The sequence below is a fragment of the Theropithecus gelada genome, chromosome 2 (genome assembly GCF_003255815.1).
Source record: "Theropithecus gelada isolate Dixy chromosome 2, Tgel_1.0, whole genome shotgun sequence".
NCBI classification, from domain to species: Eukaryota; Metazoa; Chordata; class Mammalia; order Primates; family Cercopithecidae; genus Theropithecus; species Theropithecus gelada.
In genome coordinates, this window is record NC_037669.1 from 120995475 (window position 1) to 121056422 (window position 60948).

At 42.7% G+C, this 60948-nt stretch overlaps 1 protein-coding gene across 3 annotated transcripts; it reads left to right on the forward strand.

Annotated features, from left to right (window-relative positions):
• Nucleotides 1-29414: 29414 nt before the first annotated feature.
• Nucleotides 29415-60177, forward strand: LRRC31 (leucine rich repeat containing 31). 3 transcript variants are annotated; one of them, XM_025377052.1, is made up of 9 exons: nt 29415-29715; nt 37769-37912; nt 38705-38872; nt 42701-42868; nt 43069-43236; nt 44578-44745; nt 47441-47608; nt 51111-51278; nt 59193-60177. In XM_025377052.1, the coding sequence occupies exons 1-9, from the start codon at nt 29541-29543 to the stop codon at nt 59522-59524; spliced, it is 1659 nt and encodes a 552-aa protein (XP_025232837.1). In that variant the 5' UTR covers nt 29415-29540; the 3' UTR covers nt 59525-60177. The 3 variants fall into 3 exon arrangements, with proteins under 3 accessions (XP_025232837.1, XP_025232836.1, XP_025232838.1); XM_025377051.1 differs by having other exon boundaries at nt 59175-59535; XM_025377053.1 differs by lacking the exon at nt 38705-38872 and having other exon boundaries at nt 29541-29715; nt 59193-59524.
• Nucleotides 60178-60948: the final 771 nt, after the last annotated feature.

Below are 60948 nucleotides of genomic sequence, written 5' to 3' on the forward strand. Positions count from 1 at the left end.
ACCACTGCAGGAGGATCAAGCCTGACCTGAAGTCATCAGTGTATGCTTACCTCTGCTACAACCCTTGTTTCACTGCAGTGTTTTTTTTTTTTTTTTTTCTTACCTTGCTGCCCTCCTTGAGAGTGTTCGTGCCCCTGCGCAGAGTCTGTGATCTCTTGAATCTCCAAGTGCCACCTGCAGTACCAGGCATGCTGAAGTGAAATGGCACCATGAGTGATGAGATGCATGCTGAAATGGTGACTACAAAGTGCAATAAAAATATTGGGCAAAGAAAGAGAGAGCTTGCCTTACCTGCAGCTTACAATGTAATTTTAAAGATACTCATAAGGATGTTATCTGGAAAGGATAATAATGACAAAATAAATAATGCCTTTGGGGTGGGTTCAGTCCTAGGAAGTAGAGTTCAGGCTAAACTTTCATGCTTCCTGTCCTTTTCACGCATGTCAGAATTATATTCAGAAAGGAGGTTTTAAAACTCATCTCCTGAAGGGAGATTCTAATACTTTGTGGGTTTCGGTCAAGGTTTAGACACAATGAGAGACGAAATGCTTGAAAATGTATCTGAGAAGTGTTGAGGGAAACACAGCCCGGCACTTACATTCAGCAAGCACACCACCAGTCCCACCCCCACCCCAGCACACACAGACACACACAGGAGTCACCATTTTGCACAAAAACTGTGTTTTCATTTCTTTTTAGTGTCCCCTCCTTAGGTCTCTGATCAAAAACGCAGCAGAGGTTCACAAAAGTAATAACAACATGTCGTCAACTTTTAACAGAACAAAATCTCCCTTTATGTAACAGAAACAAACCCTGATCAAAGTTATATGCTTCATGCTACACACTATGGCTAGAAACTCAGGCTCTCTTGACTGGAGAAAGAAACATGCTTCAGAGAGAAAGACAAGTTCCAACTGGTCCGACATGCTTGAGAGAAAAAAATAAGTGTGATTTCCTTCAGTTCACCCACGTAGGGAGAGCCCTGGGGAGACAAGCAACCAGGCTCCAGCCAATGAGCCAAAACCAGTCTGTGAAGAAGGTAAGTCAGACTGGGCATGGTGGCTCATGTCTGTAATCCCAGCACTTTGGGAGGCCAAGGCAGGCAGATCACCTGAGGTCGGGAGTTCCAGACCAGCCTGTACAACATGATGAAACCTGTCTCTACTAAAAATACAAAAATTAGCCAGGCGTGGCGGCATGTGCCTGTAGTCCCAGCTACTCGGGAGGCTGAAGCAGAAGAATCACTTGAACCCGGGAGGCAGAGGTTGCAGTGAGCCAAGATCGCACCACTGCACTCTAGCCTGGGTGACAGAGTGAGACTCCGTCTCAAAAAAAAAAAAAAGAAAAAAGAAAAAGAAAAAGAAGGTAAGTCAATAAAAAACACAATATGTCAACTGATTTTTGGGGTGAATTATGAATTCTTATAGGTATAACAGAAAAAGAAGTAACTTTTCTCTTCTGATCCTAGGATTAATTTTATTTATTTATTTATTTTGAGACAGAGTCTCACTCTGTAACCCAGGCTGGAGTGCAGTGGTACGGTCTCGGCTCACTGCAACTTCCACCTCCCGGGTTCAAGCCATTCTCCTACCTCCTACCTGAGTAGCTAGGATTACAAGCACCCGCCACCACACTCGACTAAATTTTGTATTTTCTTTTTAGTAGAGATGGGGTTTCACTGTGTTGGCCAGGCTGGTCTGAAACTCCTAACCTCAGGCAATCCGCCCATCCTGGCCTCCCAAAGTGCTGAGATTACAGGTATGAGCCAACGCACCTGGCCAATTCAGTAACTCTTACCACTAGTTTTTCCTATTTTCTATTCTCCTGCTGTTGCCTTTCTAAAGATGTGCTAAGAAAAACAAAAGTGAGGTCTTATCTTTTCCGTATATAAACGCAAAAAAATGGTATTTCTGACTCTACGCCTGCCTCAGAAACCATGGCAACAGTCTTTCTACCAGGAAGCTGCAGCTGGAGTTTCACCCTTTCTAGACACTGAGGAAAAGGCTGCCCATATCAAGGCCCTCAAACAGAGAAACTCCTCTGATTCGAATCCTTCTCACCACACCTCCTGAGACAACATTCTCATTTTGTGGATGTTTTATTTTTGTGAAACTGACAAGCTAACCATATTATATTGGATGTGGAGAGAGGGTGAATATGAAATGTGATATAGTGACCATTAGAACAACACGAGTTTGAACTGTGTGGGTACACTTATATATCACCCTTGAGACAGCAAGACTAATCCTTCCTCCTTAGCCTATTCTTTTGTTTTTTTACATTATACTTTAAGTTCTAGGTTACTGTGCACAACGTGCAGGTTTGTTACATATGCATACATGTGCCATGCTGGTTTGCTGCACCCAATAACTCGTCATTTACATTAAGTATTTCTCCTAATGCTATCCCTCCCCCATTCCCCCAACCCACAACAGGCCCCAGTGTGTGATGTTCCCTGCCCTGGGTCCAAGTGATCTCATTGTTCAATTCCCACCTACGAGTGAGAACATGCGGTGTTTGGTTTTCTGTTCTTGCAATAGCTTGCTCAGAATGATGGTTTCCAGCTGCATCCATGTCCCTAGAAAGGACATAAACTCATCCTTTCTTTATGCTCCTTAGCTTATTCTCAATGTGAAGATGAAGAGGATGAAAACTTTCATGAAGATCCATTTTCCTGTAATGAATAGTAAATATATTTTCTCTTCCTTATGATATTCTTTTTCTTTTCTTTCTTTTTTTTTTTTTTTGAGATGGAGTCTTGCACTGTCGCCCAGGTTGGAGTGCAGCAGAATGATCTCGGCTCACTGCAAGCTCCACCTTCCGGATTCACACCATTCTCCTGCCTCAGCCTCCCAAGTAGCTGGGACTACAGGCTTCCGCCACCACGCCTGGCTAATTTTTTGCATTTTTAGTAGAGACGGGGTTTCACCGTGTTAGCTAGGATGGTCGACCTCCTGACCTCGTGATCTGCCGCCTCAGCCTCCCACAGTGCTGGGATTACAGGCGTGAGCCACCGCGCCTGGCTGACACTATTTTTTTTTTAGATGGAGTCTCACTCTGTCACCGAGGCTGGAATGCAGTGGCATGATCTCAGCTCACTGCAACCTCTGCCTCCCGGGTTCAAGCAATTCTCCTGTCTCAGCCTCCCAAGTAGCTGGGATTACAGAGGGATGCCATCACACCTGGCTAATTTTTGTATTTTCAGTTGAGACGGGGATTCACCATGTTGGCCAGGCTGGAATGCTCGACACTCTTTAGCTAAGGAATTGTCATTCCATCACTGTCATCATTCTAGCTCTAATACTGGAAGCACTGTGATTAAGGATGCAGCCGTTGTGGCTGGAAGTCAACTTTACATATCTGAAAGGGTAAGGCTTTTTCTTTGTATGCTTGCTCTGGGCCAGACTCCAAACAGCAGGGATGATGGTTATGTGAAGTTGTTTTTCACAGTCGGGGCTTGTGGACACCTGGTTTGCACATAAGTGACCCCCTCAAATTCTTGGAAAAATGGGGTAGTAAATTTTGGGAAATTACAAACTCTTGGAGCGTCAAGATGAAGAATTTTGGCTGGGCGAGGTGACTCACACCTGTAATCCCAGCACTTTGGGAGGCTGAGGTGGGTGGATCACCTGAGGTCAGGAATTTGAGACCAGCCTGGTCAAAATGGTGAAACCCAGTCTCTACTAAAAATACAAAAATTAGCCAGGCGTGGTGGCACACGCCTGTAATCTCAACTATTTGGGAGGCTGAGGTAGGAGTCACTTATACCCAGGAGGCAGAGGTTGCAGTGAACTGAGATCGCGCCAGGCTGGGCGACAAGAGCAAGACATAGTTGCAAAAAAAAAAAAAAAAAAAGAATTTCAGACAAAAATGTGATGAAGGCTACCCCCAATTTAGGGAGACTGGGGTACCTTGAAGCAGAGACATAACATGTCTTGAAAAATAAAAGAAAAATTAGTTTCGTCCTGGAAGAAGAGCTCCAGGGCAAGAAGGAAGAAATATTCTATTCCCTGACCATATTTTTCAAGATCCCATATCCCAGCTTCCTCAAAAGAGCAAGCTATCTTTTGAAAGGGGCCCAAGGAATATAATAGCCAGTGTAAGGTTGGGCCACTGATGTTTGCTGGCAAAGAAAAACCTCTTCTTTGGGTTTAAGGACTATGCAGTGAAAAGAAGAGAGCTCAGAACACTACTATAATGACAGGAAAGTAACAGCCACAAACCAGGCCACCAAGAGCCACAAAGGCAACATTAACCACAGCAGTGTTGAGAAAGCTTCAGGAGCAAGAGTGGGAGGGTGATCTTGGTGCCAACAGGCAAAGAAAGCGAACTTGGGGCCTTCCCAGTGCCTTCCTTGGAAGACAGGCGGTTCAAACAAATGCAATTGTCCCCAAGGATAGGGAGGTCTTGGGAAGGAAGGGCCACCCAGTGTTAGGGGTTGAATTGTACCTCCTTTCCCCATTCACATGGGGAAGTCCTAAGACCCAACACCTCAGAATGTGGCCTTATTTGGAGATGGAGTGTTCATAGAAGTAACTGAGTTAAGACGAGTTTATTAGAGTGAGCACTAATATGACTGATGTCCTTATAAAAAGGAGACAGTTGGAGGCAGATGTGCACACAGGGAGAGCACTTGTGAAGATGAAGACAGAAAGATCAGGGTGATGCACCTACATGTGGAACATGAAAGATGGCCAGCAACCATGACAACATTTCCACCACAGCCATAGGAAGGAACCAACCCCAACACAACCTTGATCTCACACTTCTAGCCCCAGAATGTGAGATAACAGACTTCTGTTGTTTAAGCCATTCTACTTTATGGTTATGGCAGCCCCAGAAAATGAATACACCTGGAAAAGCCCTCAGAGCTCGAGGTATTAGAATGTTTTAGTTGCAATGTCAGGGGACCAAAGCGATGGTGGCCGTCATGATCCCAATGAGATTATGCCCTTTAAATTGTGAGCCAGGTGCAGTAGCTCACTCCTGTAATCCCAGCACTTTGGGAGGCCGAGGTAGGCAGATCATGAGGTCAGGAGATTAAGACCATCTTGGCCAACAAGGTAAAACCCCGTCTCTACTAAAAATACAAAAAATTAGCTGGGCGTGGTGGTGTATCCCTGTAATCCCAGCTACTCAGGAGGCTGAGGCAGGAGAATCGCTTGAACCAGGGAGGCAGAGGTTGCAGTGAGCTGAGATCGTGCCACTGGACTCCAGCCTGGCAACAGAGCAAGACTCTGTTTCAAAAATAAATAAATAAATAAAAATAAATAAAAAATTGTGTTCACTCCCCAGGCTGTGTTCTGATGAACAGCTCGGATGGCCTCCCCACTGAACCCTATGAAATACTATACGCACAAGTATTCATTCAGTGGACACTTAAAGACAACTACTACGTGCCCAGCAACTTTTAAGATTTAAAAAAAACAGGACAAGGGCCAGGCGTGGTGGCTCACGCCCGTAATCCCAGCACTTTGGGAGGCCGAGGCAGGTGGACCGTCTGAGGTCAGGAGTTCAAGACCAGCCTGGCCAACGTCGTGAAACCCTGTCTCTACTAAAAATACCAAAAAAATTTAGCTGGGCGTGGCGGCAGGCACCTGTAATCCCAGCTACTCGGGAGGCTGAGACGGAAGAGTCACTTAAACCCGGGAGGTGGAGGCTGCAGTGGGCCAAGATTGTGCCATTGCACTCCAGCCTGGGCAACAAGAGTGAAACTGTCTCAAAAAATAAATAATTAGAAAAAAAAAAAGATAAAACTTTCTTTAAAAATTCAGTCATGACTGGGCACAGTGGCTCACGCCTGTAATCCCAGCACTTTGGGAGGCCGAGATGGGTGGATCACGTGAGGTCAAGAGTTTGAGACCAGCCAGGCCAACATGGTGAAACCCCATCTCTACTAAAAATAAAAATTAGCTGGGCGTGGTGGCACATGCCTGTAATCCCAGCTACTCAGGAGGCTGAGGAAAGAAAATCGCTTGAACCCGGGAGGCAGAGGTTGCAGTGAGCCTAGGTCACGCCACTGCACTCCAGCCTGGGTGACACAGTGAGACTCCATCTCAAAAAACAAACAAAAAAACCTAAAAACAACAAAAACTCAGTCACCTCCTTTTGTATATATATTTCAACGAAAAGATTCATTGAACCTGATCTCCGGTATTGCTGCCCTGGCCCATCCTCCAGATGTAAGGTGGGGTCCAGAGGAGGATGTGCCTTAGCAAATGTCAGGAAACTGGGCACACAAGGTTTCATTTCTTTCAACACTTTATGGCTCCTGCATGAAATATTTAATTGAGAGTACTAAATGTTATAGAATTTCCCTTTCAACACTGGAAATCCTGCATAAGACAATCATGAAGGTCATTAAGGCTGCCTTTCCCTTTTTCTTGACTTTTCCTCAGAGGCGAGACTGCAGCAGTGATTCATGGGTCCCTTCAAACTGGTTTTGTTACTGGATTCCACTACAGCATTTGGAATTCTTGATTCTGAGAAGGATTTTCTCTAGTGTGTGCTTTAGAAATACAGAGGAGGATGGCTGTTGGACATAAGCCTTTAGAAAAATCTATGAAAAATTCCAGATGTATACAAAGGGAGACAGAATGGAACAATAACCCTGAATATACAAATTATGGAGCTACAACCATCAGAAAATTGTGCCCACTCTTGTTTCACCTATACCTTCTAAGACTACAGAAGGTACACCTTTCACCTTCCCCACACTGAAGTATACAGAAACCAGTGCCAGCTATGGTAATTATTTCTTCCACAAATACTTTAGTGTTTCTAAAAGAGAAAGCCATAAAAAAATTACCATAAAATTATAACCTAAAACTTTTAACAATGTTTAATATTACTTGTTATCTGTAATCCCAGTACTTTGGGAGGCGAGGCAGGTGGATCACCTGAGATCAGGAGTTCAAGACCCAGCCTGGCCTACGTGGTGAAACTCCATCTCCACTAAAAATACAAAAATCAGCTGGATGTGGTGGCACACGCCTGTAATCCCAGCCACTCAGGGGGCTGAGGCATGAGAATTGCTTGAACCCGGGAGACAGAGGTTGCAGTGAGCCGAGACTGCGCCACTTCACTTCAGCCTGGGGGACAGAGACTTGGTCTCAAAAAATAATAATTACCTGTTTTCCAGTGTTCAAACTTCCCCGATTGCCTTATAATTTTTCAAAAATTTGGTTTGAATGAGAATCCAAAAAAGGTCCACAAGTTGTGTTTGGCTTATGTGTCCTGAGTTTCTTTTAAGCTACAGGTTTTCTTCCCGCTGCTTTTGTCTTGAAGTATATTTGCTTAATAAACAGGTTATCTTTCCAGTTGAGTCTGCCACAGTCTGGTTTGGCTTATCCTACTCCATGGTGTTCCACAGGCCTCTGTATTTCCTAAAACTTGCTTATTAGATTTAGATGCTTGATCTGATTCAGGTTTGAGTTTTTGGCAGAATAGTCTCACAGGTAGTGTTGGATCTTCCATCAGGATGCACGTCATCTTCGGTTATTTCTCTTCCTGTGATGTTAGTGGCTACTGAAAGTCATACCTGTATCTTATTTGAGATTTGCCAAATGATGATATTCTATTATTCTTTGTGTATGTCTGTGTGTGGAGAGGGGGTAAGGGAGGGGGAATGAAATTTCCCTCATTAAATATTTGGTAACCTAGGGTACATCTCACACAAGAAAGGTTCAATGTTTGATTCTTTTCAGAATAATTAATTGGTTTGTTAACATCCTTTAAAGATGACCAAGGTGTTTATTTTAAAAGCACTATGAATGTATCAATTTTAAATTTATTTAGTATGTTTCAATCCATTGTATTAATGTTCAAATTATCCTATCTTTGGCTACCTGGAGCTGTTTCAAGTTGGTTCTTGTGTCTCAGAAATAAGCTTTTTAATTGCTTCTGGGAAAAAGGGCATAGAAACCTTTTCTAGAACTTTTGCTCATAGAACAGTGGTATCCATACTTTTTTGATTGGGAATTCTCTTCAGAAAGTATTTTTATACATGAATTCCTTTATGTATTTATAAACTTTATGTATTTATGCACATGAACTGTGATTACATATGCTATGTATGTGATAAAACATCCCCAAATAGAAATTTTAAACGATGAAATAAACAATGTTTTAGAAATGGTAGCCACATAGAAGATCACTGGATACAGCTCTCTCAACCAACACAAGAGAGTGGGGACAGAAACTCAGCAATGGAAGAGAGCACCCCCTTGCCTGCCCCCGCAACTTTGCCTGGTGAGGAGCCAGGCATCACAGAAGGATCCGGTCTTTTGGCCTCTAGCACTGGGGCCTGGAGCACTCAGCCTGGTTTCCTGCCAGGTTTGGCATGAGCACAGCAGAGATTCCTAAAGTGTCCTGGCCCCAGACCAGGTCCTTTCAACATCCAACAATCTGGTGAGCAGGCCCAAGTCGGGTAATGATCGTTCAGGAGAGGAGGCACACAGGCTGACCTCATAGGTGGGGAAACAGAATCATATACGTCTTCTCTCTGAGAAGCAAACACCTGAAGTTACAAAAGTGTAGCTTTTTAAAGAAGGGAGTCAGCTTTAATTTAGAATAATAAGGCAAATTTCTGAAAGTGCTTTTTCATCTATGTTAATAAACTAAGCTAAAGGATAAACATATTTATGACTTAGGGACTAAAGGACCTGAGTGATCTGGTTGAGACAAACTCTCAAAGACTCAAGAAAAGATTTTGCTCCATCACAAGTGGGAGATATCCTCTGTTTGTTTCTATAACTTTCAGTTTAAAACATGAGGAAAATTGTCAAATTGTTGTGATAATCCATTTAAATTGCAAAGTTTTGTTCTTGCCAATAACTCTGAAATATGTTTCGAAAATTATGAAACACCAGAAAGGCTGGTGTGAGATGTAATGGTGATTTATGCAAGAAACCTGTCATTATCTCTCTAATGTACGCAAACATAAAAATCAACTCTGATGTTTCCAACAAAAAAGTCTTTTGTTCTTGAAAACAAAAAAACAGCATTTGGTTTTGCAACTGGTGATCACAATTCCCTGCTTCTCTTTTCTAAATGTTTAAAAAGCAAATTTGAATAAAACAAAAATTGCTCTTCTGGCAATTTCTAAGTTTAAACATGCAAACTTTCATCATTTGAATTTGCAATTGTATTAAAGAAAGTTAAGAGCTGGAAGAAACTTAGAGAGTGGATAATCTTTAAGAGAAAATAGAAAAGTCTAAATGGTTCATCATCTGAAATTTTACCCTCAGGTAGTCTTTTATTTGAATCAAGCATTGTTGACCCTGTAAGAATGCAAATAGGCCTGGGAAGCAGAATATCTTGTTGATGACATTTTGTGTGAATCAGTAGTGTCTTCCCCTTGATTGGAAGGACACAGGCAGCGATACTTTGCAACTTTTGGGTGACAGCCTCTTCAACTGATGGGAAATCATCTCAACTATCGATTTTCTTTCTATGCTAGCATTTAAGCCCTGTTTTTGTGATGCCAAGTACCTTTTACTAAGTACAAAATTTGAGCCAGGGGCTGTGGCATGTGCCAATAGTCACAGCTACTCAGGAGGCTGAGGTTGGAGGATCCCTTGAGCCGGGGAGTTCAAGCCCAGCCTAGGCAACACACCAAGACTCTGCCTGTCTCTAAAAAAGTAATAATAAATAAATAAAAATGGACACATTTTAGGATCTATATTAGAGATCTATTCCAAAAGTTTAGCTCTCAAAATTGGAAACAAAAGGCCCAAGCTGAAACCGAAAGCCCCTTTATGTTATCACAGTCATCCTCACCTGAAAGGAAGGCCGAACAGATCTTCAATCATGTGACGCTGATCTATTACTGCTACTGTTTCAGGTATACACCACCTTGGAATTCTAAATGATTGTTCTGCAAACACTCAGCATCACCAACGTACCCAAGAAAAGAGACATAGGAATTACATTATTACGGAAAATCCCCCAATTCATTTGATTTCCAACTGGATGGGGTTCTTAGAGGCTCCCGTGTTGGAAAGATCACCATGCTCCCTCTATTATGTAAACAAGTAAAAATGGTTCTAAACTATAAAATACTTGTAGGGAGTCCAGCAAGAATTTACCTTTCCTGTGATGACTGCTTCTGTGATTTTTTTTTCGAACATAAAGTATCAAACATTTTAAAAAGAGGTTTTTGTGCGTGTACTTCTCCTCTGCTCATCAGAATGTGCCGGGTTTTCCCCTTGGCTGACCCAGTCCCATGTATTTTCATCACAAAAAGCAACCTGCTATGGAAAGTTGGCACAGTACTAGGATTTCAGTCCCTTGGGAGCAAGCTCTTACCAGTTCATAAATACATTTTATTGAGCATTTGCTTTATACCCAGTACTGTGTTAAGTAAAACAGGGAACTCTTAAGACTTACAAGTATGCAGGTGGTCATTTCATTCAAAGAACTTCTGATGTGGTAGAGAAAGATGAGTTCCACGAAAAAGGACACAACAATCAAACGTCAGTTGGACCATGTGGATCTGGATGAGTGTCTGGGGATACTTTGGAAAGAAGACGGATTTGTGCTGGCTTTTTAAAATTTGTACTTTATGGGCCGGGCGCGGTGGCTCAAGCCTGTAATCCCAGCACTTTGGGAGGCCGAGACGGGTGGATCACGAGGTCAGGAGATCGAGACCATCCTGGCTAATACGGTGAAACCCCGTCTCTACTAAAAATACAAAAAACTAGCCGGGCGAGGTGGCGGGCGCCTGTAGTCCCAGCTACTCGGGAGGCTGAGGCAGGAGAATGGCGTAAACCCGGGAGGCGGAGCTTGCAGTGAGCTGAGATCCGGCCACTGCACTCCAGCCTGGGCGACAGAGCCAGACTCCATCTCAAAAAAAAAAAAAAAAAATTTGTACTTTATGTTTTGAGTATATAATATATTCACATGGTTCAAAATTCCAAGATCTTCCTTCATTTCTGTCCTTCAACTCCAACTTCTGTCCTCAAAGGCAATCAGTGTTACTGCTCTCTTGTGTATTTTTAGAGATATTTTATGCATATATAAATAAATGTGAATACATATAACCTACCCCTTTAGAGTTACAAATGGTAGTTATTCTGTGTCTTTAAACATAGGAAAGAAATTAGCGACCTCTCCGAGACTTATTTTATAATGTCTTCCTATTAATGAAGACAACGACCCTATTTTCAAATACCATTGCCTTAGGAGTTAGGATTTCTACATATGAACATTGGGGGGATATAAACATTCAGTCCATTGTAATTTACTCAGTTGGGGAATTTTTTCTTTTAATCGCTTTGTTGAGTCAATAGATATTCATTTGTTAAACTAAATTGTTTATGTTTTGCTTAGGTAGGGGATGAGAAAGAGCTTGATTGGTGCGTGTATGTGTATGTTTACAGTGTGTGCATATTGGGATGGGGTATGTGGAGAAATGGCTAGTTAAGTGGCGGGACTGTCTCAATTCAAAGTCACTGCTATTTTCCTTATACCAGTGACTCTTAAAACTTTTTGATCTCAGGATCCATTTTTACTCTTAAAATATACTGAGTGCCAAGAAACAAACAAACGAAACCCTTTGTTTAAATAGGTATGTTGGCCGGATGCAGTGGCTCATACCTGTAGTCCCAGCACTTAAGAGAGGCCAAGGCAAGTGGGTCACTTGAGCTCAGGGGTTCAAGACCAACCTGGGCAACACAGTGAGACCCATCTCTAAAAAAATTAAAAACATTAGCTGGGTATGGTGGTGTGCGCCTGTAGTCTCAGCTACATGGGAAGGCTGACGTGGGAGGATAGCTTGAGCCCAAGAGGTAGAGGCTGCAATGATCATGCCACTGCACTGCAGCCTGGGTAACAGAGTGGGACCCTGTCTCAAAAAAAAAAAAAAAGGTATGTCTATCAATATCTACTACATTAGAAATTAAAACAAATTTTAAAAATATCAACTCATAATAAATCCATTACATGTTGACATAAGTAATTTCTTTTTTTTTTTTTTTTTTGAGACAGAGTCTCACTCTGTTGCCCAGGATGGAGTGCAGTGGCATGATCTCGGCTCACTGCAAGCTCTGCCTCCCGGGTTCATGCCATCCTTCTGCCTCAACCTCCCGAGTAGCGGGGACTACAGGTACCCACCACCACACTTGGCTAATTTTTTTGTATTTTTAGTAGAGACTGGGTTTCACCATGTTAGCCAGGATGGTCTCTATCTCCTGATCTCGTGATCAGCCCGCCTCAGCCTCCCAAAGTGCTGGGATTACAGGTGTGAGCCACTGCGCCCAGCCATAAGTAGCATTTTTTTTAAAATAAAAAATAACTATTTAAAAAATTAGTGAGAGGGCCAGGCGCATGGCTCACACCTGTAATCCCAGCACTTTGGGAGGCTGAGGCGGGTGGATCACGAGGTCAGAGATCAAGACCATCCTGGCCAACATAGTGAAACCCTGTCTCTACTAAAAACACAAAAATTAGCTGGGTATGGTGGCGCATGCCTGTAGTCCCAGGTACTCTGGAGACTAAAGCAGAATCACTTGAACCTGGGAGGCAGAGGTTGCAGTGAGCCGAGACTGTGCCACTGCACTCCCGCCTGGCGACAGAGTGAGACCCCACCTCAAAAAAAAATAAATAAATAAATAAAAATAAAATAAAATAAAATGGATATGTGCCAAAGATGATAAGGATCATTTGTATATTTAATTGATATTTGTCCCCAAGCCTTAAAGAATGTATGAATACTAGATGTTAAAAATCTTTATTACGACACAGACTGCTCTGAAAATCAACCTATTAAATGACACTTAGAATTGCCTTAGCAATAAATGAAACAGTTCCCTGTCGACACATTTCTTGAATGGCAACACAGTTTCCACTGTTTTACTGGATGAAAACAGTCATTAAGAGCCCTTTCAGGGCAGAACATGGTTTTCCCTCATGCCCAAACTACTGGATTAATTTAATCGAATTAAATAGCAGAAACCTCACTATTGTGCATAAATGATATTGCTGCTAGCCAGAATTTGGGAGTGACTGCATTGCTAGAAAAGTTCTAGCTTCATTTAATGTACAAACTATATAAAGCCTAGTTAAGAAACAAAAAAGTCAGTAGGTTTTTTTTGTTTGTTTGCTTTTTTGAGACAGACTCTTGCTCTGTCACCCAGGTTGGAGTGCAGTGGCATAATCTCGGCTCATCGCAAGCTCTGTCACCCGGGTTCACACCACTCTCCTGCCTCAGCCTCCCTAGTAGCTGGGACTACAGATGCCCGCCACCACACCTGGCTAATTTTTTGTATTTTTAGTAGAGATGGGATTTCATCGCGTTACCCAGGATGGTCCTGATCTCCTGACCTCGTGATCCACCCGCCTTGGCCTCCAAAAGTCAGCAGTCTTTGATTGTGCATTGGCTCTTGAGATTAACTGTATGTCTTCCTAGTGAGAAAAAATAAAATAAAATATATTGAAAGCCAGAGTAAAATCTCTCCTTGCCCACACTCCAGGAGTTATTTTGAATTCCTTCTGTTTCCACTCAATCACGGTTAATTTCATCCCATTAGTTTAGTGCAGAAGTTACATGACTAATAGGTATAGACTAGAATTAACCTTTTTTCCATCAATAATTAATCCTGAAACAAAGGGATAAGTACTTTAATGAAGAAAGTGAAAGAAAAAAAAGTTTAAACAGTTTTCTTTGGGGAGATATGTCTTAATTTGGGCTTGAAGACTTGCAGTTGATTTGGGGACAGGGAAGAATGAAACAGAAAGAGGAAAAGCCAGTCCCGGATATGTGTCAGAGAAGTGGTTACTCCTAATGGGCAGTGGTGGTTCACTTTCTCTGGGGGCCCCATGAGGAAATATGTAAAAAACTCTCAAAAGCCACTCCTGGTGGCTCACGCCTGTAATCCCAGCACTTTGGGAGGCCGAGGCAGGCGGATCACGAGGTCAAGAAATGGAGACCACCCTGGCCAACATGGTGAAACCCCGTCTCTACTAAAAATGCAAAAAGTAGCTGGGCATTGTGTGCACACAGAGGAAAGGCCATGTGAAGACACAGCGAGAAGGCAGTCGCTGCAAGCTGAGGAGAGAAACTTTACCTGAAACAAACCCCACCTTGGTCAACAGGCCTTCGATTTTCAGTATTTTATGAGTCCTGATCACACAAATAGCAAGTCGTTGCTTGAGAAAATCCATGCTCAAATTTGCCCTTATAATACTTACCACTTAACTAGCAATTAACTCCACAATTGTGGAGAATGTGAGTCCAAGATCTTACGTTTTTCACAGTTGTGATGAATACATTTGTTGTTTAAGCCACCCAGTCAGCAATATTTTGTTACAGCAGCCTGAGCCAGCTAACATACTACCTAAATGAGTTCTGAAAAACGCTCAGGCTTTATCCACATTGATTCTATTCCCGTCAGAGAGACATCTCCTCTTCTACAGGTGGCCACGGAATTCCAAATCCTCCACTTTAGGGAGACCTGAACAAAGGTTTTGTTCATATCCAGGTGCCGCTTCAAGGCATGATTCTGCCTTTTAAAATTAATCTCCCTGAGGCAGAAACAATTGGCAGAAATGATTACCCTTTCTTGACTCCATAACCTACCCTGGGACCAATTCAATGACCTGGTAGCTCCTTCTCAAGTCTTTACTGTTAAGGAGAAGACTAAGTGGAATATATCTCACAGGAGTTTCACAATAGTTTAATTTGTTGTAATATATCATCTTTCTGGGATAGATATTGGTGAACTTGTGTAATTTTCATAGACAAGAGTTATAATTTTCAAATCTCACGTTTTCCACGAGACGAAAAATAGTTAAGTAGCAAGCGTTATGGGGCGAATTTGAGCATGGATTTCCTCAAGCAACAACTTGCTATTTGTGGGATCCTCAATATCTATGGGCTGTATGCCTCAATATCTTCTTATATAACATGGAATAATATAATGCGATGATTAAATGAGATGGTGTATGTCAGCTGCTCATTATAATGTCTGGTATATACAAGTGTTGGATTTTTATATCATCATCATATTCATCATCACCACCATAACAACTATTAGGTAGCTGGCATTTGCTCTAATATTCCCAATTATTAGGGTTATTTATTTATTTATTTTGGAGATCGAATCTTGCTCTGTCACCCAGGCTGGAATGCAGTGGCACCATCTCGGCTCACTGCAACCTCCGCCCCCTGGGTTCAAGCAATTCTCCTGCTTCAGCCTTCCAAGTAGCTGAGATTACAGGTGCCTGCCGCCACACTCAGCTAATTTTTTTTTTTGTATTTTTAGTTGAGATGGGGGTCTGCCCATGTTGGCCAGGCTGGTCTCAAACTCCTGACCTCAAGTGATCTGCCTGCCTTGCCCTCTCAAAGTGCTGGGATTACATGTGTGAGCCACCACACTCCACCAGGGCTATTTGAATGCCCATGAGAAGTTCTAGAAATAAGTGCCAGCCAGGCAGGAATAATGGTTTCTCTTTGCTATGGGGCCCTCTCCCTTCCGTACTTCAAGTCCTCTCTGAGGTCCCAAGGTAATACAGGGCAAAGACCAGTCTTCGGTGCAGAATCTTAAGTGCAGCCAATGCCATAGCTTCAGTCCTTCCTGGCCGTGTCCACCACCCTTAACAGTTAGTCCTCTCTAGTCCTCATGCAGCCGTGCATCCTTTTTTACACAGTGAGTTATTACAGAAGATAGAATAAGCAGCCTGCCTGTGTGGTATGCAACTCCCATCTCGGAGATGTTCATCCTCAGTTGCCTCTTCTATTGAACTTGTCTCCTTATCGGCAGATTGTAACAAAGTGAGCGCATTCGAGTTTTAAAAACCTCCATATACGTCCGGGTACGGTGGCTCACGCCTGTAACCCCACCACTTTGACAGGCCGAGGCAAGTGGATCATGAGGTCAGGAGACCATCCTGGCCAACATGGTAAAACCCTGTCTCTACTAAAACTACACAAACTAGCTGAGCGTGGTGGCGCAGCTGTTGTAATCCCAGCTACTCAGGAGGCTGAGGCCAGACAATAGTTTGAATCAGGGAGTTGAGAAGTTGCAGTCAGCCAAGATCACGCCATTGCACTCCAGCCTGGCAATAGAGGAAGACTGTCTTTTTTAAAAAAAAAAGGGAAAAAAAGAAAAAAGAAAAGAAAAGAAAAAGCCTTGATAGGGGTTTAGATGGTCACATTTTCCTCACCTGGATATAACCTCCCATATGCCCTATGCCAAAACATCAGGACTCACAAAATCCTGAAAATCAAAGGCCTAGCTAAATACATCCTTATCACAAATGCTGCCCAAGGTAGAGTAAAGGCAGAGGAAATCAGAGTTTTATGGGTACTGTACCTTTTAACTGTAATCACAGAAAAAGATACGAACCCAGAGAACTATGAAGACTGTGTCCGGAATTGGTGAGTTCTTGGTCTCGCTGACTTCAGGAATGAAGCCACGGATCCTCGCAGTGAGTGTTACAGTTCTTAAAGATGATGTGTCTGGAGTTTCCTCCTGCTGGTGGGTTCGTGGTCTCGCTGACTTCAGGAGTGAAGCTACAGACCTTGGCAGTGAGAGTTACAGTTCATAAAGGTGGCACGTCCGGAGTTGTTCGTCCCTCCCTGTGGGTTCGTGGTCTCACTGGCTTTAACAGTGAAGCTACAGACCTTCGCAGGGCGATGTGGACCCAAAAAGTGAGCAGCAGCAAGATTTATTGTGAAGACTGAAAGAACGAAGCTCCAACCGGCAGGAAAATCACCCAACTCCGTTGCCGCTGGGGGAGCTGGCAGCCTGCTTTTATTCCCTTATCTCACCACACCCACATCCTGCTGATTGGTCCATTTTACAGAGAGCTGATTGATCCGTTTTGATAGGGAGCTGATCGGTGTGTTTACAAACCTTTGGCTAGATACAGAGTGCTGATTGGTGTGTTTACAATCCTTTAGCTAGACACAAAAGTTCTCCAAGTCCCCACCAGTCCCAGAAGTCCAGCCAGCTTTACCTCTCCCTGGCACTCCCTGGGGGATTTTGCGGCATCTAGCCTGAAGGAGCTCGTCCCAGACCAAGAGGAAAAGAGGGAAAGCGAGAAAGAGAGGGAGAACCGCCATCGTGGCGAACGACCCGGCCAAGAGGGAACGGCAGTCCACACACTGGATCCAGCCCTGATCAAGGCGCCGGCTGCCCCGAACGTGGGGCCCTCCGAGTCCGTGCCCACCGGGAACCCCCGCTGCCCCACGCACATCCCCGGTTCCCGCCTGCGCCTCTCCCTCCACGCCTCCCTGCGGGCAGAGGGAGTGGGATCCACCCTCGGCCAGCCCCAGAGAGCGGCCCCCATAGCGCAGCGGCGAGATGAAGGGCTCCTCGAGCGCGGCCAGAGTGGACACTGAGGCCGAGGAGGCGCCGAGAGCGAGCGAGGGCTGCTAGCACGTTGTCACTTCTCATATCTACCCTCCTCTGGCCTTTAAGCAAGATTCAACATAGCTTATTCCTATTGCATTACCTAGCTGCCTTTTAAACCTTCTCACAACAGTCTAGAACAACTGCATTATACAGGAGCTCAGTGAGACGAGTAATATATGTATAAGAATGTATATGAATATTACACAGTGCTGGGTTCCAACAGAGCTCATCTGTGATGAAGAAGTCACCCTTTTAAGAGTTTCTAATGTTCCCAAAGCAAGGCATAGAAAAACAGAAAGGCATATGCTTTAATCAAATGCTAAAGAGGTGGAGAAATACATGCTTCACAGTGGTTTTATTTTTGATAGGGAAAAATACGATAGGAAGATAAGGAGAGTGTCACTAGGTTAGCATAGGATTTTGAAGAGCTAAAGTGAAAGAAGACCTTCCAAAGTGGGGATCCCACTTGTCAACCTTGGTTCCTCTGATATGTGGTGTGATGAACACAATAAATTATACACTGAATTTCAATCCCCTTCTAGCAGGTTTTCCCTACTGCAGAGACAACAAAGTTAAAATGACTTTTCCCAGCCTCACTTGAAGCTAGGTTCAGGAAGTGATTTAGATTCTCCTGATCCTTCACATTTACGCAAGCCTTGAATTTGCAACTGAGGTACATAGGGTGACAAGCAGGTCACATGACATCCAATTTCCTGATGTCTGTGATTTGAGCCAGCAGCTGTGACACTACTTCTAGTTTCAACAGGCAGTGTCCTCACTATGACCAGGCCACAGCTTTCTGGGTAGCACAGTTATGTGGGGTGGCTTTGGGAGTTCTTCCTGGAAAGACAACTTAGAATCCATTTCTCCATGATTCCACAGCTATTTAATACATGTGGCAATTCTCTTTTACTAAGCTAGCCAGTGATTCCTGGTCTCTGCCAAAGATTGCTGCCAATACCGTGGTGTTATGGGATATTTGGGGTATTGATTTTCTGGCCAGAAACCTCTGTGGCTGGTGGCACCTTGACCTGAGTTCTTGTCCTGCCTCCAGGAAGAATGAGGTATGCAGACAAGTGAAGGGTGAAGAAGATGAAGAGGAGTTTTATTTAGTGTTGGAGACCCACAGTGGGTAGCTCCTCTCTGTAGGCAGGTCATCCTGTTGAATGTTCGGCTCTCAGCAGAGAGGAGGCGCTGGAGAAGGTGGCTCCTCTTGGCAGGCCGGTCATCTCTGCAGCTCTCCGCAGAGAGGGTAACTCCTTTCTGCAGCTGGTTGATGTGTCTGTCTCTCTGCCCTCTTCACCTTCTGGCCGTCCTCTGCCCTGCTCTGGCTGAGCCTAGGGCTTTTACAGACCTTGGAGGGGAGGAAGTGCATGCTGATTGGTCCAGGGGCAGCCATGGGTGGGTCCGGAAAAGGCACTCCAAGTCTCCACTCTAGTCCACAGGACTGGCAGCCCAAGCCCCCAGCCTTCAGGCCCTCCCTGGCCTGAACATGGGGCCTCACCAGGGACCTGCCCCCTTCTGCCCAGGAATCAATCTGCCTCCCACTGCCATTCATGGCCCCAACCCCACTCTGAGATCACAGTAGGTGCTGGGACCACAGAGGCACCAGGCAGTGGGAGCCTGGTGCCTGCAGGCTGCAAAGATGCCCAGGTCCTACACTTGGGAGGGTGGCTGCTCCTGCGAACTCGGAAGGGGTAGAGTTCCTGCTTGTCCCTGGCTCCTGCCTGCTCTGTGGAGCAGGAGGCCCAGTTCTGTAGCCGCAGGTCTGGCAGTTGCTGCTGCACCTGGGCAGGCAGATCCTGCCTACTCCTAGCCCCCTCTAAGAGCACAGGGAGGCTCGGATACACAACTGCAGTTTGGGTGGCTGCAGCCCCACTCAGGAGGGCAGGGCTCCCACCAGCTCCATGGAGTGTGCAGTCCCAGCCATGCTTCCCTGTTGTAGCCAGCATCACTGGGATGGTAGAAGGTCGTGGTTGCTACGGGAGGAATGGGATAGACCCCTTGCTGACCTCATCGCAAGGGTATATGCTCAACCTCTCAACTTGCTTAACTCTTTCCCAACTGGGAAGAGCTCTGTGCGCACAAGGGCTGTGCCCACAAGGGCTGCTGGGATAAAGGAAAATATAACAGGAGGGTGGTAAGTGACCATTCATTGTTTCAAGAATACCCAAGTCAGTTTTGGAAAAAAAGATTGAACTCTTTAACAGAGCCCACAGGCCCCACACAATCTGGCTTCTACATGTTTCACAAGTCTCATGAACTGTTGCCCCACTTTCTCTCGTCCAGCCACACTGACCTTTTCTTTTTCAGATTCGCTGTACCCCTCCCTGATGCAGAACCTCAGCCTGGAATAGTCTTTAACTGGCCCCTCCTATTTGTTCTTAAATCAACCTTCCCATTGAACCTCAGGCCTCGGGATGCCTGTATTTATGTGCTCTCTGGACAAGTTCTACTGTCTTCATAACATGAATCACAGCCAGAATTAAATAATGACTTATATTTAAGTTGAAAATAGATGTCTGCCCTGCCAGACAGGAACGTCCATGAGGTCAGAGACCTTGCCTTGCGCACTAGTATATCCCCAGTGTCTAACAATGCTTCGCACATGGTTGGTGCTCAGTAAGTATACTTTGAGTGAATGCACCCCGTCTCCCTGCTCCAACGTTGCGGCATCTCTAACTGAACATCTGCTCCCATGATTGCTGCTGCAAGGGAAGACAGCTGCAAAAACTGGGCACTGGCTCTTAAATGCCTCTGCCTAGGAGTGTCACACCTCAATTCCACATTTTGATGGCCAAACATTTTGATGGCCAAAGCAAGTCACAAGGCCACCTAAATTCAAAAAGATAATCCAGGGAGAGGAGGAGAATGGCAGGTACTGGTGTGTAACAGTAATGTCTATCGCAGCCTCCTACCCAAGAAACTGACCTAAACATTAAGGTTGGGATAGGACAAAGGGTTGATTGTTCTATAACTGGTGACTTGAGTTTTACCTCCTAAAATAAGTGCATTGCATTCTTTGCTCTAAGGAATATTTTTTCCATTTCACTCTCACTGTCATATTGTCATGTTCTTTACTGGCTAATGTGCATTCTTCTTTTTCTTTTTCTTTTTTTTTTTGAGACAGTTGTGCTCTTGTTACCAGGCTGGAGTGTGATAGTGCGATCTCGGCTCACTGCAACCTCCACCTCCCAGGTTCAAGCAATTCTCCTGCCTCAGCCTCCCGAGTAGCTGGGATTACCGGCGTGTGCCACCATGCCCAGCTAATTTTGTATTTTTAGTAGAGATGGGGTTTCACCATATTGGTCAGGCTGATTTCAAACTCCCGCCCACCTGGGCCTCCCAAAGTGCTGGGATTACAGGCGTGAGCCACAGCACCTGGCCGAATGCACATTCTTATTTTGGCAGTCCTAAGCTGAGGGCTTTACCAGAAATGCCCCTGTGACAATGAACTTTAGGTCAATAACAGAATCTGCTTACCTGGGCAGGCTCTTCGAGTATTCATTTCCTTCACAGGACAAGCAGATTTAGTCCCTTTGTTACATGTGAACCATGAATGTTTTGCTGTTGCTCTCCCTCATTTGCCTTGAAATACAGTTGCTCTTGGAGCTTTGCAGAATGGGCCTGCCTCAGCATCAGTCACACATTTATGAACATCTGTGACCTATAATGATGGTACTGGGTATTAATAGGTGCAAAGAAATACAACTCATGGCTATTGTCCTTAAGGAACTAACTGCCCAGTTGAGGAAACAAGATGTTAATACCTTAAATATTACTTAAATTCATGGCTATGTATGTTTAAATACAGGTCAGGCAATACAAGAATTTCAGAGGTGAGAAAGCTCCACACAGCCAGTTACATAGTTAAAGTCTATGGGGATGTGGGAGGTGAGCTGGCTTGGGGGTGGTAGGACTCGGGTTTTGGAGGCTGGATGGCCCTCCTGAGCCTGGGCTTCCTCCGGGAGAGCCTGGGAGAAGATCAGGGAGGAACAAGAGCACAACACAGACAGTGGAGTAAGAGCCCCTACCATCAGCAGCTGGGTGGAGGATGCCATAGAGCAGCAGGGTAGAAATGCTGAGAGCAGAGCACTTCACCCAACAGTGGCCTTCCCTTTGTCTTTGTCAGGTTATCTCAGTTCTGACCTCAGGCTTTCCCCAGCTCATGATGTAACCAGGCAGCTTAAATTCAAAATGCATTTTAAAACTTTTTTTTTTTTTGAGACGAAGTCTTGCTCTGTTGCCAGGGTGGAGTGCAGTGGTGCGATCTTGGCTCACTGTAACCTCCACCTCCCAGGTTCAAGCCTCCCCAGTTTAAGCAATTCTCCTGCCTCAGCCTCCTGAGTAGCTGGAATTACAGGTGGGTACCACCATGCCCAGCTAATTTTTGTATTTTTAGTAGAGACAAGGTTTTGCCATGTTGGCCAGGCTGGTCTCAAACTCCTGACCTCAAGGGATCCACCCGCCTCGGCCTCCCAAAGTGCTGGGATTACAGGTGTGAACCACCGCACCCAGCCTGTATTTTGTTTTTAATTCCACAGGTATTTCAAAGAATCTCTGAGGAGGCTTAGAAGCTGCAGCTATGGCACCAGGAAGCAAGAATCATGCAGAATCCATTCTGAAGACATGGCCTTGGCTGTGGCAATTATATTAGGCTTCGAAGGCAGCAGGGGCCAAGGTTCTAGCAGAGAGCCCAGCCTGCCGCATCAATGGGGTTAATGGTGCAGAATGTGGTGTCTGCACTCAGTGGTAACAAGGAGAAAATAGAGATTAGAATAATTTGTGTCTCCTTTTGCCCAGCTTTGATTAAAAAGAAATAACTAAGACAAAACATCCATAAAGATGATGTGCTATGAAAGGCTTGAGTTGAAGCAAGTTTCTGGGAGTGCTAGGTAACTGTTTTCTTATTCTAGTTCATATTAGGAGAAAACTTTCAGCTTCCCTAAATGCTTTTAATGTATTTAAGCACCTTCAATGTAATTTGTAATTTCTAGACTTGAAATAATTTGCTTGAATTTAGGATTTTTTTTTTTAGGAAATTATTAATTCACAAAATGCCTGTTATCCTTTACTTAAGTTGTAAATGACATAGCTAGTATATATTTTCCATGTTTTCATTTTTCTCCAGGAGGTTGTAAAAAGCGAGAACAGCTTTTAGTTCTTTGAGTTGACATTGTGATTTCTCATCTCCCTTTCCCGAAAGACTTAATAAGAAAAAAAATTAATTTAAATTGTTCCTGTCAGATTCAGAAAACTGTAAACATAGTAAGTAAGAGTTTTGTTCAGGAAACGCATCTCTTTTACCTTTCGTCTGCATTTCCAAATAACATGCTTATCCTGTTATTTCAGGTTTAGGTATTACCTGTTGTCTTCTTTGTAGGGCAAATGAGGATTTATTTCTGCTACATGTTTGCAAATTTCCCCCTCCCTCAGCATTCCAGTGTGGTTATTCCTGAGTTTTAACATACAGTGCTTATATTATTATGGCTATGTAAAAGTTGTTCACAGCTTAACCACAAAATATACCAAAAATGTGTAAGTTCACTCATTCAATGTGTACAATTCAATGACTTTAAATATATTCAGAGTTGTGCAGCCATCACTGCAATCAATTTTAGGACAATTCCACATTTCTGTAGAAATGTGGAAATGAAACCCCATATCCTTTAGTTATTGTATCACTATCTCCTCACCCCAATGTACAACTATTAATCTACTTTGTTTTATTCTGGCTATTTAATATAAATGGAATAACATATGTGGCCTTTCGTGTCTGGCTTCTTTCGCTTAGCATATTTTCAAGGTTTATTCGTATTTAGTCATGTATCAATACTTCATTACTTTTTTATGCCTGAATAATATTATTACTGGATCTTTGGAGTGTCTATTTTCTTCCTGGAAACTCTGTGGCTGGTAGCACCTTTGCCTGAGTTCTGTGGCTGGTAGCACCTTAGCCTGAGTTCAGGAAGAATGAGGTACACAGACAAATGAAGGGTGAAGAAGATAAAGAGGAGCTTTATTTAGTGTTAGAACAGCTCAGAGGAGACCCACAGTGGGTAGCTCCCCTCTGCAGGCAGGCAGGTCATGCCCTCAGTGTTCAGCACTCAGAAGAGAGGAGGCCCTGGAGAGAGTAGTTCCTCTCTGCAGGCAGGTCATTTGGTGGTCTCTGCAGATCTCTGAAGTTCTCAGCAGAGAAGGTGGTTCCTCTCTGCAGCTGGTTGTTCCCTCATCTACTCAACTCTGGCTGAGCCCAGGGCTTTTATGGGCCTCAGAGGGGTTATTGTTAGAGGATTGGGTAGATTCCAAACCGCACCAACAACCGGGCATGGTGGCTCATGCCTGTAATCCCAGCACTTTGGGAGGCCAAGGTGGGTGGATCACTTGAGGTCAGGAGTTCAAGACCAGCCTGGCCAACGTGGTGAAACCCCGTCTCTACTAAAAACACAGAAATTAGCCGTGTGTGGTGGTGGATGCCTGTAATCCCAGCTACTTGTGAGGCTAAGACAGGAGAATCACTTGAACCCAGGAGGCAGAGGTTGCAGTGAGCCGGGATCGCGCCACTGTACTCCAGCCTAGGCAACAGAGCTAGACTCCATCTCAATAAACAAACAAACAAATAAATAAATACAACAACAACAAAAACCCACTTCACCATCAACATTTTCATTTTGCCAAGAAACTGCTATCTAGAAGTTCTTCTGTTCTCTGAATGTTCTCTTGACTTGTGAACCATACGTCATCTCATAACACTCTAAGTATAATAGTGATTTGTAAAAGTCCCTTCTTCTCCCCACATTGTCTTTATTTTCTGAGTTTTGTTCTTCTTACTGTTTCTGCACCTCGTTTTTATGTCAGAATTTTTCCTCAAATATCCTGAGATCCTGGGTGCTCCATGCATATGTAGATTATGCATTATACTGGAATGTCTGTACATAAGTAGGGCCTGTCAATCAGTGGATTTCTTTGTAATGTGCTTGGGCAGGGACAGATTCATTTAGCTGAAGGACTTATTCGTTATCTAGGTCTTTTCTCTTAGACTGGCCAGTTTCTTCAGATAGTTGTCATCCACTCTACCTCTGTTATGTGGCGAAGTGGGTAGTTACACTTGGTTGCCAGGGTGTTCTTGGAGGAATAGAAGAGGGAATAGGGAAGGGTTTCATGGCTCAGTTACAGACTTCACTTAAGCTCCTTTCAGATAAGGTACTAAAATATGACCAGTGTCTGAGTCTAGATCTTCTATGTTTCTATGTGTCGTGAAAATAGACATTCTTTTGCCAGATGGGGAAGGGGTAGCCTCCTGGCTGCCCGAAGTGAGAAATAGCATTTAACAATTTAACCTCTTACAGATGTTTCACAAATCATCCTGTGTGCAGCCCTACTCACCCCTCTCTTTCCTTCAGAGTTACCTTATGCTGTCAATTACTGAGACTTGGGATTCTGACGTTTAAAAAATTTGTTCTCCCAATCCATGCAGGCACTTACCTTTAAAGTCATTTAAATTCATCCTCTTGATCTCTAGTTTTCAAAGTTGTGTGACATCTACCCAGTTCTCCTTATCCTTGCAGATTTATGATTTTTTTTAAAAAAATCTCCTGTTGATTAAATGTGGTTTCAAGAGAAGTGGAGGTAGCCAGGCACGGTGGCTCAAGCCTGTAATCCCAGCACTTTAGGAGGCCGAGGCGGGTGGATCACGAGGTCAGGAGATCGAGACCATCCTGGCTAACATGGTGAAACCCCGTCTCTACTAAAAATACAAAAAACTAGCCGGGCGTGGTGGCGGGCGCCTGTAGTCCCAGCTACTCGGAGGCTGAGGCGGGAGAATGGCGTGAACCCGGGAGGCGGAGCTTGCAGTGAGCCGCCATCCTGCCACTGCACTCCAGCCTGGGCGACACAGCGAGACTCTGTCTCAAAAAAAAAAAAAAAAAGAGAAGTGGAGGTAAACACATATTTACCTCTGCCATTGTTTTAGTAGAACTTCCACATCATTCTTTTAATAAATTCCCTTTCTGCTTAAATTAACTAAAAATAGTAGAGTTAACTAAAGTACTACAAAGATATCTACAATAATGCCTTTTTAAGACAAGAGTTATGAATGAGGCTGAACTAAGCTCATCAGACTTAGAACTCAAGGTACTGCATGCCACCGGAATGCCTTAGAACTGAGTTACTGAAGTTTTTTTTTTTTTTTTTTTTTCTGATTACCTAGGATGTTTATTTTATGCTTATTAAAAATCTATCTAGTAGTTAGGCATGGATTTTCTAAAATCATGTCACATTTGTGGATACATAAGAAGGGAAATAAAAGTAGAAATTGATTAATGTGTTCTTAAAACTTTACATTTAGAGTTCTAGGCCTCTAAATCACTTTTTTTTCTTTTTTTTTTTTTTTTTGAGACACAGTCTCACTCTGTAGCCCAAGCTGGAGTGCAGTGGTGCCATTTCGGCTCACTGCACCTCTGCCTCCCGGGCTCAAGCAATTCTCGTGCCTCAGTCTCACGAGTAGCTGGGACTACAGGTGCACACCGCCACGCCTGGCTAATTTTTTGTGTTTTAGTAGAGATGGGTTTCATCATGTTGCCCAGGGTGGTCTTGAACTCCTGAGCTCAGGATATCTGCCCGCCTCGGCCTCCCAAAGTGCTGGAATTACAAGCATGAGACACCGCGCCCAGCCTGAATCACTTTTTAAAAATACACTTAAAAATGTTTTAATTGTGGTAAAAACTACAGAACACAAAATTAATCATCTTAACCATTTTTAAGTATACAGTTCAGTAGTGCTAAATATATTCACTTTGTTGTACAACAGATTCACAAAGACGAACTTTTTCATCTTGCCAAACTGGAACTCTATACCCATCAGACGACTCCCTACTTCCCCTTCCCCCAGCCCCTGGCAACCACAACTGTTACTGTTTCCATGAATTTGACTACTTTAGATACCACATAGAAGAGGTATCATACAGTATTTATCTTATTGTGACTGGCTTATTTCACTTGGCATAATGTCCTCAAGGTTCATTCATGTTATAACAGGCAACAGAATTTCCTTTCCTTTTTAATGAAGTAAGTCTGTGGAGAAAGAAAAATGCGTCTCCCTTTGACAAACAACATTGAAAATATGATTCACTCTGAAACATTACATCAAAAAATGAAAGACTGGCTGGGTGCGGTGGCTCACACCTGTAATTTCAGCACTTTGGGAGGCCGAGGTGGGCGGACCACCTGAGGTCAGGAGTTTGAGACCAGCCTGGCCAACATGGTGAAATCCCATCTCTATCTAACATGCAAAAATTAGCCGGGTGTGGTGGCGGATGCCTGTAATCCCAGCTATTTGGGAGGATGAGGCAGGAGAATCATTTGAACCCAGGAGGCAGAGGTTGCAGTGAGCCGAGATTGTGGCATTGAACTTCAGCCTGGGCGATAGCGAGACTCTGTCTAAAAAAAAAAAAAAGAAAAGAAAAGAAAAGAATTAAAAAAGACCTCTAAAAGCATTTCTCAAAAATTTTAAATTATATAAAACCCAAACCTAAGGATTGAAAAGAAAGGAAAGGTATTCCTTACTTTGTCAAAAGTAATAAATAAAAACAGCTTACATGCAAGAGAAATGACGTGTCCAATATGTGTTACTCTTGGGGCTTCATGGCAAACAACCTTAACTGTTAAGAATATAGTAAATATGGAAAGTATCTGCTCAATTAATATTGATGAGTTGAATTGAAATTTCAGTCATTTCTTTTTCCTAAGGGCTCTTAAGTGAATGCTTTTGACCCTGGGAGAGGGGACAAGCCCCCAGTTTTTAGCTGCTGTATTGTGGTGGTTGTGCTGTGATCTGCAAATTTTCCCAAATTCCTTTTCCAGGGATTACCTTTATAAAGTCCAGGGCAGGGATAAGGAGGAAGCGGAAGGTTTATTGAAGCTAAGATTTTAAAGATTGACTTGGTATGGGAAGCCTGAGGGCTTACGTAAGTTTTTATATGAAGAGGAATGTCCCAGACATATTTCGAAGAAAAAATTATTATTGTTTTAAATATGAGCATGTAACCTAGTACTTAACTACTATATATGAAGAAATGTGCAAATGCTTTCCCCTTTTCATTCAGAAGTCTTCCTTCCTCTGGCATGGTCCTTTCTTGTTGCCTTGTTAGCCTCCTGGTTACTTTCTGCTCTCTTGTTCCTCTCCTCTCCTTTGCATCCTCTTCTGTTCCTTGGTTCCTGTGTTTCCTGGCTTCCTGGCTCGCCTGTTCCTTAGTGTACTGACCTTCACAGAGAACTGACTGGGCCTCAGAAGCTGGGTGGGGTTTCACCTGGGTAAATTACCACATCCTGGCGCGCCCTCCAGCACTGTTTTCTTAGGACTTGGGGAGTTGGAGTCAGTGCGTTTGGGGGGAGGATAAAAAAGTGAAACCATTACTGAGCTAGCTCCCCAGAGAATAGCCTTGTCTAAATCTCTAAATGGTGAAATTGTCTGAAAATGACCATGGAGGTAAGTCTTGGGTAGGGGCCAGAAGAGCAGCAAACTGAGAAAGGCCTGGGGTGATGGTGGAATCAGGGTGGGGCAGCCAGGGCTGCAGGTCATGTTTAGATTTATGAGTTAGCACCCCTTTCCTTCTTCTTTTCCACCTAACCTCCCGAGACTCTAGTCAGCTGTGCTGCTGTGCATGGGATAATTGTCTAGTTCCATTGCTGTCTGTTGCTGGGTAAACCAGGGCTGGGCCCTGCTCTAATATGAAAGGAAAATTTTAAAAGAAAAATGGAATGTCCAGTTGTGATTTCCAAAGCAGTGCTCCAAGTGCATGGAACATTCCATCCCTCAGGAGTGGAGGCAGGCTCTGCAAGGTCCATTTTTAGGATTCCCTGGGTAAAATGTTTCTTGGACCATTCTGGAACATAATGTTGCAGGAAGAGCTATTTTATTAGAGAGGAAACCATGAAAACTGTAATTTCAAGAATACCTCTGCTGGGCATGATGGTTCATACCTTTAAGCCCAGCACTTTGGGAGGTTGAGGTGGACGGATCACCTGAGGCCAGAAATTCAAGACCAGCCTGGCTAATGTGGTGAAAATCCATCTCTATGTCAAAACAAAACAAAACACCTCTGTGTATCCCTTTAGTTTAAGTCCTTAGCCCTCCCATAAAATATAAGCAAATTTCGGGAGAGATAACAGATTGACCTTTACGAATCCTTTTTAGCTTCAGATCATACCAGACCTCACCCCTAACCTCCACATCCCCCAACTGACATCCCCACCTCCAATGCTAGGCTCTTCCAGCCCTTCCTGCCTGGGAGCTTTTGAGCTTGCTCTGTCTTCTGCCTGGGATGCTCTTCCCTCTCTTAAAAAGCTAACTCCCAGTCCTTCAAAACCCAGGCAATGTCACTCACTGTTCCAAGTCTGTTCTCTAAGGCATGCTTAGTTTACCTGTGGGTTCCCTGACCACCTCCCATCTCTTAGCTCTTGTCCCACTCAGTCAATGGCATACAGGTCTATCTTCCCACCAGGTTAAGATGCCATCAAAGACAAGAACTGTCTCTTGTTCATCATTGAACCTTTTGCATTTAGAACATTAACTGGCCTACAGTAGATTCTTTAAAACTATTTATGGAATGAATGAATTCTTTACTGCCAACATGTTTCAGTGGGGTGGTGGTGCAGGGTTGGGGGTAGAGAAAATATGAAAATGCAAAGAGAAAAAGGAGCCTGCGTGCAAAGGAAAGAGGTGGGGGTCACCGGAAGGCGGAGGTTCCTGAAGGCAAACTCCTCTGAGGACAGCTTTGCAAATGGCCAGTCCCTTTTAAAGGCATGCTAAGTCTTCAGATAACTCTAACTGACAGCTGTAATTTAAGATGTGTTGACACACGAGATGTACTTGCCGAAGTCGTGCTTGATGACTTATATCTCACACAATGAAATAGGGCAAAGTTAAAAACTCAAATTGCTTTGGGTTCGTATTGGTTCCCGGATCCTGGGTTACATCATTTCTTACTGTTACGTTAAACATTAACAGCAATAAAAAAACAGAAAAAGAAAGGTGGCGGGGCGGGGGGTGGGGGGCACTCACGTAGGGGAGGATATTTTGATTGAACACAGGCTTGACAGAATCTTATTTTCTTCTTAGAAATCCTAGAAAACAGAAAACAACAGGAAGATGTCTTATTGGGAAATACCCCAGTCAACTTCACCATGAGTCAAACAAGGAAGAAAACTTCCTCAGAAGGAGAAACTAAGCCCCAGACTTCATCTGTCAACAAATTTCTCAGGGGCTCCAAAGCTGAAAGCAGAAAAGAGAACAATGACCTTAAAACAACTGATTCCCAACCCACCAACTGGATACAGAAGACAGCCCCCTCAGAGACTGGTAAGCTGCTGGCTGCTGGTGTTTTGCTGTTGTATTTGTTTTGTTTTTACTTCCACATTTAAAACATTTTTATTTTTAATTTTTGTGGGTACATCATAGGTGTATATATTTATGGGGTATATGAGATGTTTCAATACAGGCATGTAATGCCTAATAATCACACTGTGGAGAATGGGGTATCCATCCCCTCAAGCATTTATCCTTTGTGTTACAAACAATCCCATTATACTTTTAGTTTTATTTATATATTTATTTGGAGACAGAGTTTTGCTCTTGTCACCCAGGCTGGAGTGCAATGGCATGATCTCAGCTCATAGTAACCTCTGCCTCCCAGGTTCAAGCGATTCTCCTGCCTCAGCCTCCCAAGTAGCTGGGATTACAGGTGCACACCACCATGCCCAGTTAATTTTTGTATTTTTAGTAGAGATGGGGTTTCACTGCCTTGGCTGGGCTGATCTCGAATTCCTGCCCTCTGGTGACCCTCCTGCCTTGGCCTCCCAAAGTGCTGGGATTACAGGTGTAAGCCACCATGCCAGGCCTCTTTTAGTTATTTTTAAATGTACAGTAATTTAATTGCACATTTAAAAATAACTAAAAGAGCATAACAGGTTGCTTGTAACACAAAGGATAAATATAGTCACCCTGTTGTGCTATCAAACAGTACATCTTATATATTCTATTTTTTCTATACCCATTAACCACCCACACCTCCCCCACCAACAACACACACACCCTTCCCAGCCTATGTATTTCTTTATTTTTTAGAGTTTTCTTCTAAAGTGATCTTATGGGTTAAACTAAAGACTTTAAGACTTTTGAGACTAAAGACTCAAACTATGAGTCTCTGTGCTAATCATTTATTATGTTACTTAAATGCTTTAAATGATTCATAATTTTACTTTTAAATTGTCAAAAGCAACATAACACTACAGAAAGGTTTAGGGAAAATACCGAACTTCCTTTCATTATAACACAAACGATCATTTCTTTAAGATTCTTCTCAGTCTTTTTTTTCATGTGCATGCATTTATGTTCTATCAGTCAGCAGGTAATGCCTGCGCTAAGTGTTAGAAATACAGCCATGAAAAGGACCAAATGCAGATACAACTTCAGGTGGTGATAAATGATATGAAGAAAAATACTGCAGGCTAAAGAGACAAAGAATGATGGGATGGTGTGCTATTTAGATGGGGGTGGAGGAAAGAAGTCTTCGATTTGGAGGCGTTTGAACAGCAATCTGAATAAAATCAGCTGTGTTGAATGAATGACTAAAGCCAGCCACTTAGGTATTTGTGGAAATAGCTTTCCAGGCAAAGGGACTGTACATGCAAAGGCCCCAGCTAGTACTGAGCCTAGAGTGTTTGAGAGAGAGTCAGGAAGTCAGGGGTGCTGAAGCAGGATGGGAGACACGGAGAGGAAGGGGTAGTGGAAGACAAGTCAGAGAGTCGCTGGGGCCAGATTGGCATCTTTTCCACAGCTGTAATAACTTCCAGATACCTCCTGAGTTTATATGGAGCTGTGATCCTACTTCTGGAATATATTATTATATTGCTCAATTCCCACTTTGCTACATGATGCTCACATGCATAATTTTCATGGTTGCATAATATTCCATTACATTCGTATGTCTTTTTTTTTTTTTTTGAGGCGGAGTCTTGCTCTGTCGCCCAGGCTGGAGTCCTGTGGAGCAATCTCGGCTCACTGCAAGCTCCGCCTCCCGGGTTCACGCCATTCTCCTGCCTCAGCCTCCCGAGTAGCTGGGACTACAGGTGCCCACCACCACGCCCGGCTAATTTTTTTTTGTAGTTTTAGTAGAGATGGGGTTTCACCGTGTTAGCCAGGATGGTCTCAATCTCCTGACCTCGTGATCCGCCTACCTCGGCCTGCCAAAGTGCCAGAATTACAAGCGTGAGCATCCGCGCCCGGCCACATTCATACGTCTTAAGTACTCAGTGAGTTCCTTGTTTGTCCTTCAATGAGTATCTTTGGCTTTCCTTCTTTCCCATTCCCTGTTTCACCATATTTCAGCTATTTTTAAAGTATAAATTTCCAGAACAGGGATTGCAAATTCAAGGGTTATGAAAATAAATATTGTCAAATCTCTCTCTAAAGTTACGTGTTATGTGCAATGTCATCAATATATTATCTATTAGATTAAAAGCATTTTAAAAACATTTTAAGCATATGCAAAAATAGAATATAGAATCCCTATGGTCACCTACCTTTAGTAATTGTCAGTCAGGCATGGAGGCTCATGCCTGTAATCCCCACACTTTGACAGGCTGAGGCGGGAGGATTGCTTAAGGCCAGTAGTTTAAGACCAGCCTGGGCAATACAGCAAGACTCTGTCTCAGCCGGGTGCGGTGGCTCACACCTGTAATCCCAACACTTTGGGAGGCTGAGGCAGGCAGATCATGAGGTCAGGAGATTGAGACCATCCTGGCTAATATGGTAAAACCCAGTCTCTACTAAAAATATAAAAGAGTAGCCAGGTATGGTGGTAGGTGCCTGTAATCCCAGCTACTCGGGAGGCTGAGGCAAGAGAATCCCTTGAACCTGGGAGGCGGAGGTTGCAGTGAGCTGAGATCATGCCACTGCACCACTGCACTCCAGTCTGGGTGACACAGTGAGACTCCGTCTCAAACAACAGCAACAACAACAACAACAAAAAACACTCCGTCTCTAGAAAATAGTTAAAAATTAGCTGGGCATGGTGGTGTGTGCCTGTGGTCCTAGCTACTCCGGAGGCTGAGGTGGGATGATTGCTTGAATCTTAGAGGTTGAAGCTGTGGTGAGCCATGATTGCACCACTGGACTCCAGGCTGGGTGACAGAGCAAGACCCTCAAAAAAAAAACCAAAAAACAAAACAAAACAAAAAACCCTTGGCCGATTTTCTTTCTTTCTTTCTTTTTTGAAACAGAGTTTCGCACCATCGCCCAGGCTGGAGTGCAGCAGTGTAATCTCGACTCACTGCAACCTCTGCCTCCTGGGTTCAAGTGATTCTCCTGCCTCAGCCTCCCAAGTAGCTGGAACTACAGGCGTGCGCCACTATGCCCAGCTAATATTTTTGTATTTTTGGTAGAGATGGGATTTCACCTTGTGGGCCAGGCTGATCTCAAACTCCTGACCTCAGGTGGTCTGCCTGCCTCGGCCTCCCAAAGTACTGGGATTACAGGCCTGGCCAGGAGCCACCGTGCCTAGCCAATTTTATATCATTTATACCTAACCTCCCTTCCATCAGATTGTTTGCCATCAAATGCCAAAAATAATACAGTATAAGCAGCAAGTAGATTAAATGTATTTTAAGTATGTTTTTATATATAGGAAATTAAAGTCTGTCTTTAAAAGAAGACCATCTCTATCAGAAAATTGTTCATTTTTGTTCTAGAGTGTGATTTAGAGCATCAGGAATGAGGTTAATGAATAAATGTAATCGTGATTAAATTAACAGTGCAAAACCAAGCCGGGGTCATCCCTGCTATGCAACACTGACCACCCAAACTGCTTGGTTCTTCATTTCTATTTCTCCCAAAATTCAATGGCTCCTGGAGTCATGTTAATTCTGTCCCCAAATAGCTCTCCCACCTGGTTCTTCCTACCCATTGCTGCTGCCTAGCTCTCATTGTCTCTTGCCTGGACCACAGCAATAGCTTCCTAACTGGCTTTGTGCTTCTAGTCTTGCTCTCTTGCTAATTTGTCCTCCACACTGCCACAGTGCTCTTTCTAAACCACAGATATGGTGGTGTCTCTCGCCTGCTTAAAATCCTTCACTGAGTTTCTCTCATCTATATTCCCAAGCATGGCCTTCAAGGTATTGGTGATCAGTTGGATATTGGATATCTCTTCATGACCTTTGCCTTCTCCCACCTCCCACCACAGTGCCGCCCTCATCCTCTGCGTGTGGCACTCTGATTTACTTATAATTCCCTGGACTGGCCACATTCTTCTCCTCCCCAGCAAGTGGTTCTTTGTGGCTAGAAAGATGTTCCCTCGTGTTACCATCCTCCCCTGCACCCCTCCCTGACATATCCCTCTCTCATGTCCACCCACCTGGATGACTCCCACTCTTCCTTTAAGGTGCAATCCAGGTACCAGTTTCTCTTGGAAACTTCCCGAGATCCACCTCCTCGACCTGGAATCCCCAGACTTGGGGTACTTATTGTCAGTGAAGTGTGCAACCACACACCCCTGCGTGCCTCTGCTTCTCATCTATATGGTAACGGTGGCTTTCTTGCCATCTCTCTCATGAAACAGGCAGCTCTTTGAAAACAGGAACTTGTTATCTTGGTTCCTGGTACAGTACCACCCATGTTAGCAATGTGTAATAACGTCTTATGAATGTCGAGTGTTTTGGTTGACAAACCTTGACAGATTTCAGTCAGAAAGGAACTTAGTGAGAGCACTAAGGACCAAGAGCTTCGTTTGGAGCTAACACAGCTAGGAAAAGGCCTCAATCTCCACAGAGCCGCTCCTGTGTGGTTACTAATGCGCCCCCCATGGGTGCCTCCCACCCCACTCCAGCCTGGCTGCAGCAGCCGTGACTCACCTGTTCTACACAGTGATCTCTGACATAAGGTATCCTGTGAAGAGAAGGTTTCATACTTTTTTTCTTTATCTTTTTCTTTTTTGAGACAGAGCCTTACTCTGTCACCCAGGCTGGAGTACAGTGGCGCAGTCTCAGCTCACTGCAACGTCCGCCTCCCGGGTTCAAGAGATTCTTGTGCCTTAGCCTCCCTACTAGCTGGGACTCCAGGATCCTGCCACTATGCTTGGCTGATTTGGTTTCATAGGTTTTTTTGGTTTTTTTTGAGATGGAGTCTTGCTCTGTTGCCCAGGCTGGAGTACAGTGGGATGATCTCGGCTTACTGCAACCTCTGCCTCCGGGTTCAAGCGATTCTCCTGCCTCAGCCTCCCAAGTAGCTGGGATTACAGGTGCACGCCAGTATGCCTGGCAATTTTTTGTGTTTTTAATAGAGATGGTGTTTTGCCATGTTGGCCAGGCTGCTTTCGAACTCCTGACCTCAGGTGATCCACCCATCTCAGCTTTCCAAAGTGCTGGGATTACGGGCATGAGCCCCAGTGCCCGGCCGGTTTCACAGATTTTTTAAAAATTGAAATCATGATCTGTGAGGAGATGTCCAGGGATCTCATAAGTTAGTACTCACTTTTATATTTAAGTGTTTTGATAAAGATTTATCATGATGATTTATTTTGGTAATTGAGCAACTGTAAAACCAATATTCATTCATTCAATTGTTTGCTCTTTCAACAAATATTTACCAAGTACCTCTCAGGTAAAAGGCCCTGCAGATTACCATGTCCCTGGGAGGTTCCAGTAAGTTTAAATCATGATGCTCTTGAGAAAGGAACCAGGCATTTCACAGATGAGTAAACCAAGGCTCAGAAAGATTAAGTGACTTGTTCCTCGAACAGACCCGTGATTTGGACCAGGTCTTCCGACTGCTTACTTGTCAGTCACATCAAACATGACAGAGCACCCAGTGGGATGTGAACTGAGAAGAGATTTCTGTATCTGTCAGTTTCTAGGTTATTGCTGGTGACCTTTGAGAAACAATTGATTTGGATAGAGGAGTGTAGCAACCAGAAGGTAGAGGGTTAGCTTGCAAATGTGGGGAAGGAGTTGGGCCGGCAAGTGCAAACCACTCTTTCCAAACATTTGACAGTAAAGGAAATGCTTGACAGAGCAGTGTCTTGAGGAGAAAAGAAAAGAGTGGGTTTGGTGGGGCTGGAACTTGGGCATGATTGTAGGTTGAGATAAAAAGTTTAAAAACAAAAGAGAAACAGCAATAAGGTGCAACACAGAAAAAATTTTTTAAATACAAAAATAAAACACACACACACCATAGGCTTTGGAACAAACTACTCCGGGTTCAAATTCAGGCTCTGCTTCTTCCTAGTTAATCATTTCTCTAAGTTTCCAAATCTATGAAATGGATTGTGACTCCTTTAGACAAAATGTACTGTACTTTCTGGCACCTAAGAGGCTGTCCCTCCCTGTCTCCTATCCACAACTCTGCTCTGCCCTACCCAAAATTAGGGTTGCCAGAGAAAATACATGCAATAGTTGAGACATATTATAAAATGATTCCTTGTTGATTTGGAATTTAAATTTAACTGGGCATGCCGTTGTTGTTTTTCCTAAATCTGGCAACTCTACCCAAAATTAAATACCTTGTATCCAATGTGCCATAAAAATGGAAGGTGAGAGTGAAAGGTTACATGGTGGATGCTGCTGCCTCCTACTGGTGAAATGTGGTAACACCAATCATCCCAACAAGGATGTGTATCCTGCATGTGGTTTTCTTAGACCAAACAGGAAGCCACAAGAGTGCTGTGGATTAGAGATGTAGTTTTTATTATCCTGCTAATCATTTGGTCTAAATTTATTACCACCGCAATCCTACTATCTTTTACTTTTCACTGGTACCAATGTATTTCTTCTTAGCTATGTGGTCTTACACCTTTTTGTCAGGGTTAATATTACTGCACATTCCAGAACTTATTATTTCCTATTGGATTTCAGTATACATAATCTATATGTTTACAATTGTATATTTCACTTATAAAACCACTTTAAAATCACTGTCAGTACACGTCTATTCACTTTTCCTTACAAAAGTATGATGTATTTTATGTATGTCTTGAATGCTGGCACCTGGCAGGCCATGGTGACTCACACGTGTAATCCCAGCACTTTGGGAGGCCGGGTGGGTGGATCACCTGAGGTCAGGAGTTCAAGACCAGCCTGGCCAAAATGGCGAACCCTCGTCTCTACTAAAAATACAAAAATTAGCCGGGCATGGTGGCAGGTGCTTGTAGTTCAGCTACTCGGGAGGCTGAGGCAGGAGAATTGCTTGAACCTGGGAGGTGGAGGTTGCAGTGAGCTGAGACCATGCCACTGCACTCTAACCTGGGCGACAGAGTGAGACTCCATCCCACCCCCCCACAAAAAAAAGAAAAGCTGGCACCTGCAAGTAGGCAAAGAACGAGTACATAACAGGTGCTCAATAAAATGATAGCTTTTATTATTATAGTGCTATCTTTTTTCTTTTTTCTTTTTTCTTTTTTTTTTTTTTTTGAGACACAGTCTCACTGTGTCACCAGGCTGGAGTACAGTGGCATAATCTCAGCTTACTGCAATCTCTGCCTGCTGGGTTCAAGAGATTCCCCTGCCTCAGCCTCCTGGGTAGCTGGGACTACAGGCATGCACCACCACGCCTGGCTAATTTTTTGCATTTTAGTAGAGACAGCGTTTCACCATGTTGGCCAGGATGGTGTCAATCTCCTGACCTCGTGATCCCCCCGCCTCAGCCTCCCAAAGTGCTCGGATTACAGGCATGAGGCACCGCGCCCAGCCACTATCATGTTATTATAGTGTTATTACAGAGGAAGCTGGTGAGGGTGCCACAGTAGTCCCTAGTAACAAGAAGGACAAATGAGGCTTTCCAAATGCACTTTCTGGCAGGAGTTGAGAAAAAGCAAAAGCTCTCCCAGGCCTAGTTTCTCTGGATATATGTTTGCCAATTGAATGGTCTAGGAATGACCGGCAAGAATTCCACTCACCCCATGTAGCCATTTGAAGCTCCTTGATGGTGATTTCAATGCTTTCCCTTCTTCACCTGCTTGGTTTGAGGAGGCAAGTATCTCTGCTTCCTCCCTAGTAGTTGCATTCACCAAAGATATGTATGCCCTTCAAGTAAGCAAGCATCTCAAAAGCTGGGCTGACAGGCTGACAGGTTTACTTCTCACCCAGGAATGCAGCTCTGTCTTCATGCTGAGAAGCCCAGGTCAGGTCATGATAGAAAAGCCACTGAGTTCCTCCGGCTCCTGAAGCAGTGTCTGAGCGCCTGGCGGCAGGAACAGTGGTTAGTTGAGCTTTGTCCCTAGTAAATGGCTCTGCCTCTGAGTTGAGGTTTTTATAAAAGAGCAATTCAGAGTTATGCAGTCTTTTCATTTATCTGATTGTGCTCACTATGCATCTTTAATACATCCATCATTAACAGCAAATTCTTTTTTATGCTTATCACACAGCTAAGCCTCTCAGTTCAGAAATGGAATTGAGATCCAGTATGGAGAAATACGAGCAGTTCCTGCAGAAGCTGGGCAAAAAGGCTGTCAACAAGTGTCTAGATTTGAATAACTGTGGATTAACAACAGCAGACATGAAAGAAATGGGTCTGTATGCAGTGGACTTTGCATAGAGGAAGATAGGGCCTTTCCATTGAGATGAGCAGATAAAACATACTCAGCTACCCACCTAGTAGCCCCAAGTCTGCTCAGTGGTCCCAGACAATTGCAGAAATAGCACCGCTATTTTTATTTATTTATTTTTTTTAAAGATAAAGGCCAGGCGTGGTGGCTCACTCCTGTAATCCCAGCACTTTGGGAGGCCGAGGTGGGTGAATCACAGGGTTAGGAGTTCAAGACCAGCCTGGCCAAGATGATGAAACCCCATCTCTACTAAAAATACAAAAATTAGCCAGGCATGGTGGCGGATGCCTATAATCCCAGCTACTCGGGAGGCTGAGGCAGAGAACTGCTTGAACCTGGGAGGCAGAGGTTGCAGTGAGGCAGGATCGCGCCACTGCACTCCAGCCTGACAACAGATTGAGACTCCTCACACACACACACAAAAAGCAAAGCAAGTTAATTGATCCTTCCTTAGGTTTTGAAGACTTCAGCTGAGTTTAGGAAAAGAGGCTGTATGAAATCTTACAGACACACCCCTGCATTTTCAGACTGCAGTTATTTGGCAGAAATAAAAAACATCCTAAGAAATAGAAAATGTAAACATCACAATTCCTCCAATTGTAGAGCTGAGGGCTCTTTGCCAAAAGTCAGCACGCCCACCCCTGTCTATTCTCTTACCGTGTAAAACTATGTCCTGTGTGTGTAGGCATTGCATTTTATTTACTAGAAATCCCAAGGCACATACACATATCTGTATTTTCTTCTGTTTACTTCTAGTTGCCTTGCTGCCTTTTCTCCCAGACTTGGAAGAACTGGATATCTCCTGGAATGATTTTGTAGGTGGAACCCTCCATTCTATCACTCAGCAAATGCATCTGGTCAGCAAGTTAAAAATCTTGAGGCTGGGTAGCTGCAGACTCACCACTGACGACGTTCAAGCACTGGGTATGATGAATGCATTTCTTAAAAAATTGATTTGGCCGGGCGTCATGGCTCACACCTGTAATCCTAACACTTTGGGAGGCTGAGGTCGACGGATTGCCTGAGCTCAGGAGTTCAAGACCAGCCTGGGCAACATGGTGAAACCCCGTCTCTACTAAAATACAAAAACTTAGCCAGGTGTGGTGGTGGGTGCCTGTAATCCCAGCTACTCGGGAAGCTGAGGCAGGAGGATTGCTTGAACCCGGGAGGCAGAAGTTACAGTGAGCCGAGATCATGCCACTGCACACCAGCCTAGATGACAGAGCAAGACTCCATCTCCAAAAAAAAAAAAAGAAGAAGAAGAAGAAGAAGAAGATGGGTTCACTCAATGCACCTTTGCAAGCTGAATCCTCAAGGGCAAACTATCTCTGTTGCCTGCTCCATTGGGGATCATGGTCAAGGGCACTATGCTGTATTGGGCACTTGTATAACTGCTAAAAAGTCATGTAAACCATGTCTAGGTCTGTGCTAAGCTCTGTGGATAGAGAAAAGAACAAGGCTGACCAGGTCCCTGCTTTCATGTAGTTTATTTATTTATTTATTTATTTTTATTTTTATTTTTTTGAGATGGAGGCTCATTCTGTTGCCCAGGCTGGAGTGCAGTGGTACAATCTCGGCTCACTGCAACCTCTGCCTCCCGGGTTCAAGCAGTTCTCCTGCCTCAGCCTTCCAAGTAGCTGGAATTACAGGTGTGCACCACCATATCCGGTTAATTTTTGTATTTTTAGTAGAGATGGGGTTTCACCATGTAGGCCAGGCTGATCTCGAACGCCTGACTCAGGAAATCCACCCGCCTCAGCCTCCCGAAATGCTGAGATGATAGGCGTGAGCCACCATGTCTGGCCTCATGTAGTTTAAATGGAGGTTACTGTAAAACATGCTCACACTGGGTCTCCGTTACTTCATGTGTAAAATAGAGGAGTTAGAGTAGACAATAATTAAGTTCTTTTACAATTCCAAAAGAATACTTCTCTCTTCTATTTTCCCACCCACATTTTGAAAAATTAAACAAAACAAGATTTTTAAGTTAATAGTTTAACTAGAACTAGAACCTCCATTAAGTTAGTTTATATACGGAACATAGAATTAAATCTGTACAATGTCATTCTACTTATCCAACTGCTGTACCAAAATGCTTGCTGGTTTATTACATGTCTTTGATACTTTTTAATCTTCTTTTGTTGTAAAGTTTCTTGTTTTCATGACTTATTTTAATCCTTTACATCTATTTAAAGATTTCTGTAAAAACAACACATTTTATGCCAAATATCTCCACTTGTCAGTCCCTCCCTGGAAATGGGGGCAGCTGACACCCCCTGGCCCATGCCTCCTGTAGCTGAGGAGAAACATTACACATCTCAGGTTGGCCAGATCCTACTTCAAATCCTAGTGCTGACCCCGCCCCCCTGGCCTCTTTGTTTTGAGACGGCTTTTCATTCTTGTCACCCAGGCTGGAGTGTAGTGGTGCAATCTTGGCTCACTGAAACCTCTGCCTCCCTGGTTCAAGTGATTCTCCTACCTCAGCCTCCCAAGAACTGGAATTACAAGAGTGCACCACCATGGCCGGCTAATGTTTTGTATTTTTTTGTATTTTAGGCATGCACCACTATGACTGGCTAATTTTTGTAATTATTTTGTATTTTTTGTATTTTTAGTAGATCCTACTTCAAATCTTAGTGTCTATCCCCCGCCCCCCACCTTTTTTTTTGAGATGGCGTTTCATTCTTGTCGCCCAGGCTGTAGTGCAGTGGTACAATCTTGGCTCACTGAAACCTCCGCCTCCCCGGTTCAAGTGATTCTCCTACCTCAGCCTCCAAAGTAGCTGGGATTACAGGCGTGCACCACCATGCCCAGCTAATTTTTTTTGTATTTTTAGTAGAGACAGGGTTTCACCATGCTGGCCAGGCTGGTTTTGAACTCCTGACTTCAAGTGATCTGCCCGCCTTGGTCTCCCAAAGTGCTAGGATTACAGGCGTGAGCCACCACACCCGGCCCCTACTGCCACTTTTAACTAGCTTTGTGAACATGGACAAATAATTTAACTTTTCTGAGCCTCAGTTTTCTTATATCTGAAATAGGGATAACTTCCCTCTCAAAAAATTGTTGCAAGGATTAAACAATTTCTTTAAAGTACCTACTGCATGCCTGGTGCATAATAGGTGCTCAATAACTGATAGTCCTTCTTTCTCCATTCTGTCATCTAAGACCACCTTTCTTTGGGTTTACATGATCAGTTCAGCCCCACATTAAGCAGCTGGTTGTTGTGTAGCAGACTCACAATTTTAACATACAATTACTCACGTGTGAAAAGACAACTTTCTTATTTTCTATGATTAACCTGATCTTTTTCCTGATCCTCCATCCTAAGAAAACAAGAAAATGAAATTTCTGCCTGGGACCTGTTCCAAACTTACCTGGTTGAGGAGGGAATCTGTACTGTTGTTGTTCTGATGTTTGTGCCCTTTTCCCTCTCCCAGAGTTATTTCTTCTCTGGAAGGACTTCTGCATCCTCTCCCATCAGGAGGGGCTTACCTATCTATCATCCATACTCTGTCTTCTTCACTCAGTCTTAATGTAGATGGGGTATAGGGAAAATAAATGGTTTCTTGATAAGAGGACATAAATCAGAAGGCATTTCAAAATTGTTACACCCATTATAATGGTTTAGTACCGGGTGGCAAATGCATGGCACTCCAGTACCATGACCACTGCAGACATAACTAATCAATCATGAGCTCTTTCTCCTTGATTCTGGGGAACACTTCAGAACTATAGAAAGCCACCCCCAATTGACTGGCAAGCGCACACAAAATGATACCTGTTCATTGCTGGCTTAAGATGCTATAACTGCTGGAGAATATGCATTTTAGCATGGGGTTCCTGGACTTCTAAAACCTTAATCCATGGAATGAACAAACAATGGTAGAAGTTCAAACCCAGGGGTGGGTAGTAAAGAGGCTTCTAGATATAGGGGACTTGCCAGAATGCTTAATTATTTGCGCATTGAGAAAGTACATTTTCTATGTATGTGTCTACCCCTAAGGCGGTGAAAATCATTCCTAAGGGCTGATCTGTCTGGTCACTTCTCCTATTCTCTCCCAGCCTCCACTCTGCAGCCCTGGGAGCTTTCCTGTGTGTAATGGTTTCAGAAATGTTAGTTTTCATCCCTGTTTCCCTACACCCTTCTTTACCCCTTAAGGCAGCATGGCTGTTATAAGATGCTAGTGCCTGATGCTCTATTATTAGTTTCTCTCTGTAGTGGTCAGTTCAGGTTGCATGTGATATTCCTCATATATATATATAGGCATGTGATATTCCTGACTTTGGAGAGAGCTTTACTATATATACAGGCATGTGATATTCTTGACGTTGGAGAGAGCTTTACCTCTGTGGTGGCCAGTTATCTGCTTTGCCTCACTTCTATCCCTGGTCAAACTTCTCAGAAATGCTGATGCCAGAGAGGGGGGCTAAGGGAAAGCAGATGAACCACCACAAAAGCAGCTTCCTAAAACCACCCTACCAATAGGTGGATTTTTCTACAACAATTGTTTAGCTCATACGCATGACTTCAGAATTTTGGAGGGACTAGAATGACTGTACGTGTAAATCTAGAGAAGCGTGCCCTGCTATGAAGGAACTGGGTTCTTTCCTTCTCTCTGTTCCTCTGTGCCAAACAGGACAGTACCTGGCCCAGTTTCCATACTCCATTAATCATAGTTGTGCTGATTCTGAAATGAATTCCCTGCTTTACTGACTAGTGACTAACAGAATTTTCGGGCCATTTGCTAACAGGAGAAGCACTTGAGATGATTCCTGAACTTGTAGAGCTAAATTTGTCTTGGAACAGTAAAGTGGGAGGTAATTTGCCTCTGATCCTTCAGAAGTTCCAAAAAGGGAGCAAGATACAAATGCTTAAGCTTGTGGATTGCACCCTCACGTCGGAAGATGGGACATTTCTGGGTAAGTGGAATTTGAAGAGAAAAAAAATCGAAGATGCTCATTGGATAGCTTGGGAATCGACGTTTGCTGTGTTTTGTCTTATCCTGAATTTAAAGAAGGGTATGTAGGAGGGGAGTGGAGTTTTACGTCACTATATCCCCAGGTGACATAAAACTCCACTCCCCTCCTACATACCCTTCTTACTTGGATTTCTTTTCTAGGTCAACTGCTACCTATGCTGCAAAGTCTTGAAGTACTTGATCTTTCCATTAACAGAGACATTGGTGGCAGTCTGAACAGTATTGCTCAGGGATTAAAAAGCTCGTCAAATCTGAAAGTACTGAAGTTACATTCATGTGGATTATCACAAAAGAGTGTCAAAATATTGGGTGAGTTAACAATGGCTGGATTTAAGATTACAAGTATAAATATATATGATATACATATAAATATATATATTGAAAAGTTACTAGGAAATATAGCAAAATATAAATAGTGGTTGCGCTGGGGAATAAGATTATGGGTAATTGAAATCTCCTTTAAGCTGGGCGCAGTGGCTCACACCTGTAATCCCAGCACTTTGGGAGGCCCAAGCAGGCGGATCACTTGAGATCAGGAGTTTGAAACCAGCCTGGCCAACATGATGAAACCCCATCTGTACTAAAAATACAAAAATTAGTTGGGCGTGGTGACACGTGTGCCTGTAATCCCAGCTACTTGGGAGACTGAGGCAGCAGAAATCGCTTTAACTCAGGAAGCGAGGTTGCAGTGAGCTGATAGGGATGACAGAAGAGACTCTATCTCAAAAAAAATCTTTTTTATATTTTATTTATTTTCTAAATATTTGACAGAGAACATACACTTTCATGATTATAAAAATGAGCCTTTAATATGACTGACTCTGAAAAGGCCAGTATATTTTAGGTTGAGATAAACACTGGGAAAAATAAAATTTCTTTGCTGCTAGAACTACTAGGTTTTCTGTTCTGAAAGTGTCAGCATTATTTTATGCTCCATAGTAGGAAGGAATTGGTATTGATAAAAAGAATGGCTTCGATGGCGTCTGGAGTTAAAACTTATTCCCCTGTACATAGTATCCATATTTACGGAGAATAGGAAATGACGTTGAACTTACAGAACCTGTAATATTCACTGGCAGCTTGAATAAGTCTAAAAATCTATGTAAACTCCAATGTTCAAGTGTAATAGGAGAGGATGCTCAAGTGTAGTTGCAGGATTCATGTCAAAACCCTCGGCAATCTATGCAGATCTTAGGGAGCGTGTGTGTGAAATCATGGTCGGGTCCACAGAGGGCCAGATGGTAGGAAGTTTACACTTATTCCTTCTTTTGTCTTTTGTGAACACAGTGTGCTCCCTCAGCCTCCCTTACTGCACCATGGCCCCACCCGTGTTCCACACCTTCTTACCACCTTGCAATATGTCAGAATGGTAGTAGAGATGGGGTTTCACCATCGTGGTCAGGCTGGACTTGAACTCCTGACCCCGTGATCCACCCCATTTGGCCTCCCAAAGTCCTGGGATTACAGATGGGAGTCACCACGCCTGGTCCGGTTTTTCTTTTTTTAAGAGATGGATCTCACTATTCTGCCCAGGCTGGACTCGAACTCCGGGGTTCAAGCAATCCTCCCACCTTGGTCTCCCAAGCAGTTGGGACTATAGGTACACCACTGTGTCCAGCTATCAGAATGGGATTCTGACTTTCTTTGTAGATGCTGCTTTTAGGTATTTGGCTGAGCTGAGGAAATTAGATCTTTCCTGCAATAAGGATCTAGGTGGAGGTTTTGAAGACTCGTCGGCTCAGTTGGTCATGCTAAAGCATCTGCAAGTCCTAGATCTTCACCAGTGTTCACTAACAGCAGATGACGTGATGTCACTGAGTGAGTACATATTACAGAGCAAAGGAAAGACTTTTTGGAATCTTGGCCTATCTTTGGAAACTTGGAAATTTTAATATGTACACTTGTAAATTTACTTTTTATGAAGTTATTGGAAAGATTAATTCCTAAAAATTCCGTGAATGTCTCAACACAGTACTTGGCATGTATTAAACACCCAGTAAACGTTAGTGAATCTCAGTTCCACCTATACATGCCTGTAAATGATAGATTTGGCGCTTAGGGAAAATTTTGAATTTATGTTGCTGTTTAGAAATAAATCTCTTAGTGTCACAAAGCTGATTACAAACAGGTTACATACCTGTAACCAAATGCCAACACAAAAGGTATTGAGGATTTCTGAATAACAAGTGAAGTCAAGCCACTCAGATACAAATGAAGTTACAGAAAAAGAGTCAGCGGGGTGGCGCGTGATGGCTATACGTTACCGCTTTAGGCAACTACACTTATTTTCCTACTGCAAACATAGTTCTGTAATTACGACATGTAATATATAAATGCAATTTCCCATAACAAACAGAGCAAGCATAGCCTTGAGATTAAGGGTTTTATCCCGTCTGTGGCCACAGTAAGCCTTCAGTGTACATCCAGAATCTGATCATGGCTCACCATCTAGACCTCCACTACCCTGGTCCAAGCAACGATTATCTTATGCTTAGACTATTGCAAAAGCCCAAATAGTCTCCCTGTCCTCTATCGCTCTGACTTCATTCACTCCCCGTCCTCCTCACTGACTCCACCCTGGCCACAGCCCTTGCTGATTCTCAGACACGCCAGGCATGCTCTGGCCTTGGGCCCTTTGCCCATGCTCTCTCTTTCCAGGTCATGGGCAAGTCCAGGCTAGAGGTGTCTCATTTAGCATCTCCCCACTGCTCAAGCACAGGCACCTGAACATGATTGGCACCAAGTAAATGCATGTTGAATATGTGAATGAATGAAGAATGAGGGCACAATGAGAATACAAGTAAGTTTTTGGTTGTTTATAGTACAATTTGGGGAGGAAGACCGTAAGATAGGTTTCTAGGTCTCACACATCTATCTTTTTAAACCTGCTAAATTATCTCTCAGACTCTTCTCTCAATATTTGGGAAAATGAGAAGAGTTCAAGGCGTTCATGAAGATTTAAAAATGACAAAATAATCCCTTTTTGAGCTTTGCATGGAGCATTATGAGTTCTTACCATTCCCTTTACTTATCATAGCCTGAGCGTCATACTTAGGAAGACCTTCATGAGTTATCAGCCCGCCAGATTCCCTTGGTACAACTAAATAACATGAATACCACATCTCATTTTGTTACTCAGTGCTGGAGGACCTCAATTGTTCCCACTGGTATAATGGAGGACTAGGCTTTCCTTACCTAGGTTCACAGCCACTGACATGGGTGAATGGCCCTGGAAAACTAATAATAATTTGATAAGTGTAATGAATTGCATTGTTCTCCTTCTGCTTAATTTTGAAAAGATGGAAATGAAAATACATCCTGCTTTATACTTTATGCCGTTAAATAATTGAACATTCTTTTATCTGATCATTGTAAATCGCTCCAAAGAAGTGGAATTATAGATCCTTTAAGCAGTAACTACTGATGAATCCTCTAATGGTGTGGGACACTGTGCCAGGGGCTGCAGAAAATCCCAGCTATCAGGGAACTTCGGTATGGCAGGGGCAGGAGTAAACCAACACATATTCAAACTGCATGGCGAAATATAAAGTGCTGAGGGGGTTGGAAGAAGGAGAAGTAGTTACACCTGTTGACTTTACAAGTGTCTGCCTGCCTTCCCTGCCTTTCCCTTTTCTTTCCCCGACCTCTCTCCCTCCTCCCACAAACATTTATACCTCTGATGTTTCAGGTACTGATCCTCATTCTGGGAGTGAGATAGTTTCTATAACACAGAGCTTGCCTTCAGTGAGGGAAGACAGAAAACAAATATATTAACAAGAAAATATCACATAATGCTGGGTGCTGTGAAAATAAAATATGGTGATGTGATAGTGACCAAGGGGTTACTTTGGTGTGGGTGACCCTGGAAGGCTTCGAGGAGGTGAGCCAGCCTTGTAGAGATCCAGCATACTGCATTTTCTGCCTTGGTAAGAGTTGGGGCAAAGGCCGGAAAAGCAGCCAAAAGATAGTGAACGGGGGTAATTCCTAGCCGGGCCCCTCAGGACCCAGTGTGGTTACCAACAAGTGTCTGTTCTGATTGCTGTTTTCATTGCCTTACTGGTACTTACATTCTGAGAAAAGAATTATAATTTCAAACATTAATTGAGCAGTTAGTATGTGCCAGGCATTATACCAAGTACTTTATCTTTACCAAGTCACTTTACCTTCCCAATGACCACCGAAATAGAGAAGACTAAGAGCTCTAGAGTTGAGAATGCTAAGGTTCAGAGAGGTTAATTAACTTGTCCAAAATCACACAGTTCTTTAGTAGCAGATCCAAGATCTAGTTCTCTGTCTCCACAGCCTTTGCTCTTCTAGCCTGGAAAGGAGCTTCGAAGCAAGAAAGCCCAAGCAGCATGCTGGGAAGATGGCTGGTTTGCGGTGTGTAAGGGAGGGAGGGTCGGGTTGGGGAGAGCTGTATTGACTGACAGATTAAACAGAGTGTGGGAACCAAACACCCGGAAGACTCTGTGAGATGGTGCCTAAAACATGTCACTGCTGATATTTTTAACAGCCCAGGTCATTCCTTTACTCTCAAATCTTCAAGAACTGGATTTATCAGCCAACAAAAAGATGGGCAATTCTTCTGAAAACTTACTCAGCAGGCTCCGATTTTTACCAGCATTGAAGTCGTTAGTTATTAACAACTGTGCTTTGGAGAGTGAGACTTTTACAGCTCTCGGTAAGAGATTTCCCAGATCCCTGCAGGAGCCATGCAATAATGTGAGAGGGAGACCTCTTTTTCTCTGCATTTCATTCCAAGGTTCAGCCAAATTTGTGAAGTACTAATTTGTCTTCTTTTCAGGACATATGCCTTCTTAAAAGTGACCTTCTGAAAGTCAAAAAAAAAAAAATGATTCTAGTATGTGCAGGGATTTTTTTGTTGTTGTTGTTTGTGTTTTGAGACAGAGTGTCACCCAGGCTGGAGTGCAGTGGCATGATCTTGGCTCACTACAGCCTCCACTTCCTGGGTTTAAGCGATTCTCCTGCCTCAGCCTCGCGAGTAGCTGGGATCACAGACAGGTGCACGTCACCACACCCGACTAATTTTTGTATTTTTAGTAGAGACAGGGTTTCACCATGTTGTCCAGCCTGGTCTCAAACTCCTGACTTCAAGTGATCCACCCTCCTGGGCCTTCCAAAGTGCTGGGGTTATAGGTGTGAGCCACCGTGCCTGGTCATGGTATGTGCAGATTTAGCATTTAAAATTTAATGTGTGTACAACCAACCTGGGACCACCACATCCATGGTAACTTGTAATTTTGCGGAGGTGTCAGTATGAGTTAGGATTGCTGTGGATCTGATAGGAAAGTAAGCCATTTACTAGAGTGTGAGCCTAGCTAACTGCCAAGCAATCACTCCCCACAGGATTTATATGCTCCCTTAGGAATCTGTGTATGCCTTAAGGTCACGGATGTGCCCCAGCCTACATCAGGAACCTACTGAATCTGAAAGTTGGTGACAAAGTTTCCATTTGATGACAAGTGCAGTGTCAGCAAGTAAAGGGAGGTGGTGTTGGGGACCACGGCACTGTGTGCACAAACTACTGGTTCCTTGGGTGATCGATTTGGAGAAGTGCTACCAAATGTCTTTGTTTCACAATACCTCCCCTTACTTGCTGACATTGCACTTGTCACCAAATGGGCAGAACTTAACAACTGACATTTATAGAGCATATCCTATGTGCCAGGCCCCTTTCCAAGAACTTTACATGCATTCACCAATTTAACTCTTACAACTGTATAAGGCATGTGCCGTTGTTCCATTTTATATTTTGCAGACAAGGAAACGGAGGCACAGAGATGTTAAGTACATGAGGTAACCCTAGGTCATAAGAGCCAGAGCCAGGATTTGATTTAAGGCAGTCTAATTCCAGATGTTTTGGAGACAGAAAATGTACCATACTCTTCCCCACAGAATAACTGTAATCAGTTTGAGGAAGCTCACAGGCACCCCTTCAAGCATATCTGTAGACTCTCTGGTGGGTCCATGGGCCCTAGAACAGCAGGGCTGAAAGCTACATATCCTGGGACTTCTCCCCATCCAGAGATGTGGACGATGAGATGAATGATGCTGAGGGAGTGCTGGGAGGAGGGCATGGTGAGGACCAAGTCTATGGGAGCTGAGCAAAATACTCGGGCTGAGCAAAATACTCAAGCTGAACAAAATACTCAGGCTGAAAAGGAGGGCAAGAATGCCCTAAATATAGTGTTCTTCAAATTTGGGGGTAAATAACATGCATTTATTTTTATTAATGTATAATAATAAATAGCTACTCATTTTTATGAATTTAATGCGTTTATTTCATTAATAATAGCCCTTGTCTGGTTAACAGTACAATTCATTTTTAAGGAAGTGCCAACTGATAAAGAAAAAACACTGGTGAGAGGGTTAGAGAGAAGGACTCTGTTTTTAGCATTATCCAGGAAGCACACAAATCCAACAACTCCAGCCATGTGTATGGGGGCAAAAAAGAGTTAACATAGCAGGCCTGATGCTGTTATCCCTGGAAAGGCCTACTGTCAACCAGAAAGACCAACCCTTAGCTGATATCCCAGAACTTGGAATCTGGGGGTGTTCGTACCATTTCCTAACTGATAAGGGTGGTTTACTATGCCTAACCTGTTTGCACAAACAACATGGTTTATGCTGAACATGAGCTTTTCTTTTGTGAGCATGGAATTTTGATATATGCTGGGTGGAGGGTACCTAGATGACTGACCTCCAGTAAAGAACTGTGAACTTGGGCCAGGTGCAGTGGCTCACACCTGTAATCCCAGTACTTTGGGAGGGTCTTGCTTTGCTGCCCAGGCTGGAGTGCAGTGGCACTATCGTGGCTCACTGTAGCCTTGATCTCCTGGGCTTAAGCGATCATGCCATCTCAGCCTCCCCAGTAGCTGAGTCTACAGGAACGTGACACCACACCTGGCTAATTTTTGTATTTTTGGTAGAGATGGAGTTTTACCATGTTGCCCAGTCTGGAAAAATACATTTTTTTAAAGGAACTGTAGCCATTAGAAGCTCTTTTTAATTCTAGCTGCACAATCAATGAATCATGATCAACTAGGTATTACACTAAATTATATCATCTGACATAAATCTACTATTCAATTTGAATTAAGCAAATGAAGCAAATATGTATTTCCCTACATTAGTTTTAGAAGAAAAAGTTCCATTTCTCCTTAATGTAGATCTCTTACTAGATATTAAGGGATTTTCTTACTAGATATTATAAAAGAATGTATATTTTCCCCTCGAACACATTATTCTCTAAAAGGAAGGCAGAATAGTTTAAAGTACAATTAACTTGGGAATAAGATATTCTGGTTAATTTTAACTTTGGGGGCAATTGAGAATTAAGCAGAAAATCTTTTACTTTTCTTGAAAGCTCTTTCCAAAATACATTAGTTGCCTTCCTTGCCTGCATTTATTGCAGTGAAGTAAACACAAATAGGTTTTGGTATCTCAGACTCTTAGGGAGACTTGACCCTATCTCAATCTCAGCAGTGACTGTGCAGTGGAATATGTACCAACCAACCAGGACACATTCTGAAATCTTGACTAGCCGTCCAAGCACTTTGCCTCTTTCTCCTTCCTACATGTGAAATGAAGGAAAGAAACCCCAGTTGGACAGTGAATTCCAATTTATCAAGTTTTGCTTTGCTAAAGTTTCCAATATTTCCCCAAATAAAAACAGACAACAGGCTGGGTGTGGTGGCTCACACCTGTAATCCCAGCACTTCGGGAGGCAAAAGCTGGTGGATCCCGAGTCAGGAGATCCAGACCATCCTGGCCAACATGGTGAAACCCTGTCTCTGTTAAAATACAAAAATAATTAGCTGGGTATGGTGGTGCACACATGTAGTCCCAGCTGCTTGAGAGGTTGAGGCAGGGGAATCACCTGAACCCAGGAGACAGAGGTTGCAGTGAGCCAAGATTGTGCCACTGCACTCCAGCCTGGTGACAGAGCAAGACTCCGTCTCAAAACAAAACAAACAACAACAACAACAAAAACAGACAACATAAATTGAGGCCATAAATTTAAGGCAGAAGAAAATGGCCTCTACAACTTTCTCAACCCCAGTTACATTAATGTGTTGTCCTAGACCAGTTTCCTCAAATCCAAAGCTTATGATCTGTAAGGAAACCTAAATTACTGCTGTTCTTATCGTTACCACTTTTAGCTGAAACCTCTGTTCACCTCTCTGCTCTGGAAGTATTCAACCTTTCTTGGAACAAGTGTGTTGGTGGCAACTTGAAGCTACTTCTGGAAACACTAAAGCTTTCCATGTCTCTTCGAGTGCTGAGGCTGAGCAGCTGTTCCCTGGTGACAGAGGACGTGGTTCTCCTGGGTGTGTATCTACTTGTTCCCAAGTGGTCTTGGCACACAGAGCAGAGGGTGCCGCTCCTGCAAAGCACCGGGTGGGGAGGTGGGGGAGGCACTAGACTTGGGGTGAAGCCCTCTGTGCAGATTACTTTCTCCCCAATATCTCCCGAGAGTTCTAATTAAAATGAACAAAGGCAATTCTAAAACCACATGACAGTAGGGGGTGTTTCCTAAAAGGATATGGATTTAGATAGGTGGGGCGGTTCCTGAAAGGCAAACAGCTGTTCCACACCTCCCTGGTCCGTGAGTTTTCCACTTCAGACATCTACATCTCACCCATCCCCATGGTTCCAGCACTAATACTTAACTTTTCCTTTAACTTAACTAATACTTCCTTTCCTTAGTATTAAAGTTAAAATACTTAACTTTAAATTGACTCTTTAATTTAAATGCTTTTATTTAAACAAGAAGCTGATTATCACTGTAACTGAAATGTGGGTATCACTTCTCATAGATATTAGACTGCTGATGGCTTTGATTAGAGACTCCTCTCTATTAGAAAAAGATGAAAGGGGTTAAAGGCATACTGTAGTAACAATCTGACCCTTTTTCCACGTCAGTCTAGAAAGATGGAAAGATAATTGAATAAGAAATAACTTTTGCACTGTGGGATTGAGGCTACCCAAATATTCCCTAAAATCATTCTATGTGGCCAGGCGTGGTGGCTCACGCCTGTAATCCCAAGACTTTGGGAGGCCAAGGCTGGCAGATCACTTGAGGTCGGGAGTGCAAGACCAGCCTGACCAACATGGAGAAACCCCATCTCTACTAAAAATACAAAATTAGCAGGGCATGGTGGTGCATGCCTGTAATCCCAGCTACTTGGGAGGCTGAGGCAGGAGAATCGCTTGAACCTGGGAGGCAGAGGTTGCGGTGAGCCAAGATTGCATCATTGCACTCCAGTCTGGGCAACAGGAGTGAAACTCCTTCTCAAAAAACAACGATAACAACAACTCATTCTGTTTCCACTTTCCCATTATAAAACAATGAACCAGAGAGTACTCCCTCTGTCTCCCATCTAGCCTTGTCCTCACACTCTAATCACTATTCAGCCATCAACTGCCAGAATTCCAAAGCAACGAGCACGCCTCCAAATGAAGGGTCAGAACAGTCACTCCAAGTAGTTGTATGTGTGTTTTCAGTGTATACACTAGTCAGTTTTGCTATGACATGGCACATGGGCCTAAAAATCATGTGTTATGCAAGAATTATTCAGTAATAACCACAGGACTTATGGTTGGAAGCACCGCACTCAAACACTTCATCAGTGGCATATTTTAAAAAACAGAAGCTATGAAAAATAGCAATACAGTTTTACATATTAAATAGTTAAGAAATGAGCAAATATTAGACTTTTCCCTGAGAAAGACCTGAAGTTTGTCTGTGGAAGTGGCCTGTCCACACTTCAGTTGGTGGAAAGAGGGTGTGTGGATAGATGAGGGTTGTTGTCTTCATGAGGTGTGTGCATGTCTACATTTTCTTTCTTTCTTTCCTTCTTTCCTTCTCTTTCCTTCTTTCCTTCTTTCCTTCTTTCCTTCTTTCCTTCTTTCCTTCTTTCCTTCTTTCCTTCTTTCCTTCTTTCTTTCTTTCTTTCTTTCTTTCTTTCTTTCTTTCTTTCTTTCTTTCTTTCTTTCTTTCTTTCTTTCTTTCTCTTTCTTTCCCTTTCTTTCTTTCCCTCTCTCTCTCTCTCTCTTCCTTCCTTCCTTCCTTCCTTCCTTCCTTTCCTTCCTTCCTTCCTTCCTTCCTTCCTTCCTTCCTTCCTTCCTTTTCTTTCTTTTTTATACAGAGTTTCACTCTGTCACCCAGGCTGGAGTGCAGTGGCATGATCTTGGCTCCCTGCAACCTCCACCTGCCAGATTCAAGAGATTCTCCTGCCTCAGGCTCCCCACTAGCTGGGATTACAGGCGCCTACCACCACGCCTGGCTAATTTTTGTGTTTTTGGTAGGGACGGGGTTTCACCATGTTAGCCAGGCTGGTCCCAAACTCCTGACCTCAGGTGATCCACCTGCCTCGACCTCCCAAAGTGCTGGGATTACAGGCGTGAGCCACCGTGCCCAGGCTGTTTATTTCTATATGCAGCTCAATTCAGCTGGGGACAGTCTTATATGTTCACCTAGTGTTTCCTGTGGACAAATCGTGCATAATGCAAACAAGAAATTTGCATTATGCTCAATTTGTTTCCTGACATTTCAGTCTCATTGAAATAAACTTGTGTTTTCAAAACAAGTGTTATAGCAAAAATGATTGTAATTAGAAGATGGGACAAAACATTGTGATTTTAATTTGCATTTCCCTAATGACCAGTGATGTCAAACATCTTTTTATGTGTGTATTTTCATTTCTTAGCTCCTTTGGTGAAATGTCTGTTCTAAATCTCTTGCCTAATTTTAAAAATTGGATTGTTTGTTTTCTTGTTGATGAGTTTGGAGAGTTTTTTAGATTTTTCTGAATACAAGTAAGTCCTTTATCAGAAATATAATTTGCTATTATTTTCTCTGGGTCTGTCCCACTGGCTTTTTCATTCTCTTAATAGTGTTTGTTTTGCAGAGCAAAGCTTTCAGTTTTAATAAAGATCTATCAATTTGTTAATTTGATGAACTTTTTGTATTGCGTCTTAGAGTGTTTTGCAAATCTAAGTTCTCAAAAATTTTTTCCATATTTTTTCTTGAAGCTTTGTATTTGCCTTTTGTATTTTGACCTATTATCTATTTTGAGTTCATTTTTATACAAGGTATGAGGTATGGGTAGAGATTAATGTGTCTGCATGTCACTGTCCAATTATTGGAGTGCCATTAGTTGAAAAGACTATCCATTCTCCATTGATTTGCCTTTATATTTTTGTCAAAAATCAATTGACCATATTTGTGATGGCCTACTTCTGATCTCTCAATTCTGTTCCATTGATCTCTGTGTCTCTTATTTTACCAATATCACGCTGTTTTGATTGTTGAAACTTCATAGTAAGTCTTGAAGTAGTATAAGTATTCTTTGTTCTTTTTCAAAATTGTTTTGGTTATTCTAGTTACTTGGCATTTCCATATAGGGCTAGCATCAGATTGTCAATATCTATTTTAAAAATCCATCGGGAAATTTGATTGGGATTATATTGAATTTATAGATCAATTCAGGGAGAAATGACATCTTAACAATATTTAGTATTCCAATCCATGAACACAGTCTATCTCTGTATTTAAGTACTCTTTGATTTCTTTCACTGGTGTTTTATAGTTTTTATATTTTGTTAAATTTGTATCTGAGGATTTAATTTTTGTGCTCTTATAAAAGATACTGTTTAATTTTAGATTCCCAATGTTATTGCTAGTATATGGATACACAATTGATTTTTGTATGACATTTTACTGCAACCTTGCTAAACTCATTTGTTAGCTGTAGGATATTTTTAGTAGATTCTGTAGTATTTTCCATATAGACAATCATATCATCTATGATTACAGACAGCTTTTTTTGTTTTTTTTTGAGATGGAGTCTCATTCTGTCACCAGGCTGAAGTACAGTGGCGCCATCTCGGCTCACCACAACTTCTGACTCTTGAGTTCAAGCGATTCTCCTGCCTCAGCTTCCTGAGTAACTGGAACTACAGACACTCGCCACCACCCCCGGCTAGTTTTTGTATTTTTAGTAGAGACGGGGGTTCACCATGTTGGCCAGGATGGTCTCGATCTCCTGACCTTGTGATCTGCCTGCCTCGGCCTCCCAAAGTGCTGGGATTACAGACATGAAACCACTGCACCTGGCCTAGAGACAGTTTTATGTCTTTATCTCCACTGCATATCTTTTATTTCTTTTTCTTGGTTATTTAGCTGGCTAGGATTTCCAATAGATGTTGAACGAGATGAGAGCAGACATTCTTGCCTTGCTTCCAGTCTTAGTCCCCTAAGCTGAGGGGGAAAGCATTCCATTTTTCACTATTAAGTATGACGTTAGCTATAGGTTTTTTTGTAGCTACCCTTTATCAGGCTAAGGAATCCTAATTTGCTAAGAGTTCTTATAATGAATTTTGTCAGATTATTTTTCTGCATCTATTGAGATGAGCATTTAAAAAACTTTATAGTTCATTAATATCATGAATAATAATATTAATAATAACTAATAATAATAATTAATAATATTAAGTGATTTTTAAATGTTAAATCATCCTGGTCATGATCATTATGTATTATCTTGTTTATATAGCATTGGATGTTATCTGCTAATATTCTTTTGAGGATATTTGTGCCTGTGTTCACAAGGGATAACAGCCTACTGGTTTTCTTAAAATGTCTTTGGCTTTGTTATGAGGGTATAGGTAGCCTCATACAATGAGTTGGAAAGTGTTCCTTCCTCTTTTATTTTCCAGAAAGATTGGGTAAAATTGGTATTATTTCTTCCTCAACTGTTTCACAGAATTCACCACTGAAGCCATCTAAACTTGGAATTTTCTTTGTGGGATATTTTTCATTACCAATTCAATTTTAAAAATAGAGATAGAAAAAAAATAGAGCTAGGACTATTCCAGTTGTCTATTTCTTCTTTAAGTTTTGATAGTGTCTTTTAAGGAGTTGGCCCATTTCATCTAGGTTGTTGAATTTATGGAATTAAAGTTGTTTCCTTATTATCCTTTTACTGCCCATAGTGATACCTCCTGTCTCATTCCTGATATTGGTAAGTTGTGTTTCTATCTCTTTGTTCTTGGCTAGTGTGACCAAAGGTATTCGTTTTCTGTTGCTGTGTAACATGTTAATTTGTGGATTAAAACAATATCCATGTATTTGTTCACAGTTCTTTTTAAAAGCTTATATAAATGTAAGGGGCACCAGTGCAGTTTTCTTCCATGGGTATATTGTAGTGGTGAAGTATGAGGTGCTGATGTAACCATCACCCGAATGAATAATGTGGGAAGTAATTTCCCATCCCTCACCCGGCTCACAGTTCTGTAGGTAAGAAGTCTGGCACAGCTTGTGTTGGTTCTCTGTGTAGGGTATTACAACACTGAAATCAAGGTGTCAGCCAGGCTGAGTTCTCATCTGAAGGCTCTAGGAATAAATCCACTTTCAAGCTCATTTTTGTTGTCAGAGTCTAGGACCTTGCAGCTGTAGGACTGAGGGTCCTCTTTTCTTGCTAACTCTCAGCTGGAGCCTGCTCTCAGCTACTAGAGGCCAGCCACATTCCTTGATTCATGGCCCCTCATTTGCAAGCCTGGAGTGGATTGTCCGTGCCTCTCACACTTTAAATCTCTCTGACTTCTGTGTCTTCCTTCCTCTTCTGCCACCAGTAGGAGGAAATTCTCTCTGCTTTCAAAGGGCTCCTCTGATTGGGTTAACTCCATATGGATAATCTCCCTTTCTTAAAGTCGGGTGTGCCATATAGCCTAAGCTAATCCTGGGAGCAAAATCTATCACATTCAGTCCTGGGGACACAATGGAAACCTTAAGGTCGCTATTTAGAATTCTGACTATCACAAGGGTTTATTGATGTTGTGAGTCTTCTAAAAAATAAGCTTTTGATTTTTCATTTATTTATTTTTCTGAATTAGACACCATTAAATATATTTAAGTTATTTTATTTAATGTTTATGATTAAAATTTGCTTCTTCAATTAGGCTTTTTTTTTTTTTTTTGAGACGGAGTCTCGCTCTGTCACCCAGGCTGGAGTGCAGTGGCGCAGTCTTGGCTCACTGCAAGCTCCACCTCCCGGGTTCAAGCCCTCCTGCCTTAGCCTCCCAAGTAGCTGGGACTACAGGTGCCCACCACTGTGCCTGGCTAATTTTGTGTGTGTGTGTGTATTTTTAGTAGAGACAGGGTTTCACTGTGTTAGCCAGGATGGTCTTGATCTCCTGACCTCGTGATCTGCCCGTTTTGGCCTCCCAAAGTGCTGGGATTATAGGCATGAGCCACCACACCAGGCCTCAATTAGGTCTTTTTTATTTTTGTCTGCATCAAATTTTATTTGCCATGTCTTCAGCCATCGTATATATTTTTTAAATCTTTACTGACAGTTTTTTCTCAGGTCAAATTTATACTTTTACATTTCATCAGGGTATATTTTCCTTCTTTGAATTTTTAGTCAATAACAAGGCGTGGTGGCTCACACCCGTAATCCCAGCATTTTGGGAGGACGAGGTGGGTGGATCACCTGAGGTCAGGAGTTTGAGACCAGCTTGGCCAACATGGCGAAACCCTGTCTCTAATAAAAGTAAAAAAATTAGCTGGGCATAGTGGCAGGTGCCTGTAATCCCAGCTACTTGGAAGGCTGAGGCAGGAGGATCGCTTGAACCTAGAGGTGGAGGTTGCAGTGAGCTGAGATTGTGCCATTGCATTCCAGCCTGGACAAAGAGCAGACTCTATCTCAAAAAACGAAAACAACAACAGCAACAAAAAACAAGTATTACTATATGTGGTTTTAGCAATTGCCACTTTTATATTTTTTCTAATAGAAACATTAAAAATTTGTTAATCACTAGCTTATGCACATTTTAAAAATAATTAATGGCATTTATTTTTTCACATAGTAAACTATAAAGAGTATATCTATGGCCTATGTTTCCACTACCTAGATTTTTAAAAATGTAATAAATCTAAAATAATAAAATAGGATGAAAGAGAAAAAGCATGCACATTGTCTTTAACACTTAGTTAGGTCTTGAGAATATTGTGAATAATGTTGCGAGACAGGAAGAGAGACACACATTGACATGGACACCTAGAGACAGAGTGCAGCTGCTGTGTGCACGGGTGGCTGAGCTCTCAAATTCACTGTGGAATGAAACTGTCGGCAAGTGAAAGTGATGGAGTTGGAACATCCTCCTTGATCAGAAAGCCATGTGTGTGAGGAAAGACTGAAAGACCAGGGCATGTTCAGTCCTAGAGGGATAACATTTGAGGGAGACCTGGCTGTTATCTAACACTGCAGGGCTGACATGAGGAAGAAGGAGCTGAATGTTTCAGCTGACTGATGGGGGCATGGGGTGAAAGACACCAGAAGATAGATTGGGGCCCTGTGTGAGGGCTTCCTCCTGCTAGGAGCTGCTCCATAATGCTGAGGCAAACTTGAAAGAACGGTTCAGGCAGAATTGTGGTGATCATCAGTAGAGAGGCTGTGAAAAGGATTTCTCTCTGATTATTTATTAGGTGGTTGGATAAGGAGACTTCCAAGATCCCTTTCGTCTCCAAGATTCTACACAACTCACCTGATCTCTGCAATCCATTCCTGGGTTTGGTTGAAAAGGGAAGCATATTCCATTTGCCTTGGTTATCTCTCCTGCCTCCTCTTACAGAAGTCTTTATTTCATCATTAACTTATTTATTTTCTGATCAAATAGCTCAGATTGTACATTAGTCATCATTTTTAAGTGCCATTGTAGGTAGCACCCATATAGGGAAAACTGTCATGTGTATTGGGGTCTCTAAGGTGAATTGGAAATTATCCAGGTATGTTCCGCATATGGAAAGTGCTCATTTAAATAACTGCTGGATGAATAATGACTGAATGAATGAACAATGAACAATTAAACAGTATAAGCAACAAGACGATTATTTACAAATGGTCCTTAGTTAAAGTCAATGAGCCATCACTCTTTACATTTAATTAGAGAAAGACTGTAGGAAGAGCTGGGACTCCAGTGGAGCAGAGAGCAGGAACTTGACAAAAAAATTATTGGATTGAGATTTGGAAAAAGAAATTTAAAAAGCTGTAGATGGGATGTATAGAGAGGAAATCTGTTACTAATTTCAGATGTCCTGAATAAAGCTGCTAATAACAAATCATTACAATTACTAATCTTGTCATTACTAGTCCTGGAGATAGTGTTATGGGAAATGGGAATAGCCATGGCAGACAGTATTCTTCTATGTTAGCATTTAGAGAGATTTTGTTTTCCAGCATCGGTCATACAGACGGGTCATCTGGCCAAACTGCGAAAGCTGGACCTGAGCTACAATGACAGCATCTGTGATGCAGGGTGGACCATGTTCTGCCAAAACGTGCGGTTCCTCAAAGAGTTAATCGAGCTGGATATTAGCCTTCGACCATCAAATTTTCGAGATTGTGGACAATGGTTTAGACACTTGTTATGTGCTGTGATCAAACTTCCTCAGATCACAGAGATAGGAATGAAAAGATGGATACTCCCAGCTTCACAGGAGGAAGAACTAGAATGCTTTGACCAAGATAAAAAAAGGAGCATTCACTTTGACCATGGTGGGTTTCAGTAAGCTGACTTCCCACATCCTAATAAGCTACAAACCATTCTCCAAAGGAAAAGAACATGAACGAATTCCAGTGTCATGAACTGAATATCAACTTCTGGGCCATTTAATGGGACTTATATTACAAGAGCTTTGTAAATATATGTATATGATATTTAATATAAGCATGCCATTATTCTCTGTCTCATGAAACAAAGACGGCATTTTTCAATGGATTTGTTTTGGATATATAATTAGTTCATTTACCGTTTAGAAGCCTTGCCAAAAGCGTTTAGATTCTGGTACTGCAACTGCTTTTCTCTTGCCCCGAAATGTTGTGCCTCTTCTTTTCCTACAAGTTAAATGTTCTAAATATAAGGGTGTGCGTGAGTGTGTGTGTGTGATTCTAATGTGAAAGGCACTAGCTAAGAGTTTCATGTATCATTACTATCACTATATGTATCTTAATGTAGTCTATGTAGGTTTTTATCAGAAAGTGTACCCTTCTATGGTTTATTATTTTATGTTCTGGTGCCTTTTATCTCAGATACAAACCATGAACAATAATGATAGTCACTGACATATAAATCTTAGTAAAAAGTGTTTGAAAATTTAAAACTCACCGTGAAAAACACATCTTGTTAAAATACATTAAAACTTATTTTTATTGTTTAAAAAAATTGTTAACATATTGCCTCCAGGCATTTCTTTGAAATGGAATTGGCTCATAAAACTAATTTAGTTCATTAATGACAGTTTTCGTGTTGCTCTAAACTATTTTTGAAATCTTTGATTTTCTTTTGCTAGAGAATGAAAGTCATTGCATGGCAGAGAGGTTTGTCTACACATTTCTATTCTGACATGCTCTAGTCAAATTATGTTTTGCTTTCTTCTTACTACACTAATAATTAGTATTGCAATCACTGCCTGAAAGATATGCAAATTTAAAATCAACACTATTCCAAATTAAAACGTTTTCAGGATGAGGAGGTTTTGAATGCTGTAAAGGGGATATTTTGGGTTACATCGTATGAAAGAATACCATGAATACCATAAGCATTCCCATGAATTCCGTGAGTATCTATGCATATGCAAAAACCTATGCATGAATGTTCATAGCAGCTTTGTTCATAATAGCAAAAAACCTGGAAACGATGAGTGAAAGGTTAAACAAACTGTGGGACTATGGAATACTCCTTCAGCAACAGGAAGGAACAAACCACTGATCCATGCCCCAGTTGGGTAGACTTCAAGTGGATTATGCTGAATAAAAAAGCCAATCCCAGTTACATACTGTGTGTTTCCATTTATGTGACATTCCTAAAATGACACAATTATGGATCTGGAGAACAGGTTAGGCACTGGGAGAGGAGTAGGCAGTAGGTATGGCTACAGAGGAATAGCACAAGGGAAACTTGTGGAACAATTCTGTGTCTTGATTGTGATGGTGC

Coding starts and splice junctions, on each gene's coding strand:
- LRRC31 (XM_025377051.1), top strand. CDS start 29,541: ATGAGTCAAACAAGGAAGAAAACTTCCTCAGAAGGAGAAACTAAGCCC. Junction 47,609..51,110: donor TGAGACTTTTACAGCTCTCG/GTAAGAGATTTC, acceptor TACCACTTTTAG/CTGAAACCTCTGTTCACCTC. Junction 51,279..59,174: donor AGAGGACGTGGTTCTCCTGG/GTGTGTATCTAC, acceptor GTTAGCATTTAG/AGAGATTTTGTTTTCCAGCA.